The sequence below is a fragment of the Bos javanicus genome, chromosome 10 (genome assembly GCF_032452875.1).
Source record: "Bos javanicus breed banteng chromosome 10, ARS-OSU_banteng_1.0, whole genome shotgun sequence".
Classification (NCBI taxonomy): domain Eukaryota; kingdom Metazoa; phylum Chordata; class Mammalia; order Artiodactyla; family Bovidae; genus Bos; species Bos javanicus.
This window is the reverse complement of record NC_083877.1, coordinates 22,630,007-22,702,095: the sequence shown is the minus strand read 5'-3', so window position 1 is coordinate 22,702,095 and position 72,089 is coordinate 22,630,007. Positions and strand designations below refer to the sequence as shown.

Below are 72,089 nucleotides of genomic sequence, written 5' to 3'. Positions count from 1 at the left end.
TTAGAATCTATTTAGAGACATATTCTCTTCAGTGTGCAGCAATCTCCTTGATCTAATGTTGATCTTATGGGAGGAGAGACAGCCCCATGCAGTGACTCGGTTTGAGGGCCAGTTTCTGCCTTTGAAGGGATCCCAGGACAGGTGAGGCCCTATCATGTGTATTTCGAGAGCCCTGCTTCCTCCTGGTGTGTCCAGCACCCAGACCAAGGCTTCCAGACCCTCATGAGACACACCTCCATATGGAACAGAGAAGGTTTCACAGGGGACCTCAACAAGGGCAGAGATTTACTATCTGAAGAAATCCTTGACACAAGAAAAAGACTTGGCCACATATTTCAGTGTTCTGATAGATGCTCTAAAATATATATATTATCAAAAATAGTTAAAGAAGAAATAGAAAAGCTAGATAGGTATATAATCATTAAAGTAATTTGACAGTTATAAATATAAATTTATAGAGAATTCCTAATAGATGGGAAGTTTTTAACCTGCAAGCGTGCCCCACTACATAATTAAAAATCGAATGCATAGTAAGATGTATAGGAAACCATGTAACCAAGAAAATACTAGAAATTAAGTTTACATACGGGGCTTCTACAAATAAATAAGAAAAACATTCAAAATGAAAAGAGATAATAAGATAATTTACATAAAGGCAATTTAAAGAAGAGGAAATAGACATGTGAACATATAAAACATCAACTTCTGCAGTAATCAGAGGAAATTAAATTAAAGAAGATTACCATGTCATTTCTGTCAGATAACCAGAGATGTGAAAATCTGATAGCATTAAGTTTTGACCCAAATACAGGGAGAAAACTATTGAATTTCTCAAGATGGAGAAAAGCAACCACATAGAGAACATTTATTTAACAACTTCAGAGAAAAGTTGTCTAAACTATTTAATAAAGAAGAAAACGTATATATTTAAAAGTCAAGCAATTCCAATTCCTGTTATCTACATTCAAGTAATTCCAACATTTGAACAAGGAGGCATTTACAAGGATAGTCACACCAACCCTGTAGGCAGAAGTATAACCATTCAAGTACAGAATGAACAAATAATGAATTACATATGAAATAGAAATACATGAACTATTACAAGCAAAGAAACAGTTATTTATATTATTTTCTTAGATAAATCTTACAAAAATAAAATGCTGAGTATAAAAAGCATCAGAATAATATATGCTGCATGACACTACTTATGAGAAATTTCAGAATATAATCACAATATAATATATTGTTTTGTGATACATAACTATAACAGTAAAATTGAAAAGACATATGTGGAATCTTCCCAGTAGTAGTTATTACTTTAAAAGTAGGAATAGTACTAGGAGTTACTCTTTAGTTTTATCTGTAACGTTTGGAGAGATATATTGAAAATATAGCAAAATTAAATATCTGTTTGCCATCATTGCCAGGAAAAAATGTGTCTGCACATAATTTTGTGTACTGTTCCATGTAAGAATTATTTAGCATTTTTTTTAAAAAATTCAAAAATTGAATGGTAGCTTTTACTAGTCCAATCAATTCATAGAAGGAATAAGATAACTCCTGTTACCCATAACTTCGACAGATGTACTTTTAATAGGCCATAAAATGCCAATAAAATGCCAGAGAAAAAACTTTAAACTTGTTTAAGTACTAGAGATTATTCATCCAAAAATAAACAGCACAGAGACTTCCTACCACAGTTAAAATATACACTTTTTGAGTACACAAAAAGAGAAAGTGAAAAGAAAATCAGATCATCTGGCTTAGCAGTGGGAGACATACCCCCAAGATGTTAGTCTATGTTTTAACTAATACACAAATTCAGCAAAGTTGCAGGATACGAAATTAATCTGCACTCCAATAATGAACTATCTGGAAGAGATATTAAGAAAACAATTCTTTTTCCATCACATCAGAAAGAAAATATCTAAGAATAACTTTAAGCAAAGAAGTATAGACTTGTATATTGAAATCTGTAAAACATTGATTATAGAAATTGAAGACAAAAATTAATGGGAAGATATTTTGTTCTTACAGACCAAAAAAATTCAATTGTTAAATATCCATACTACCCAAAGCATTTGACAGATTCAATGAAACCTCTATCAAAATTCAATGACATTTTTCACAGAGATAGAATAAACAAACCCTAAGATTTGTATGAGAGACAATAGACTACCAATAGCCAAAGTGAACTAGAGAAAGATCAAAACTGAAGGCATCACATGACCTTATTTCAAACTACATTACAAAATTATAGTAATAAAAACAGTGTGTGGGGTTTTTTTGGCATTAAACAAAGACACATAGATCAATGGAGCAGAATAGATAACCCAGAAATAAACCCTTGTATACATGGTCAATTCACGGCAAAGAAGCCAAGAATATACCCTCAAGAAAGGAACATCTCTTCAATAAATGGTATTACGAGAAATGGAAAGCTACATGCAAAAGAATGAAATTGAACTCATCAAAATGGATTATCGAATTGAATATAAGAACCACAACAGTAAAGCTCAGAAGAAACATAGGGGTAAGTTCCTTGACATCAGTATTGGCCACAGTTTTTTTTGTTTTTTTTTTGTATTTGACACTAAAAGCAAGGACAACAAGAGAGAGAAAAAAAAAAAGCAAAAAACAAGTGTGACTACATCAAACTAATAAGTTTATGTATGGCAAAAGAAGCCATCAACAATATGAAAAGGCAACCTACAGAATGAGAGCAAATATTGACCAAGCATATATCTGATAAGGGGCTAATACCCAAAATATATAAGTACCTTGTATAATCATTAGAACAAAAGTCTGTTTTAAAAATAAGCTGATGATCTGAATAAACATTTTCCCAAAGAAGACATACTAATGACAAGAAGGTAAATCAGAAGATGTTAAACATCTCTAATCATCAGGGAAATGAAAATCAAAACCAAAAAGAGCTATCCCTTTACATCTGCCAGAATGGCTACTATCAAAAAGACAGGGAATAAAAAATTTTGACAAGAATGTAGAAGAAAAGGAACCCTGCCCACTGTTGTTGGAAATATAAATTGGTGCAGCCTCTATGGCAAACAGTATGGAGGTTCCTCAAAAAATTAAAATTAGCTCTACTATGATATTCAGCATTTCCATCTCTTAGTATTCATCTGAAGAAAATGAAGTCACTATCTCAAAAAGATATCTGTACCCCACGTTTACTGCAGTTCATCTACAACAGCTGAGACATGGAAACAACCCAAGTGTCCTCTGACAGATGAATGGATAAAGAAAACACAATAAAAAAAGAAATTTTTTCATAGATTTACAACAACATGAATGAATCTTGAGGGCACAATACTAAGTGAAATAAATCAGGCAGACAAAGTCAAATACTGTATGAAATCATTTATATGTGGACTCTAAGACACAGGTGCAGGAACACACACACACACACCCAGACCTCATAGATACAGAGAATAGATTGGGGGTGTAGGGTGTGGAATAGGTGACTATGTTCAAAAGACAGAAACATCTAGTTATAAGAGAAATAAGTCCTGGGGATGCAATATACAGCATGATGACTATACATTTTTTTTAAATGGTGTCAGTGTGTAAACCCTCTTGGCTCTCAAATATATGTATATTTTTTTAATTAAAAAAAAAAAAACTGGCTGCTCTGGGTCTTTGCTGCTGCACACGGGCTTTCTCTAGTTGTGCTAAGCGGGGCTGCTCTTGGTTGCAGTGCACAGGCTTACTGTCCTGCCTTCTCTTGTTGTGAAGCACAGGCTCTAGGAGCACAGGCTTCAGTAGTTGCAGCATGCAGGCTCCAGGGCACGTGGGCTTCAGTATTTGTGGCACACAGGCTCAGTAGTTGCGGCTCTTGGGCTCTAGAGCAAAAACTTCGTAGTTGTGGTGCCCGGGCTCAGTGGCTCCAGGGCATGTGGAACCTTCCCAGACCAGGGATTGAACCCGTGTCCCCTGCATTGGCAGGTGAACTCCCATCCACTGTACCACCAGGGAAATCCTCTCGAAGTTTGTTTTGCTTTTTTTCCTAGTAGTTTGAACAGTTGAATAACAAGTTTGGAATAGGATGTATAACTACTGGACTGGAGTATGTTTCATTGGACTGAAATATGCAAAACTCAAAATAGGATGTAGTGCCTAGATTGGAATGCAAGGTGAGCTTCAGAAGACAGTCACCAGAGATGCTAGAGGGAGAACTAGGGAAGATCTGGGAACCTCAGTAGTAATTCTGTGCCCTCATATGCTATGTGAGTTTGGGGATTCCTATGAAGGAACCACGGAGAATCCAATGACAATCTATTATAAAATAACTCAGTTAGGTCTTCCCTGGAGGCTCAGTGGTAAAGAATCTGCCTGCCAAAGCAGGAGACGTTGGTTCAACCCCTGATACAGGAAGATCTCACATGTCATGGAGCAGCTAATCCTGTGCACCACAACTACTGAGTCTATGCTCTAGAGCCTGTGCTCCAAAGTAAGAGAAGCCACCGCAATGAGAAGTGCAACGATAGAGTACCCCCTCTCTCTGCAGCTAGAGAACAGCCTGTGTAGCAATGAAGACCCAAACACTCTAAATTAATTAATAAATAAAATTATAAAAAGAATAAGTTATTCTTATTGGGGTTTCTTTATGAGGTGTTGAAACAAAAATAAAATTATTGAAATTGATTAATTGGATGTAAATGACTTCATTAGATGAAATTTCAGAATAAAATGAAATAGAATTTTCATTCCTTTAATGTCAAGAAAGGGAAATATTTTTATTTTAGAAATATATATTAATTTTATTAATTATATATATATTAATACTTATTTTAACACTATATATATACCATATATTATGCAACATTTTAGGAGAAGTTTTGTCCTCATGACAACTATAATGAGAATTATAAGATTGTACTAAAGAGTATAACTGCATTCATGACAGCAACATGGTCAAATATTTGAATTTAGAAGACCCATTGGTTCTTGCTTCCTAAACCTTTAATAGGCTAATCACAGAGTTACATCACAAATGAATATGATTTTACAGCCATTACCATTTGGTGTTCCAATACACAACTGGAGAGATTACAGAAGTCAGAAGCCTATTCTGTGTTCATTTGTCTGTGTGATATTGCTATTCTGAAGTTATGTGCTAAAGTTACCAGTTCACATGGTTTGGTGGGTAAGTGGGAAGAAAAGGGAGTTCATGGCTTATTGTTGGTCTTTTTTAGGGAAACTAGGGAGCAGTTTTATAATTCATCTTAGAATCAAAATCAGAAAGGCAAGAGAACAATCAGAACATGAATGAATATTTGCAATCCCAGAATGATTCATGATGAGTTTGTTTCAGATAACATCCCAGATTTTAGAAGAGATTAATTTACTACTAGTAAAAAATCTCTTTCAATTTCATCCTTAAATATTAAACTCTGGCTTGTCCTTTACCAGGTATTATCATTTATTAGTAAATCACAAGAGAAGGCAGACAATGTTTAGGACAGTCTAAATCTTCCAACCTGAGTGTCAGCACATTCAGACTTGATCCAGCCAGAAGCTACATTTTTCAGAGTCAGAGTCTATAATGCAGCTGAGGGAACATGCACCATTACTGTCAGGAACTCAGAGCAAGGCCATATCAACAAAGGGGAAAAACCGCCTTCATGCTCTCCCTGTGTTGTTGTGGGCATTTGTGGTGTCCTCTACTTAGTTACAAATAATTGGAAACCAGGAGAGCTGCTGCCTGCCAGCACCCAGAGGTGAAATGGAACAGAGGAGTAGATGTCTCAACTAAATATAAACTCTCCTCCCTGCATCACTCCTTAATGTGTTACTTTGACTAAAATCTAAGAACTGGCACTGTTTTAGATCTTTCTGTACTTTCTTTTCTACTTGTCTATTTGCCTTTGGTTCTTTTATATTAATTCATCTATTAAAACAATGAAATCAAATGGAAGATTGACAATGACATTCTACATGATCATGTACAGTATACAAAACTTCAGTCACCAAATAGTGTGGTGTCAACGTTTACTAAGTGTTACAGATACCATATTTTGTAAGAGCGCACTGTAGCCTTGTGGCACAGAAAAAGTCAGCATGATTAGCTTGACCTTACAGAGAAAAATAACAAACCACTGAGAAGAGAAACTGAACACTTTGGGGTAAAAAATATGACATGAGGACAATTTAAGGACACCTGATCTAATAAATACAATTCTACTTGTAAAGGCAGCAGGATTGAATATACTGATGCTCTTCAAAGTCTACTAAGTAAAACTCAATGTCAGATTTCAAAGATTAGTATTTTTTCCTGTTAAGCATTTCAAAAAAAAAACACATACAACTGAATAGATTCTGAAAGTCAGGAGTGATTTTTTATCATTTGATATTGAAGTCACTTTATTTATTGAAAAATATAAACAAAGACCTAGAACCAAGTGAGAAAAGAAAAAGATACATTAATTATTTTGGAAAAGACTGCCTTTTGTCAAGAAAGCTAAAGGGCTTCCCAGGTTGAGCTAGTGGTAAAGAACCCAGCTGGCAATTCAGGAGACATGAGACTCTGGTTCAATCCCTCGGTCAGGAAGATTCCCTGGAGCAGGGCATGGAAACCCAGTCCAGTATTCTTGGACCTTCCCAGGTGGTGATAGTGTTAAAGATCCCATCTGCCAGTGCAAGAGATGAGGGTTTGATCCCTGTGTTGGGAACCCACTCCAGTGTTCTTGCCTGCAGAATCCCCATGGACAGAGGAGCCTGGCAGGTTACAGTCCATGGGATTGGAAAGAGTTGCACATGATTGAAGCAACAGCACAGCACACACATAAGAAAGCTAAAGATCTGTGAGTTTGTTTTATTGTGGTTTTTTAAAGAGTCATTAAATTCTGGATAAAGAAATATAAGCATTGGCTAAATGAATGACCAGAATGACCAGTAAGTAGATTACAGGAAGGATTCATAGTGTATACTAATATGTTTTGAATGGGCTGGCAAAATTATTATCAGTGTATGTCAACTTATTTAGTCTTCTGTTTCTCTCAGCTCAAACCCTTAACGTGTGTGTGTGTGTTAGTCACCCAACTGTGTCCAACTCTTTGGGACTCCATAGACTATAGCCACCAAACTCCTCTATCCATGGAATTCTCCAAGCGAGAACACTGGAGTGGGTTGCCATTCCCTTCTCCAGGGATCTTCTTAACTCAGGGATCAAACCAGGTCTCTTGAATTGCAGGTATATTCTTTACCATCTGAGCCATCAGGGAAGCCCTCACACACATAATACTAACTGCTTTCTCCATGACGCTTTCAGGATCTACCTAACATAATAATCAGGGAAAGAAAATTAGAACATTAAACATCTGTGAGCTAAAGTTTTTCCCGTCTGTGAAAAGACCATGTGATCTATGAACATGACAAACCCCACTTCCTGTTTGAAGGAGTCACACAGGAACAGGTACTACGTATATGTGCTGCCAGGCACACAGAGACACTGAACTCTCAGCTTGAGGCAGAACTGAGCACATTTGTGCAGGGGAATCCATGCCTCATGCCTCTCTCCAGCCTGCTCTGGGTGTTCCTGGCCATCACCTTCTCCGGGATGCTTCCAAGCCTGGGTGTGAGAGTTCAGGGTGAAAGGCCTGCATACGGACATGTGGTACTTCACAGGGACTTGGGGAGGAAAGGAGGGTTGAAGAAAAAGAAGCATTTTATAATTTCAATTTGGTTTGTCTCTGGGTCCTAAATTACTCTAAATTTTTTTTTTTCCCTATAGGATCCAGTGTGGCCCAGCAAGTAACTCAAGTCCAGACAGCTATATCCAGTCAGGTGGGGCAGACAGTCACCCTGACTTGTCGATATGAAGTAAGTTGGACCACGGAATACTACTACATTTTTTGGTATAAACAGCTTCCCAGGGGAGAGATGACTTTGCTTATTCGTCAGTATTCAGAAGTTGGTAATGCAAGGAACGGCCGCTACTCTGTAAACTTCCAGAAAGCAGATAAATCCATCAGCCTCATCATTTCAGCCTTACAGCTCGAAGACTCTGCAAAGTACTTCTGTGCTCTTTGGGAGCTCACAGTGCTTGAAGTAATGGGAAAAGCTGAACAAAAACCCCAGAGCTTAATAAGAGAGAGCCCCACTGCTTCAGGACGTCAGTTGAAGTGCACACCTGCACATCCCAGAAGAGAGATGGTAGTCCTGTGGTTGCTTCATCTGTGATCTGGATCAGAAGATTTAATTCTAAATAAAAGCTCCTTCTAGGTGGATCACCAGGCTACAGCTGGAACCAGGTGGGCCTGCCCCACAGGAACTGGAGACTGAGAAGACAGGGAATCACTGTGGTTTCTCCCTGCCTTTGGTCCCCAATTTCCCACCACTGCTTTGGGTCCCCCATTTGAGCAGGAGGCTGGTAGATGCTAGAACTGGGAAAGCACATCTTATCTCCTGCAACTCCTTTCTGGTGGATCCACTTCACAGCTCTTGCCTCCCCTTTCACTAAGAGTTTCCTCTGATTGCCCAGGTTGATACAGGCTTTCAGCTCTTGCTAGTATCTTTGTTTTCCTTAACCCTGCCTGCAAATCTATAAATATTCCCTTCATTAAATTTTGTAGTTAATTCTTCAAGTAAATCAAAGATCTTTCTATATTTGGAAGCAGGTGTCCACAGTAACTTTCTACTAATACATTCTTCTCTTGAACTTTCAACTTTAAATCAATCATACAGAACATGTGTAAACTTGTTTAAAGCTATAAACTTTCTCCATAATAATTTAAAGTGACTGCTTCACTAAAATACACTCACATCACAAATCTGGGTATAGTTATCTGGAATCGTTATGAAAATCATTTCCTTAGCCCTTTCTTCTTAGACCTTGTCTCACTTAAGGTACAATCAGGGAAGCAGACCATCAGTGATGTTGAATAAGAGATTAGTTATATATAAAGATTAGAACTCAGGCAGTTGCTAGAGTTGATGGAGTAGTCTATACAAGCAGAAAAGATATAAGCACTCTAATGTTCATTGCAGCACTAATTACAGTAGGTGGACATGGAAGCAACCTAAATGTCCAATGATGGAATAATAGATAAAAAAGATATGGCATATATACAATTGAATATTATTCAGCCATGAGAAAGAACAAAACAGTGCCATTTGCAGTGGCATGGATGGACCCAAAGAGTGCCATGCTGAGTGAAGTAAGTCAGACAGAGAAAGACAAGTGTCATCTGATATCTCTTTTATCAGATGGAATTTTAAAAGTGGTATGTACAAGTGAAGGTGTTTTCAAAACTGAAATAGAGTCCAGGATGTATAAAACTAATTATGGTTACCAAAGAGGAAAGGGATATGAGGGATAAACTGGCAGACTGAGATTCACATATACACACTGCTATATATAAAATAGATAACTAATGAGAACCTTCTGTATAACACAGTAAACTCTACTAAATATTCTATAATGACCTACACAGGAGCACAATCTGAAAAAGAATGAATATATGTATACCTATAACTGATTCACTTTGCTGTACAACAGAAAATAACATTGTAAAGAAACTATACTCCAATAAAAATTAATTTTAAAAGTAGAGAGAATAAATCTACTGGAAAAAATAAGAGTTTTCAGAATTTTGAAAAACAGTGATACCTAACTTCTCATCCAGACCAATAGAAGTTACAAAGGAAAAGTATTTTTAAAGTGTTTAATAAAATAAACAAATAAAACTTTCAAGCTAGCTTCTTATGAAAATGAAGATATATATTAAAAATGTCTGTGTTGAATATCAATGCTAAAAGGGTGGAAAGTCAATGTGCAGACTTTTAAACTATATTTGCAATGTATATTTCTGAAAAGGACTCAAATGAAAAATATATAAAGCACATACAAATTAATCAGTAGAGAAAACAGTCAGGAAGAATGGGACAATCTTGGAGATCCAATTCAGAAATTTGATATCCAATATCTAATAAATATACTAAAAATAATATTATTATTCATCAGGCAAGTGAAAGTAAAGCTTCCTCTGAGTGCTCCACCTGTGTCCTTTCAGCACCCTGAATGCACTAATGTAGCTAGGAGAATACGACCCAAGAGGACAGGGAAAAATAATGACTGTCTCAAGAAAATAAGTGATTAAATAAATTTCCTATAGTTTCCTCATCAAACCAATGTGGAGAAAAAAAAAGTAGTAACAAGTCACAGATTCTGGATATTGAAGAAAAGGCAGGTTTCACTAGAAAAAGAAAGATGGTATTTTTGAGCTTATTCTATGTCAGGCACTGTGGTATGCATTTCAGACTCATCATCTAATTTAAATATCAAAACCCTATGAGATAGCTTTTATTGTTTCATTTTTTTTTAATCTTGGGAATGAGCCATAACTTTCCTAATTGTGAAATGCTTCTCTACCTTTTATTATCAGCCAGAGTGTAGCATTTTAGGGGCTCCTGAGAAGCAAGGTCTGGACTATGGAGAAGCACTTGGACACAAAATAGGGTGGCTGGACATCTGAGTGATGGTGACATTACTGGTTTAAACTGAAACCAAAAGTGAACTAGAATAGAAGATTCCAAACCTAGGCATAAAGTCCCAGGATGAGTAGATGAGGAAATCATCCACTAACCAGTTAACAGTGCTGAATGCTTTAGCAAGCTTTTTATATTATAGTATGCTGGGAAAATTGAGGGCTACGATGGGGTATTATTCTTTAAACACTCCTGTGATGCTATCTTCCCAAATATCTACATGGTGTTATCTCTGAAGTTCCTTTACATCTTTACTCATCTTTACCTGGTGAATTCTTTATTTAAATCTTTCTATTTTCCTTCCTTGAGAATCAGACTCCAGCACACTGCATGTAGCAGGCATGAAAGCTGAAGCACTGCCACCTGGTGTCCTACTCAGAAGTTTTGTGATACTTACACTGGCTTCCTTGCTGCCCTCTGTGCTAAGTCTCTTCAGTCGTGCCTGACTGCAACCCCATGGACTGTAGCCCACCAGGCTCCTCTGTACCTGGGATTCTCCAGGCAAGAATACTAGAGTGGGGTTGCCATGCCCTCCTTGAGGGGATCTTCCCAACCCAGGGATCAAACCCACACCTCTTAGATCTCCTACACTGACACTCCTATACTCCTTTGCCACTAGTGTCATCTAGGAAGCACTAAATTGTGAGGAAGTCTAGTCAAGGTCAGGAAGCAATAGTTAGAACTGGACATGGAACAACAGACTGATTCCAAATAGGAAAAGGAGTACATCAAGACTATATATTGTCACCCTGCTTATTTAACTTATATGCAGAGTAAGTCATGAGAAAAGCTGGGCTGGAAGAAGCACAAGCTGGAATCAAGATTTCTGGGAGAAACACCAATAACCTCAGATATGCAGATGACACCACCCTTATGGCAGAAAGTGAAGAGGATCTAAAGAGCCTTTTGATGAAAGTGAAAGAGGAGAGTGAAACAGTTGGCTTAAAGCTCAACATTCAGAAAACGAAGATCATAGCATCTGGTCCCATCACTTCATTGGAAATAGATGGGGAAACAGTAGAAACAGTGTCAGACTTTATTTTTTGCTTCAAAATCACTGTAGATGGTGATTGCAGCCATGAAATTAAAAGACACTTACTTGTTGGAAGGACAGTTATGACCAACCTAGATAGCATATTGAAAAGCAGAGATATTACCTTGCCAACAAAGGTCTGTCTAGTCAAGGCTATGGTTTTTCCAGTGGTCATGTATGGATGTGAGAGTTGGACTGTGAAGAAAGCTAAGCGCCGAAGAATTGATGCTTTTGAACTGTGGTGTTGGAGAAGACTCTTGAGAGTCCCTTGGACTGCAAGGAGATCAACCAGTCCATTCTAAAGGAGATCAGTCCTAGGTGTTCACTGAAGGACTGATGCTGAAGCTGAAACTCCAATGCTTTGGCCACCTCATGTGATGAGTTGACTTATTGGAAAAGACTCTGTTGCTGGGAGGGATTGGGGGCAGGAGGAGAAGGGGACGACAGAGGATGAGATGGCTGGATGGCATCACTGACTCGATGGACATGAGTTTGAGTGAACTCCGGAGTTGGTGTTGGACAGGGAGGCTTGGCGTGCTGTGATTCAGGGTCGCAAAGAGTCAGACACGACTGAGTGACTGAAATGAACTGAACTGAACTGAACTAGTCAAGATTGGGCCTGTGGTTGCTGAACCAGTCAGTAAACTCAATGCAGATATCTGGAGAGAGAGAATTAAGGAGAACTGGCCTTTTTTTTTTTTCTCTCCCTCTCTTTTGCCTGCCAGATATAAAAGGATTGACTTCAAACATAGAATACAAATACATAGGATGATTCTGGCTGGAGAGTAAGAGGCTACCTTGGAAAGAATGCTCTAAATTACTTCACAAGGTGAGAGTTTCTTCCCTGATAAGTGAAATTGTGCTTACTGTTATGTCCTTTCTTGTAGTATAGAAGTAGCCTGAGAAGTGGGAGCAAGAGTCAATAATGGGAAAAATAAACAATCATAGCAAATATTGCTTGGTTATACTCATTACATATTATAATATTCCACCCATTCTCTCAATATAACACCATATGAACTGATTTCCCATTGACAGTGAGAAACATGATAGACCATGGATACTTAGGATAATACATGTAATATGCTATGTAAACTGATAAAATACACCTGAGAAAAATATTGAGCTTTATCTGTGGGTAGATTCTCTGCAGTTTCAAAATCTGTCTCCAATCTCCTGCCCCAAGAATTTGTACATTGCCTGCAGCTGGTTGAGTGTTTATGACAGGATTTCTGCATCTCTTCTCTTGGGCAGGAAAGATAGAGGTTAGTCATTGAGATGGCTTCCAATTCTGTTCCACTTTTCAGAACAGAATTTAAATTTGAGTATGTAGAAGGCACTGCTGTCTAGTTTTGGCACCTACTCTGTTTCCTTTGTTTATTTCAGTTGTTCACTGGAAAGAAGTTATGTAGTCAATTTATACTATCCATTTCTCAGAAGTAGATTTACATTCTGAACAATCTTAATTAGTGCTATCTTGCACTATTAAAATTTCCTGATTATGTTTTATTTTTCTGACAATATTTTGAGCTTACAGAAAACAGAGAATATTGCTTTTATAACTTTGGAGCTTAGAAATCAGCACAAAATCATTGTTTAAACAAATGTGTGAATGTTCAATGAAACTAACCTGATTCATGAGCTGTGACACAGGCAAAATAGAACATAAATCTTATTTACTTTAACCAGCTCTATTGAGGTATAATGGACATTCCATAAAATTCATCCATTTTGCATCTACAGTTCAATGATTTTGGTAAATTAGCTTAGTTATAAAATTATCTCCACAATCATAATCATTACCATGGCCTTTCACACTCGCTTTTAGTGGTCTCTCAGGGAAGCTGTTCATCTTACCTGACGCCTCACAAAAGCATAAGCTGAGAAAAGCATAAGTCTTCATGTTTAGTCTCACTACTGCCACAATGCTAACTTTGATGCATCTGTTTATTACAGTGAGTCACCAAGCCAGCACAGATTCAGTGTGCACAGGGTCTACACAAGGCCATGGATATCAGGAAGCAGGGATCTTTGGAGGCATTTCGGTCTCACATTTGTGATACTTGTTATGATATAAGGAGGATTCTAACACAGTTCCTAAAAGTAACATTTCTAAATAGCTATAGCCAATCTTTGATTGTTTACATTCATGGGAGAATGCATTTAAATTGGTCTTTGGCCTATGTTGAGTTCAAACTCTCAAGCATGAAATACACACATTTATTTATCACTCAACAAATGTTTGAGTGTTCACTATTCACCAGGTATTCAAGTAGTTTCTGGGAACATGGTTATGAACAACAAACAAATATTTGTTTAGTGTATATCACATACCTGGGACTTTAATTATAATATGAAAGACAAAATTTCTTGTTTTCATAGATCTTCCCTTCTAGAACATCACAGACCAATAGAACTCTCAGAGGTGGTGGAAATGTTCTCTATCTGCACTGTTTAATAACCCCTAGCCTAGTAGTATAAGTGTGGCCTGTAGCCCAGCAGGCTCTCCAGGAAAGATTCTCCAGGCAAGAATACTGGAGTGGATTGCCATGCCCTTCTCCAGGATCTTCCTGACCCAGGGATCAAACCTGCATCTCTTATCTCTCCTGCATTGGCAGGAAGGTTCTTACCACTAGCATCATCTAGGAAGCCCCAAAATGAGGGTAGTATGACTGAAAAGCTAAAATTTAATTCTATTTAATTTGCAGTTAGGTTCAGTTACTCAATCATGTCTGACTCTTTGAGACCCCATGGACTGCAGCACGCCTGACCTCCTTGTCCATCACCAACTCCCAGAGTTTACTCAAATTCACGTCCATTGAGTTGGTGACGCCATCCAACCATCTCATCCTCTGTCAGCCCCTTCTCCTCCCACCTTCAATCTTTCCCAGCACCAGGGCCTTTTCAAAGGAGTCATTTCTTTGCTTCAGTGGCTAAAGTACTGTAGTTTCAGCTTCAGCATCAGTCCTTCCAGTGAATATTCAGGACTGATTTCCTTTAGATGGAAATCCTTGCATCCTGCTTGCATCTCCTTGTAGTCCAAGGGACTCTCAAGAGTCTTTACCAACACCACAGTTCAAAAGCATCAATTCTTTGGCACTTAGCTTCCTTTATAGTCCAACTCTCACATCCATACATGACTTCTAGAAAAATCATAGCTACGTCTAGATGGACCTTTGTTGGCAAAGTAATGTCTCTGCTTTTTAATATGTTGTCTAGGTTGGTCATAACTTTTCTTCCAAGGAGCAGGTGTCTTTTAATTTCACGACTGCAGTCACTGAAGTGATTTTGGAGCCCCCAAAATAAAGTCTGACACTGTTTTCACTGTTTCCCCATCTATTTCCCATGAAGTGATGGGACTGGATGCCATGATCTTAGTTTTCTGAATGTTGAGCTTTAAGCCAACTTTTTCACTCTCCTCTTTCACTTTCATCAAGAGGCTCTTTAGTTTTTCCTCACTTTCTCCTATAAAGGTGGTGTCATCTGGTATTTGAGGTTATTGATGTTTCTCCCAGCAATCTTGATTCCAGCTTGTGCATCATCCAGCCCAGTGTATTTCGTGATGTACTCTGCATATAAGTTAAATAAGCAGGGTGACAATATATAGCCTTGGCATACTCCTTTCCCAATTTGGAACCAGTCTGTTGTTCCATGTCCAGTTCTAACTGTTGTTTCCTGATCTGCATACAGATTTCTCAAGAGGCAGGTCACATGGTCTGGTATTCCCACCTCTTGAAGTATTTTACACAGTTTATTGTGATCCTCACGGTCAAAGGCTTTAGCATAGTCAATAAAGCAAAAGTAGATGTTTTTCTGGTATCCTCTTGCTTTTTCAATGATCCAACTGATGTTGGCAATTTGATATCTGGTTCCTCTGCTTTTTCTAAAGCCAGCTTGACATCTGGAAGTTCATGGTTCATGTACTGTTGAAGTCTGGCTGGAGGATTTTGAACTTTACTTTACTAGCATGTCAGAGGAGTGCAATTGTGTGGTAGTTTTATCATTCTTTGGCATTGCCTTTCTTTGGGATTGAATGAAAACTAACCTTTTCCAGTCTTGTGGCCACTGCTGAGTTTTCCAAATATGCTGGCATATTGAGTGCAGCACTTTCACAGCATCATCTTTCAGGATTTGAAATAGCTCAACTGAAATTCCATCACCTCCACTAGCTTTGTTTGTAGTGATGCTTCCTAAGGCCCACTTGACTTTGCATTTCAGGATGTCTGGCTCTAGGTGAGTGATCACACCATCGTGATTATCTGGGTCATGTAGATCTTTTTGTACAGTTCTTCTGTGTATTCTTGCCACCTCTTCTTAGTATCTTCTGCTTCTGTTAGGTCCTACCATTTCTGTCCTTTATTGAGCCCATCTTTGCATGAAATGTTCCCTTGGTATCTCTTATTTCTTGAAGAGGTATCTAATCTTTCCCATTCTACTGTTTTCCTCTATTTCTTTGCATTGATCACTGAGGAAGGCTTTCTTATCTCTCCTTGCTATTCTTTGGAACTCTGAATTCAAAGGGGTATATCTTTCCTTTTCTCCTTTGCCTTCACTTCTTTATTTTCAGCTACTTGTAATGCCTCCCCAGAGAGCCATTTGCTTTTGTGCATTTCTTTTCCGTAGGGATGGTGTTGATCCCTGCCTCTGTACAATGTCATGAACCTCCGTCCATAGTTCTTCAGGTACTCTGTCTATCGGAGTTAATCCCTTAGTCTATTTCTCACTTCCACTGTTTAATTTTATTTTACTTTAAATTAAGCAGCTAGCAGCTGTAGCCAACATATAGGACAGCTTAGTTCATGATGATGATACAGTACCTGCCCTCTAGGCACATGGGGCCAGCCCCCACAATTAACAAACCATTATAATACAAGCTAATAAGTGCCAAGTGAGAAATTCTGAAATTCTGTAGAGCCATAGGATGGTATTCTATTCAACTATTTAGTTTTAAGAAACTCTTCTTAGAGAAGTTCATGTCTGATAGATAAGACTCTTTCAAATTATATTGATTTCTTAAAATCCCTGATATGTGGTAAAGTAACATGGTGAGACAGTCAATATATAAGCTTTAAACTGGATAATTTACAGCCAGAGTGTTCTATATGACAGGAGAGAAAAAGATACATTTTATCTTCCATTTTGACATCATAGGTTGTCTAACATTAAATTACAGGTCTTTTCCACATTTATTAAAATGACTTAATATATTCCATCAGTACATACATAAAAACACACTACATGATTCTGATAAAATTGGAAATGACAAATGAAACATTTTATTTCATTCTGATGCCCTGGTTTTTAAAGAATCACAGAATCCATTCCTGAAGGGCAAAGTACACCTCCCCAAACACTATCATGTGGTTCAGCTGTAAAGAATCCACCTGCAATGTGGGAGATCTGTGTTCAGTCCCTGGGTTGGGAAGATCCCTGCAGAAGGGAAAGGCTATCCACTCCAGTATTCTGGTCTGGAGAAATCCATGGACTGTATAGTCCATTGGGTCCAAAGAGTCAGACACGACTGGGCGAATTTCACTTTCACTTCCACTTTAAGCACTATCAGCATGAGTAACGGAGAAGGTAATGGCACCCCACTCCAGTACTCTTGCCTGGAAAATTCCATGGGCAGAGGAGCCTGGTAAGCTGCAGTCTATGGGGTCGCTAAGAGTTGGACTCGACTGAGTGACTTCACTTTCACTTTTCACTTTCATGCATTGGAGAAGGAAATGGCAACCCACTCCAGTATTCTTGCCTGGAGAATCCCAGGACGGGAGAGCCTGGTGGGCTGCCGTCTATGGGATCGCACAGAGTCGGACACCACTGAAGCGACTTAGCAGCAGTAGCAGCATGAGTAAACTCTTCCAAGCCTTGACAACCATTTACCACAGGAGTTAGAAAAAATATTGACAAAGAATAGATACATGTATATGTATAACTGAATCACTTTGCTGTAAACCTGAAACTAGCCCAACATTGTTAATCAACTATACTTTAAAATAAAATTTTAAAATATATCTGCAATAATAACAGAAAGAAAACTTTGTAAGAAATTAGTTATAAAATCAGCAAAATTTGATCCAACCACATGGGGCAGCATCTATAATCCCGGCCCTCTTGAAAATAACCTGAGTAAAACAGTGGTAAGCCTGATTAGCTGCCTCAAACTGCAGTCGCTCCTTTCACCTTTCTTTCCAAAGAGCAGTGCAGACCATGTTTCTGTGGGTCTGGAAGAAGCTTGTACAAGGAAACCCCTTCAGGAGCAGGTAGATTCAGCAACTCTTCCTGACGAGGAAGAAGAGGAGATGCTGCTCGTAGCACCAGTGTTAATCTTATGGATGCAAATACCACGTGAGTTTGGGGTTCTGATTGCTCCCAGAAAATTCAGCACAGCGGAATCTTATCTGCAGACAACTGGAGGAGCAGGACTTTCTGATTGAGAGCAAAGTTGTGAAAAGACACAAAAATTATAAAGTAAGAAGATAGAGGGAGTTGAGGAGGAGACTTGAAACAAAGGAAAAATACACAAGAATGAGAGAGACCAGGTAGTTGATGGATTAGACATCTAATCAGATTTTCTCTGATGCTTCCCTCTGTTTTTCTGAACAGAAATGAATGGACAACAGATAAAGCATTTTCCTGAATTCTTGCTTCTACAAGAAAGAGAACTTCACTACATACTGCGATTTCTCGAGCACATTTTACAACTTACAGTGGTATAAGCAGAGGCCTGGGGAAGTGCTGTCTTCTTCATGATATTAGCTAAAGGTGGAGAAGTGAAGACAGAGCAAAGACTGACAGGTCGGCTTGGAGAGACCAGACAGCACAGCTCCCTGCACCTCACGGCTGCTCAGCTCTCAGATGCAGGAACCTACTTCTGTGCCGTGACACAGTGCCCTGGAAGCACCTGCTGTCTGCCCCCAAACCTCACTGTGGGCTCCAGGGGCCACCCCTCCTCAACTCCCTCAGAGAAGGGGCCAGAGAAAGCTGAAGTCATGATGTCTATGAAGAAACTGAATTTTAATTACAAAAGTCCGTGGACTCAGACAGTGTTACTGAAGAATTCTGTCAAACATTGAAGAGGAATTAGCATGAATTACACACAATTTCTTCCAGAAAATAGAAGACAATAATTTCTCACTCACTTTTTGAAACGAGTATTATTTTAGTACCAACATTTTTAAAGAGTCACAAAAGAAAACTACAGAGAACTATCCCTCATGAATACAGATACCTGTTTGGGTAAAGAATCTGAAAAAAATGAATATATGTATATTTGTAACTGTATCACTATGCTGTACACATGAAACTAACACAATATTGTAAATCAATTCAGTTCAGTTCAGTTCAGTCACTCAGTCGTGTCCGACTCTTTGCGACCCCATGAACCTCAGCACACCAGGCCTCCCTGTCCATCACCAACTCCCGGAGTCCACCCAAACCCATGTCCATTGAGTCGGTGATGCCATCCAACCATCTCATGCTCTGTCGTCCCTTCTCCTTCTGCCCTCAATCTTTGCCAGCATCAGGTCTTTTCAAATGAGTCAGCTCTTCGCATCAGGTGGCCAAAGTATTGGCGTTTGAGCTTCAACATCAGTCCTTCCAATGAACACCCAGGACTGATCTCCTTTAGGATGGACTGGTTGGATCTCCTGCAATCCAAGGGACTCTCAAGAGTCTTCTCCAACACCACACTTCAAAAGCATCAATTTTCAGCTCTCAGCTTTCTTTATACTCCAACTCTTACATTCATACATGACCACTGAAAAAACCATAGCCCTGACTAGATGGACCTTTGTTGACAAAGTAATGTCTCTGCTTTTAATATGCTGTCTAGGTTGGTCATAACTCTCCTTCCAAGGAGTAAGCATCTTTTAATTTCACGGCTGCAATCACCATCTGCAGTTATTTTGGAGCCAGAAAATAAAGTCAGCCACAAATAAATTATATGCCAATAAAATTTTTAAAGGCAAAAAAAATTAACAAAATATTAGCAAGTAGAATTCATCACTATATAAAAATAGTGATATACCAAGCACAAGTGGATTTTTTTACTTTAATATTTGAAAATCAGTTGATGGAATCCACTATATTACATGGAAAAAAAATCATGTGATTATCTCAATCTATGCAGAAAAGCATTTGCCAAAATTCAACAGTCAATTGTGGTGAAAACTCTGAGAAACACAGGAATAGAGGGAATCTCTCAACTTCAATTGTATGCTTACTAATATAAGACTATGTTCATTTCCTATCACTGGGAACAAGGCAAGAATAGCCATTCATCTTTTTCCTCAACATGTGCCAGAAATTCTGTTCAGTGCAACAAAGCAATAAATGTAAAGACAGTCATATAGATCATCAGGAAAATGTAAAACTGCCCCAATTTGCAGACAATATGATTTTCTATTCAGAAAATCTCAGAAAATATACCAAAAAAAGCCTTTCTAGAACTATTAAATGGATTCAGCAAGATCACTGAATGTAAGATCAAAATACAAAAATAAAATGTATTTCTGTCTCTAGCAGTGAACATGTGGACACATAAATTCAAAATATAATACCATTTACAATGGCTCAAAAGAAAACTCAAAAAACCCAAATCCTTGGAAGTAAATCTAATAAAACATATACAGAACTTTTGTGCTGAAAACTGTAAAGCACTGATAAAAGAAATCAAAGAAGACAAATGAAGAGATACCTCTGTTTGCAAATTAGAAGACTCCAAAAAGTACCTGTGTCATTTCTCTCAAATTGATATACATATTTTACATAGTGCCTGTTAAAAACAAACAACCCAATCAAAATTGGGAAAAGACCTAAACAGACATTTCTCCAAAGAAGACATACAAATGGCTAACAAGCACATGAAAAGATGGTCAACACTGCTCATTATTAGAGAAATGTAAATCAAAACTACAATGAGGTATCACCTCACACTAGTCAGAATGGCCATCATCAAAAAGTCTACAAAAAATAAATGCTGGAGAGTATGTGGAGAAAAGGGAATGCTCTTACATTGTTGGTGGGAATATAAATTGATACAGCCACTATGGAAGACAGCATGGAGGTTCCTTAAAAAACTAGGAATAAAACCACCATATGACACAGAAATCCCACTCCTAGGCATATATCTGAGGAAACCAAATTGAAAAAGACACATGTATCCCATTGTTCATTGCAGCACTATTTACAATAGCTAGAACATGGAAGCAACCTACATGTCCATCAACAGATGAATGGATAAAGAAGTTTGGTACATATTCACAATGGAATATTACTCAGCCATAAAAAGGAACACGTTCTAATGAGGTGGATGAACCTAGAACCTATGATACAGAGTAAGTAAGTCAGAAAGAGAAAATAAATATCATATTCTAACACATGTATACAGAATCTAGAAAAATCATAATGAAGAATTTATTTACAGGGTAGCAATGGAGAAACAGACAGAGAATAGACTTATGGATGTGGGGAGGGGGAGGAGAGGGTGAGATGTATGGAAAGAGTAACATGGAAACTTACATTACCATATGTAAAATAGATAACCAATGGGAATTTGCCATATGGCTCAGGAAACTCAAACAGGGCTCTGTGTCAACCTAGAGGGGTGAGATGAGGAGGGAGATGGGAGGAGGTTCAAAAGGGATATATATATATATATATATACACATCTATGGCTGATTCATATTGAGATTTGACAGAAAACAAAATTCTGTAAAGCAATTATCATTCAATTAAAAAAATAAATAAATGTTTAAAAAATCCATGCAGGATTTTTATAAATAAGGGGTTATTTTAAATTTGTATGAAAAGACAGCAATACTGGAAAAGCTAAAGTAACCCTTTAAAAAGAAGGAAATAGAAGCCATCAGTCGACCTGATTTCAAGCTATAGCTGCAGTAATCAAGATTGCACATAATTTGATTGGGATTCTGTTGAATTTATAGATTCATTAGGTAAAACTGATAATCTTAACAAATGGAGTCTTCTAATTCATATGATGTCCTGTTCATTTATGAGTCCCCTTTAATTTCTTTTATTAATGTTATAATTTTTATTCTAGAGACTTGCATATTTTATATTAAATTATTTAAAATTGATAAGTGGTGTTTTAATTTAATTTTCCAGAGATTTTTGACTGAAAGGGCTTCCCAGTTGGTGCTAGTTGTAAAGAATCTGCTGCAATGCAGGAGGCACAAGAGACGTCGGTTCGATCCCTGGGTCAGGAAGATCCCAGAGCAGGAAATGGCAACCCACTCCAGCATTCTTGCCTGTAAAATTCCACAGACAGAGGAGAGTGATGGGCTAGAGTGATGGGCTAGAGTCATGGGGTTGCAAAGAGGTGGACACAACTGAGCACACACGCTTTGACTGAAATCTAGATTTAAAATAGATTTTTGTGTTTAGTGACTTTGTAGTTTGTTTATAGATTCCTTTGTATATTCTACCTACACAGATGTGTCACTTATGAATAAAATGGCCTTTCTCCCTTTTCAAACTTAATACATCTTATTCCTTTTCATAACTTGATACCAGAACCTCAGTATGATAGTAAACAGAAGTAATGATAGTGAATCTATCTTATTTATTACCTTAGACAGAACAATATTGAATTTGATATTTTCATTGGTACCATTGGTCAGATCCAGGATTTCTCTTCTATTTCTGGGTTGTTGAGAGTATTTATCATGCAAGCGTTGGCCTTTTATGAAGTCCTCTAGTTTTTATGAAAGTAAGTTAAGTACATTATTTTCATTTTCATTACAGAGGAAGATAACCTTATCCATATGGGCCAGAGATAATAGGATCTTTTAAATTCAAGACTCTGAAAAGAGCCAATACATATTTTAAGGTTTTCAGCACCAAATAGAGTTGGTTTTCAGTAAGATTTAAAATGCTACTTTGTAATGGCCCCTACTGTCTTCTAAAAATAAGATAAACCAGCAAACAAAAAGTTATTGCTTTTCTTCTGCCTTTGCTAATGTAATAAAACAACCTACTTTCAGTTATTATTTGTTCTTATATTTTCAGTAGTAGTGCTTGTGGCTTATCTGTGTGTGTGTGAGAGGGAGATTTGCCACACAACAAGCAGGCTCTCAATGAATATTCAATGAGCATGATTACTGTGACATTCCTCCCATATCTTCAGAGTCTGATTTCTCCCATCCTAAGCCTGGGATATTTGTTGCCTATTGCTGAATTTTGTCCACAAACATAACTGTGAATTTATTTTGTTGGAGTCTTTTGTTTAACACGTTTTCCATATAATTGAACAATTGCATCTAGAAAATTTAAAGAGTTCCTCAACATAACTTCTACCACTAAATTCATGAATGATAAATCATCCACTAATTCAAGATACAGGCAATTTGAGTGCCTAGTCTGGACCAACTTCTCTTTTAAACATTGAATAGTATGGACTTTGAACTACCATCACAAATGAGAAGCTTAGGATAGAGGGAAAATTAAATAGAAACCAACAACTGAGAATCATATGCTGAAATAAAGCAATGAAAATAATTAAACCTTCACAGAGTTATGGAAACAATGATAAGTACAGAGGTATTACAACTAAGATGTAAAGTGAAAGTGAAAGTCACTCAGTCATGACCAACTCTTTGTGACACCATAGACTATACAGTTCATCCATGGAATTGTCTAGGTTAGAATACTGAGTAGATAGCTTTCCTTCTTCAGGATCTTCCCAACCTAGGGACTGAGCCCAGGTATCCCACACTACAGGCAGATTCTTTACCAGCTGAGCCACAAGGAAAGCCCAAGAATACTGGAGGTAGCCTTTCCCTTCTCAGGGATCTTCCCAGTTCAGGGATTAAATCCAGGTCTCCCACATTACAGGCAGATTCTTTACCAGTTGAGCCACAAGGGAAGACCAAGATATCCAAGAATCCTGGAGTGGGTAGCCTATCCCTTCTCAGTGGATCTTCCCAATCCAGGAATCAAACTGGGGCCTCTGCATTGCAGGTGGATTCTTTACCAACTGAGCTATCAGGAAGCCTACATCTAAGATACATACCTTCAAATCTGAGGAGTCTTTCAAAGATTGCTGGCTGACTTTTGGTCTGGGTTTAGCTCTGCAGATCATTTATTCAGTCACAAGATGGGCTGCTTCATCTGAAATAGCGGTCTTTCTGGGAAAAGGGAAGGAAGCTTGTTTTCAGTTGGTATTCCACAGAAAAGGAAAACGACATACTTTCTTCCTTTAGACAGCTTGTAGTTTGTAATCCTTGTTAGTGTGGTGGTGAAGGATTAGGGTATCTTAACACTAGCCACGAAGAAGAATGGCACCCCACCCAGTACTCTGGCCTGGAAAATCCCATAGATGGAGGAGCCTGGTAGGCTGCAGTCCATTGGGTCGTTAAGAGTCAGACATGACTGAGCGACTTCACTTGCACTTTCACTCTCATGCATTGGAGAAGGAAATGGCAACCCACCCAGTGTTCTTGCCTGGAGAATCCCAGGATGGGGAGCCTGGTGGGCTGCTGTCTTTGGGGTCACACAGAGTCGGACACAACTGAAGTGACTTAGCAGTAACAGCAGCAGCAACACTAGCCTAATCCTTTCCATGAATTTCCTAAACACTGCTTTCTGTTTATCTTTTCTGTTATCCCTTCCTTCCTATTCTTTATGCTCTTTTTCTTCCCTCCTCCAACTTTTTCTACCAGCTTCATCCACCTCCACCCCGTCCCACCTTGTCTGCTTTCCCTTCTGTCTTTCTCCTGCCTCAGCATCCTTAGTGTACCTACAAGCATAGGCATAGAGAAATAAGGATTAAGGACCACCGTTCAAAGAAATGAGGTGAACACCATCAGAGTCATCAGTTACTATGTCAAGAATGGATGCATTGAGAAATTTCTACCTGAGGGCAGTAGATGCTTGAATCCAGGGACCTTTATAAGAACTCTGAGCCTGAGCTCCAGAATGTTTAACATCTCAACATTATTAATTTTCCTGCCCTCCCTGAGCACATCATTGCCTACTTTGGAAACTCACATACATTTTCTGGAATGTGGATAGGAATTTTCATCTCCTTACAATACAGTGCTCAGTTCAGTTTTCTAGGTTAATCAGTGCTTTCCACAAGCTTCATGGGGCATCAGAAAATTTCTTTAAAACACAAATGATGGAACAATGGTTGTGGATAGACACAAATTGTGTTTGGTGTTCCTCGTCCAGAGCCAGACTTTAAACTTCACAGGGATGACAGGCACCCAGTGAGCTGGGATGACTCTCGTTCTTTAGGGGCATGACTAAAACAGAGGGGGAAACCCAGACAAGGAACTGCACAGTCATTGGCTGAGAAGGTCTAGCAAGAAGACAGTGGTACCTGCACTGTTGTAAGTCTCTACTAGCAGCAGTTGCTTCTGTTCTTTGGAACCTCTTTATCCGGAATTAAACACAAGTCTGAGCTCTGAGCCCATGACCCTGGTTTATCCTTGAAGTATGAGGCTGGTGACTGAGGTAACTGTGTTTGACATTGGGTAAGGTACTGTGTCTGCAAGGATGATTTGAAACTAAAGGACCTGAAGGTCATTGCTCTCTACTTCCTGTGCTTTATCCAGCGTTATAGTGATGGAATTGAGAAATGATCTGTGGGTTAGTTAGGGAGCACGCTTCTACTGAGTAGGTGGCAACCTCCAGTATTCTTGCCAGAGAATTCCATGGACAGAGGAGCTGGCATGCTATATTCCATGGGTTGCAGAGTCAAACACGATTGAACGACTAATACACTTGCACACCCAAGCTTCTACATGACAGGTCAAATTATCTATGATCCCAGAAGAGCACTTAGCAATAACTAGCTTGTAAGAAGTCTCTGGGTTATTGAGCAAGGACCCATGGAATAAAGGCTATGGAGTTCTGCTTCTTGCCATGTGTCTTTGGACTCTATATAATAAACATCAATGATATGTTTGCAGGACACAAATAACACTGGAGTAGGGGGTAGGTCCAGACAGTTATGGGAATACTGTATGCTTGATGCACGTACACTGATTTGTGGTCAGGGATAATTTTATTTTCATGACTCTTTAGGATTATGTTGATGCTGAGATCACCTAGCTCAGTGCCATGGATTGTGCTGAAGGAGGGATGTAAACCTGCCTTGTAACCACTCTACCATATATCCATTGGACTATATACACTGGTATCGGCAAAATCCCAATCAGAGTCCACAGTATGTCATTCACGGCACAAGACACAGTGAACAGCAGCATGGCCTTCTGACCATAGCTTCAGACAGAAAGTCCAGCACCTTGGTCCTGCCCCAGGTCACCTGAGAGACACCGCTGTGTACTACCGCATCCTGAGAGAGGCACACTGGGACAGACGGGCTGCACCTGTGCAGTATCTCTGGTGGGAAGAAGGGGAACACAGGGAGAGCAGTCACGAGAGCAAATCTAGAGTCATCTGAAGGAGAGTCAGAGAGCAGTAAAAGATGAGGAAAATGAAGGGAAGAGAAATGGAAGAAGATGGATAAAAACAGAAGAAAAGAGGACAAGGAAAAGTGCTTCATTGGTTCACGTGGCTGAGATGAATTATGAGAAGAATATTAATTTTAACATAGAAGTGAAATGAAGAGGTATTAATCATTTATCATGGCTCCTGTTCATGTCAATAATGTTGGTTTCAGTATATTAGCCTCCACATAAAAGGTGAGGAAAATACAAATTGTCCCACAGACTTCTTTCCTTTGAACCCAAGGCAAGTCCAGACTCTGAAAATCACATTATTATCATTGTTCCACATAATGAAACAAATTCTTGTTCTGAGAAAATTTCAAATTTTTTTGTTGTTAGTCTACAACATGTATATATGTGATGAAGCTATTTTGGAAAGAAATAAAAATCAGGTGAATATTAATTTATTTTTATTTATCTAAAACCTGTCCTATAAAGAGTTTTATCTGTTTTGATATTCCTTAAGTAATACATGGGGCTTCCAGGTGGGCTCAACAGTAAAGAATCACCTGCAATGCAGGAGCCACAGGAGACATGGGTTCTATCTTCGGTCAGGAAGATCGCTTGGAAGAGGGAATGGCAACCCAATCCAGTGTTCTTGCCTGAGAATCCCGGCATGGATGGAGGAGTCTGTTGGGCTACAGTCCATAGCATTGCAAAGTAGGACATGACTGAAGTGACTTACCAAGTAGCAAGCAACACATGGGCTTCCAAGTGGTTCAGTGGTAAAGAATCTGCCAATGCAGGAGACACAGGATTTGATACTTGGGTCAAGAAGATCCCTGGGGGGGGGGTGGCAGCCCACTCCAATATTCTTGTCAGAAAATCCCATGGACAGAGTGCCTGGCAGGCTATGGTCATTGGGATCACAAAGAATCTGACACTGATAGCTTATGGTGAACAGTATGGGATTCATGATCTCCAAAGAAAATTTAGCTTCAGGATCAGGGCCAGGCTTGACCACTCAGGTTCTTGCATGGCAGAAATTTTATTACAGTAAAAAAGGACAGAAAAACTTCTGATATAGACATCAGAAGGAGGCAGACAGTGAAACCTCACTAGTCTTAGCAAGGGAGCTATATACTTTTCACTTAGTTATTACAGTAAATCAGAAGACTGTAAAGGTTTTAGACCCATTCCCAGAATTTACATTTTAAGATAATGGGATTAAATTAACAATAGAAGATCTTACCAGTTCAGTTCAGTTCAGTTCAGTCACCAGTCGTGTCCTACTCTTTGCGACCCCATGAATTGCAGCACACCAGGCCTCCTGTCCATCACCAGCTCCGGAGTTCACTCAGACTTGTCCATCGAGTCAGTGATGCCATCCATCCATCTCATCCTCTGTCATCCCCTTTCCTCCTGCCCCAATCCCTCCCAGCATCAGAGTCTTTTCCAATGAGTCAGCTCTTCGCATGAGGTGGCCAAAGGACTGGAGTTTCAGCTAGCATCATTCCTTCCAAAGAAATCTCAGGGCTAATCTCCTTCAGAATGGACTGGTTGATGTCCTTGTAGCCCAACGGACTCTCAGAGTCTTCTCAACACCACATTTCAAAAGCATCAATTTTTGGCACTCAGCTTTCTTCACAGTCCAACTCACATCCATACATGACCACTGGAAAAACCATAGCCTTGACTAGACAGACCTTTGTTGGCAAAGTAATGTCTCTGCTTTTCAATATGCTATCTAGGTTGGTCATAACTTCCTTCAAGGAGTAGCGCTTTTAATTTCATGGCTGCAGTCACCATCTGCATGGAAATGAGCCCCAAAATAAAGATTGACACTGTTTCTACTGTTTCCCCATCTATTTCCCATGAAGTGATGGGACCAGATGCCATGATCTGCGTTTCTGAACGTTGAGCTTTAAGCCAACCTTTCACTCTCCTCTTTCCTTTCATCAAGAGGCCTTTGAGTTCCTCTTACTTTCTACCATAAGGGTGGTGTCATCTGCATATCTGAGGTTATTGATATTTCTCCCAGAAACCTTGATTCAGCTTGTGCTTCTTCCAACCCAGCGTTTCACATGATGTACTCTGCATATAAGTTAAATAAGCAGGGTGACAATAGACAGCCTTGACATACTCCTTTTCCTATTTGGAACCAGTCTGTTTTTCCATGTCCAGTTCTAACTGTTGCTTCCTGACCTGTATAGGTTTCTCAAGAGGCAGGTCAGGTGGTCTGATTTCCCATCTCTTTCAGAATTTTCCACAGTTTATTGTGATCCACACAGTCAAAGGCTTTGGCATAGTCAATAAAGCAGAAAGAGATGTTTTCTGAACTCTCTTGTTTTGATGATCCAGCGGATGTTGGCAATTTGACTTGGTTCCTCTGCCTTTTCTAAAACCAGCTTGAACATCTGGAAGTTCACGGTTCATGTACTGCTGAAGCTTGGCTTGCAAATTTTAGGCATCACTTGACTAGCATGTGAGATGAGTGCAATTGTGCGGTAGTTTGAGCATTCTTTGGCACTGCCTTTCTTTGGGATTGGAATGAAACTGACCTTTTCCAGTCCTGTGGCCGTTGCTGAGTTTTCCAAATTTGCTGGCATGTTGAATGCAGCACTTTCACAGCATCATCTTTAGGATTTGAAATAGCACAACTGAATTCCATCACCTCCACTAGCTTTGTTCATAGAGATGCTTTCTAAGGCCCACTTGACTTCACATTCCAGGATGTCTGGCTATAGGTGAGTGATCATACCATCTTGATTATCTTGGTTGTGAAGATCTTTTTTTGTACAGTTATTCTGTGTATTCTTGCTACCTCTTCTTAATATCTTCTGCTTCTGTTAGGTCCATACCATTTCTGTCCTTTATCCAGTCCATCTTTGCATGAAGTGTTCCTTGGTATCTCTAATTTTCTTGAAGAGATCTCTAGTCTTTCCCATTCTGTTGTTTTCCTCTATTTCTTTGCACTGATCGTCGAGGAAGGCTTTCTTATCTCTTCTGCTATTCTTTGGAACTCTGCATTCAGATGTTTATATCTTTCCTTTTCTCTTTGCTTTTCACTTCTCTTCTTTTCACAGCTATTTGTAAGGCCTCCCAGACAGCCATTTTGCTTTTTTGTATTTCTTTCCATGGGATGGTCTTGATCCTGTCTCCTGTACAATGTCATGAACCTCTGTCCATAGTTCATCAGGCACTCATCTATCAAATCTAGTCCCTTAAATCTATTTTCACTTCCACTGTATAATCATAAGGTTTGATTTAGGTCATACCTGAATGGTCTAGTGGTTTTCCCTACTATTTTCAATTTAAGTCTGAATTTAGCAATAAGGAGCTGTTATCTTATCCACAGTCAGCTCCCGTCTTGTTTTCACTGACTGTATAGAGCTTCCATCTTTGTCTGCAAAGTATAATCAATCTGATTTTGGTGTTGACCATCTGGTGATGTCCATGTGTAGAGTTTTCTCTTGTGTTGTTGGAAGAGGGTGTTTGCTATGAGATGCGTTCTCTGGCAAACACTATTACCTTTGCCCTGCTTCATTCTACCCAAGGCCAAATTTGCCTGTACCCCAGGTGTTCTGACTTCTACTTTGCATTCCAGTCCTCTATAATGAAAAGGATATCTTTTTGGTGTTAGTTCTAAAGGTCTTGTAGGTCTTCATAGAACCGTTCAACTTCAGCTTCTTCAGCGTTACTGGTTGGGGCATAGACTTGGATTACTGTGATATTGAATGGGTTGCCTCGGAAACGAACAGAGATCATTCTGTCATTTTGAGATTGCATCCAAGTACTGAATTTCAGACTCTTATGTTGACCATGATGGCTACTCCATTTCTTCAAGGATTCACAGTTGTAGATATAATGTTCATCTGAGTTAAATTCACCCATTCTAGTCCATTTTAGTTCGCTGATTCCTAGAATGTCAGTTCCTCTTGCCATCTCTGTTTGACTACTTCAATTTGCCTTGATTCATGGACCTGGCATTCCAGTTCCTATGAAATATTGCTCTATAGCATCGGACCTTGCCTATCACCAGTCACATCCACAGCTGGGTATTCTTTTGCTTGACTCCATCCCTTCATTCTTTTGGAGTTATTTCTCCACTGATCTCCAGTAGCATATTGGGTACCTATTGACCTGGGAGTTCCTCTTTCAGTATCTATCATTTTGCCTTTCATACTGTTCATGGGGTTCTCAAGGCAAGAATACTGAAGTGGTTTGCCATTCTTTTTCCAGTGGACCACATTCTGTCAGACCTCTCACCATGACCCGCCCATCTTGGGTGGCCCCACAAGGCATGGCTTAGTTTCATTAAGTTAGATAAGGCTGTGGTTCTAGTGGGATTAGATTGACTAGTTTTCTGTAGTGGTTTCTGTGTGTCTGCCCTCTGATGCCCTCCTGCAACACCTACCGTCTTACTTGGTTCTCTTACCTTGACGTGGGGTATCTCTTCATGACTGCTCAGCAAGTGCAGCCGCTGTCCTTACCTTGGACTAGGGGTATTCCTTACTGCCGCCTCTGACCTTGAACATGGAGTAGCTCCTCATGCCCTCCTGTGCCCATGAAGCCACCACTGGATGTGGGATTGCTCCTCTCGCCCGCCCTGACCTCGGACGGGGATAGCTCCGCTGCTCCTGGCTGTCGCAGCCTGGCACTCTTTGCCACTGCCCTGATCTTGGATGCGGGTACCTCCTCTTACCAGACCACTCCCATAATAAACATTTTAAGATAACAGGATTTGTCCAAAGATTCTTAGAAGGAGAAACCTCCTCAGCAGGACACATTGTTCTTATATAATCATTGGTACAGAGTTTAAGGAAAACACATCCTTTAGCAAGATGAGCTGTTTTATTGTACAATCATTCAGTTCAGTTCAATTCAGTCACTCAGTCGTGTCTAACTCTTGCACCATGAAGCGCAGCACACCAGGCCTCCTGTCCATCACCAACTCCCAGAGTTTGCTCAACTCATGTCCATTGAGTTGGTGATGCCATCCAACCATCTCATCCTCTGTCGTCCCCTTCTCCTCTGGCCTTCAATCTTTCCTAGCATCAGGTCTTTCAAATGAGTCAGCTCTTCGCAGCAGGTGGCCAAAGTATCGGAGTTTCAGCTTCGACATCAGTCCTTCCAATGAACATTCAGGACTGATTTCCTTTAGGATGAACTGGTTGGACCTCCTTGCAGTCCAAGGACTCTCAAGAGTCTTCTCCAACACTACAGCTCAAAAGCATCAATTCTTTGGCACTCAGCTTTCTTCACAGTCCAACTCTCCATCCATACATGACTACTGGAAAAACCATAGCTGACTAGACAGACCTTTGTTGGCAAAGTAATATCTCTGCTTTTAATATGCTTTCTAGGTTGGTCATAACTTTTCTTCTTTGCTAGATAATCATTAGCTCTGGGCTTAAAGAAAAAGGCAAGAACAAATGTTTTGTGTGACTAAGACTAAGGAATAAAGAAAATATTGTTTGTCCTTTTCTCCTCCCTTTCTCATTAGGAACCGGACTTCTTATCAACCTACCTAAAAATTAACTCTCTCAACATGGCTGAGTCGACTGAGTGAGCACACAGAGAAGCAACACATAGATCCATCTCATCACAAAAGTCTCAGACAGAGCAAAAGTGAAAGCCCATGGCTCCCATGGTCCTCTGAGAAAACCAATTCTGATAGTTTATGATACCAGCCCATTCTGTTTCAATTAAGGATGTCTTTGCAGATCATTTTATGCAACTACATATACATTAACAGGGTTTCCCTGGTGGCTCAGTGGGTAAAGAGTCTATCTGCAGTGTGGGAGAACCATGTTCAATCCCTGGCTTAGGAAGAGACCTTGGAAAAGGAAATGGCAACCCACTGCACTATTCTTGCCTGGAGAATTCCATGGATAGCAGAGCCTGGGGGCTACAGGCCATGAGGTCACAAAGATTCAGACACGACTGAGTGATTAACACTATACATTAATACACACATGCACTCATATATGTGTACACATACATGGACACACAGAATTTGCCATGTCACCTGGATTATTTTAATTTTTCCATCTTGCCTTTTATTTTCATTTAATAGGTCCTGAGATATTTCTATAATTAAAAATGTAAAGAGTTTACTTTATCCTTTTTGATACTGATTTAATACTTTGAAACATTTTGTTATTTAATTAATTATTATCCTATGAATGCATATGTTTCTGTTTCTTGCTGTCATAGAGAATGTTGTTTTATACATCTATGTACATACAATTTTATGTATGTAGAAGTATCTATTTAACGAAACTTATGAAATTGTAATTGCTATGAAAGTGAAAGAAAGCCATTTGTTTTCTAAAGAAGTGAAAGTGAAAGTTGCTTAGTCATGTCTGACTTTTGTGACCCCTGACTGCAGCCCACAGGCTCTACTGTCCATGGGATTATCCAGGCAAGAATACTGAGTGGGTTGCCATTCCTTCTTCAGGGATCTTCCTGACCCAGGATCAACCTAGATCTCCTGCATTGCAGGCAGATTCTTAATCTTGAGCTACAAAGAACCCTAAAGAAAACACATGTAAATGAAGACAGTGACCATTTGCCCTCAAATGGTTTAAACAATTATACTTCCATTAACAGTGAATGAGCAGGTACATTTGCATTCTCCACAAATTGGGAACTACTGGTGTTTTCTACTAACAATCCAAACATACTTTACCTACATACATTTTTGAACCCTAGTGCTTTTGAGCAACTTTTCTATGAATTGGCACTCTGTTATTTAACACTGGTCATATCCTTATCTTTGATCATTTTTCTTTAAGGTTTTTCTTTTATTTGTAGAAATTATTTCTATATCTTAGTATTTTGATTTTATGTTTTCACATATTTATTCTAACATCAAGTTTTTACATTGCTATGTATTAACGTGGTTGTCCTTAATTCTTACATTGTCAAGTATGTATTCCTTTGACTTCAAAGTAAAGAAACTGCCTGCAATGCAGGAGACAAAAAAGACCAGGTTTGATCCATAGATCAGGAATATCCCTGGAGAAATGACAACCCACTCCAGTATTCTTGCCTGAAAATCCTTTGGACAGAGGAGCCTCGCAGGCTAATCCATGGCGTTGCAAGAGTTGGACATGACTGAGACATTCATGCCTTACTGACCCATGCCATATGACTTAGAAAATATGATACGATTTCATAAAAACACAGCACACCCTCACCCACAAGTGGTTTACAGACACTTCACTGCTTAACATGCTTGTTGAGGACACCAGAAATGATAAGATGATACGTGCTTTATCTTATGTTATCTTAGCTGAAAATGGTAAATTTATTTTTATTTTATTTTTTAATTTATTTTTATTTTTTAATATAAATTTATTTATTTTAATTGAGGCTAATTACTTTACAATATGTATTGGTTTTGCCATACACTGACATAACCGCAAGGTGTAAATGTGTTCCCTATCCTGAAGCCCTCCCATCTCCTCCCATACAATCCTCTGTCATCCCAGTGCACCAGCCATGAGTATCCTGTATCATGAATCAAACCTGGACTGACGATTCATTTCATATATGATAATATACATGTTTCAATGCCATTCTTCCTAATCCTCTACCTCGCCCTCTCACAGAGTCAAGACTGTTCTATCCATCACTTCATGGGAAATGATGGGAAACAGTGGAAACAGTGTCAGACTTTATTCTCTGGGCTCCAAAATCACTGCAGATGGTGACTGCAGCCATGACATTAAAAGACGCCTCCTTGAAGGAAAGTTATGACCAACCTAGATAGCATATTCAAAAGCAGAACATTACTTGCCAACAAAGTCTGTCAGCCAAGGCTATGGTTTTCCTGTGATATGGATGTGAAAGTTGGACTGTAAAGAAGGCTGAGCACCGAAGAATTGATGCTTTGAACTGTGGTGTTGGAAGACTTTAAAGTCCCCTGGACTGCAAGAGATCCAACAGTCCATTCAAGGCGATCAGCCTGGGATTTCTTTGGAAGGAATGATGCTAAAGCTGAAACTCTGAACTTGGCCACCTCATGCGAAGAGTTGACTCCTGGAAAGACTCTGATGCTGAGGATTGGGGCAGAGGAGAAGGGGACGACAGAGGATGAGATGGCTGGATGACAACACTGACTCCATGGACATGAGTCTGGTGAACTCCGGAGTTGGTGATGGACAGGAGGCCTGGTGTGGCGTTCATGGGTTGCAAGTCAGACACGACTGAGCGACTGATCTAATCTGATCTGATCTGATACATCTATGTCTCTTTTGCTGTCTCACATACAGGATAATGTAACCATCTTCTAAATTCCATATATATGCTAGCATGCTGTATTGGAGAGGCAATGGCACCTCCAGTACTCTTGCCTGAAAACCTATGAATGAGGAGCCTGGTGGCTGCAGTCCATGGGGTCATGAGGTCGGACACCAATGAGCGACTTCACTTACTTTTCACTTTCATGCATTGGAAAATGACAACTCACTCAGTATTCTTGCCTGAGAATCTAGGGATGGGGAACCTGGTGGGCTGCCATCTATGGGGTTGCACAGAGTCAGACAGACTGAAACTACTTAGCAGCAGCAGCAGCAGCAGTATACTGTAATGGTGTTTTCTTTCTGGCTTACTTCACTCTGTATAATAGGCTCCAGTTTCATCTACCTCATTAGAACTGATTCAAGTGTATTCTTTTTAATGGCTGAGTAATACTCCATTGTGTATATGTACCACAGATTTCTTATCCATTCGTCTGCTGATGGACATCTAGGTTGCTACCATTTCCTGGCTATTATCAACAGTGCTGTGATGAACATTGGGGTACACGTGTCTCTTTCAATTCTGGTTTCCTTGGTGTGTATTCCCAGAAGTGGGATTACTGCGTCGTATGGCAGTTCTATTTCCAGTTTTTAAAGGAATCTCCACACAGTTCTCCATAGTGGCTGTACTAGTTTGCATTCCCACTAACAGTGTAAGAGGGTTCCCTTTTCTCCACACCCTCTTGAACATTTATCGCTTGTAGACTTTTGGATAGCAGCCATTCTGACTGGCGTGAATTTGTACCTCACTGTGGTTTTGATTTGCATTTCTCTGATAATGAGTGATGTTGAGCATCTTTTTATGTGTTTGTTAGCCATCTGTATGTCTTCTTTGGAGAAATGTCTATTTAGTAATTTGGCCCATTGTTTTGATTGGGTCATTTATTTTTCTGGAATTGAGCTGCAGGAGCTGCTTATATATTTTGAGATTAATTCTTTGTCAGTTGCTTCATTTGCTATTATTTTTTCCCATTCTGAAGGCTGTCTTTTCACGTTGCTTATAGTGTCTTTTGTTGTGCAGAAGCTTTTAATTTTAATTATGTCCCATTTGTTTATCTTGTTTTTATTTCCAATATTCTGCAAGATGGAATAAATCCTGCTGTGATTTATGTTTGAGAGTGTTTTGCCTATGTTATCCTCTAGGAGTTTTATAGTTTATGGTTTTATGTTTATATCTTTAATCCATTTTGAGTTTATTTTTGTATATGGTGTTAGAAAGTGTTCTAGTATCATTCTTTTACAAGTGACTGACCAGTTTTCCCAGCACCACTTATTAAAGAGATTGTCTTTTCTCCATTGTACATTCTTGCCTCCTTTGTCAAAGATAAGGTGTCCATAGGTGCGTGGATTTATCTCTGGGCTTTCTATTTTGTTCCATTGATCTCTATTTCTGCCTTTGTGCCAGTACCATACTGTCTTGATGACTGTGGCTTTGTAATAGAGCCTGAAGTCAGGCACATTGATTCCTCCAGTTCCATTCTTCCTTCTCAAGATCGCTTTGGCTATTCGAGGTTTTTTGTATTTCCATACAAATTGTGAAATTATTTGTTCTAGCTCTATGAAAAATACCGTTGGTAGCTTGATAGGGATTGCATTGAATCTATAGATTGCTTTGGGTAGTATACTCATTTTCACTATATTGATTTTTCTGATCCATGAACATGGTATATTTCTCCATCTATTAGTGTCCTCTTTGATTTCTTTCACCAGTTTTTTATAGTTTTCTCTATATAGGTCTTTTGTTTCTTTAGGTAAATATATTCCTAGGTATTTTATTCTTTCCATGGTGAATGGAATTTTTTCCTTAATCTCTATTTCTGTTTTTTCATTATTTGTGTATAGGGAGGCAAGGGATTTTTGTGTGTTGATTTTATATCCTGCAACTTTATTATATTCATTGATTAGTTCTAGTAATTTTCTGGTGGAGTCTTTAGGGTTTTCTATGTAGAAGATCATGTCATCTGCAAACAGTAGAGTTTTACTTCTTCTTTTCCAATTTGGATTCCTTTTCTTTATTTTTCTGCTCTGATTGCTGTGGCCAAAATTTCCAAAACTATGTTGAATAGTACTGGTGATAGTGGGCACCCTTGTCTTGTTCCTGACTTTAGGGGAAATGTTTTCAATTTTTCACCATTGAGGATAATGTTTGCTGTGGGTTTGTCATAAATGGCTTTTATTATGTTGAGGTATGTTCCTTCCATTCCTGCTTTCTGGAGGGTTTTTATCATACATGGATGTTGAATTTTGTCAAAGGCTTTCTCTGCATCTATTGAGATAATCATATGGCTTTTATTTTTCAATTTGTTAATCTGGTGTATTACATTGATTGATTTGTGGATATTGAAGAATCCTTGCATCCCTGTGATAAAGCCCACTTGGTCATGATGTATGATATTTTTAATGTGTTGTTGGATTCTGATTGCTAGAATTTTGTTAATATTTTTTTTGCATCTATGTTCATCAGTGATATTGGCCTGTAGTTTTCTTTTTTTGTGGCATCTTTGTCGATTTGGTATTAGGGTGATGGTGGCCTCATAGAATGAGTTTGGCAGTTTACCTTCCTCTGCAATTTCTGGAAGAGTTTGAGTAGGATAGTAGCTCCTCTAAATTTTTGGCAGAATTCAGCTGTGAAGCCGTCTACCTGGGCTTTGTTTGCTAGAAGATTTTGATTACATTTCAATTTCCATGCTTGTGATGGGTCTGTTAAGATTTTCTATTTCTTCCTGGTCAGTTTTGGAAAGTTGTACTTTTCTAAGAATTTGTCCATTTCTTCATTGTCCATTTATTGGCATATAATTGCTGATAGTAGTCTCTTATGATCCTTTGTATTTCTGTGTTGTCTGTTGTCATCTCTCCGTTTCATTTCTAATTTTATGGTTTGATTTTATCCCTTTGTTTCTTGATGGTCTGGCTAATGGTTTGTCAATTTTATTTATCCTTTCAAAGAACCAGCTTTTGGCTTTGTTCATTTTTGCTATGGTCTCTTTTGTTTCTTTTACATTTATCTCTGCCTAATTTTTAAGATTTCTTTCCTTCTACTAACCCTGGGGTTCTTCATTTCTTCTCTAGTTGCTTTAGGTGTAGAGTTAGGTTATTTATTTGACTTTTTCTTGTTTCTGAGGTATGCCTGCATTGCTATGAACCTTCCCTTAGCACTGCTTTTACAGTGTCCCACAGGTTTTGGGTTGTTGTGTTTTCATTTTCATTCATTTCTATGCATGTTTTGATTTCTTTTTGATTTCTTCTGTTATTTGTTGGTTATTCAGCAGTGTGTTGTTCAGCTCCATATGTTGGAATTTTTAATAGTTTTTCTCTGTAATTGAGATCTGATCTTACTGCATTGTGGTCAGAAAAGATGCTTGGAATGATTTAGATTTTTTAATTTACCAAGGCTAGATTTATGGACCAGATGATCTATGCTGGAGCAGGTTCCATGTGCTTGAGAAAAGGTGAAATTCATTGTTTTGGGGTGAAATGTCCTATAGATATCAATTAAGTCTATCTGGTCTATTGTATCAATTAAAATTTGTGTTTCCTTGTTTATTTTCTGTTTAGTTGATCTATCCATAGGTGAGTGGGGTATTAAAGTCTCCCAGTATTATTGTGTTATTGTTAATTTCCCCTTTCATACTTGTTAGCATTTGTTTTACGTATTGTAGTGCTCCTATGTTGGGTGCATATGCATTTATAATTGTTATATCTTCTTCTTGGATTGATCCTTTGATCATAATCTAGTGTCCTTCTTTGTCTCTTTTCACAGCCTTTGTTTTAAAGTCTATTTTATCTGATATTAGTATTGCTACTCCTGCTTTCTTTTGGTCTCCATTTGCGTGAAGTATCTTTTTCCAGCCCTTCACTTTCAGTTTGTATGTGTCCCTTGTTTCAAGGTGGATCTCTTGTAGAAAACATATACAGGGGTCTTGTTTTTGTATCCATTCAGCCAGTCTTTGTCTTTTTTGGGGCATTCAACCTATTTACATTTAAGGTAATAATTGATAAGTATGATCCTGTTGCCATTAACTTTATTGTTTTGGGTCGAGTTTATTCTGTGTTTTCTGTCTAGAGAAGATCCTTTTGCATTTGTTGGAGAGCTGGTTTGGTGGTGCTGAATTCTCTCAGCTTTTGCTTGTCTGTAAAGCTTTTGATTTCTCCTTCATATTGGAATGAGATCCTTGCTGGGTACAATAATCTGGGCTGTAGGTTATTTGCTTTCATCACTTTAATATGTCCTGCCATTCCCTCCTGGCCTGAAGAGTCTGTATTGAAAGATCAGCTGTTATCCTTATGGGAATCCCCTTGTGTGTTGCTTGTTGTTTTTCCCTTGCTGCTTTTAATATTTGTTCTTTGTGTTTGATCTTTGTTAATGTGATTAATATGTGTCTTGGGGTGTTTCGCCTTGGGTTTATCCTGTTTGGGACTCTCTGGGTTTCTTGGATTTGGGTGACTATTTCCTTCCCATTTTAGGGAAATTTTCAACTATTATCTCCTCAAGCATTTTCTCATGGTCTTTCTTTTTGTCTTCTGGGACTCCTATGATTCGAATGTTGGGACATTTAACATTGTCCTAGAGGTCTCTGAGATTGTCCTCATTTCATTTTTCTCTTTTCCTCTCTGTTTCATTTATTTCTACCATTCTATCTTCTACCTCACTTATCCTATTTCTGCCTCCGTTATTCTATTGTTGGTTCCCTCCAGAGTGTTCTTGATCTCATGTATTGCATTATTCATTATATATTGACTCTTTTTATTTCTTCTAGGTCCTTGTTAAACCTTTCTTGCATCTTCTCAATCCTCATCTCCTGGCTACTTATCGGTAACTCCATTTTGTTTTCAAGATTTTGGATCATTTTCACTATCATTATTCAGAATTCTTTATCAGGTAGATTCCCTATCTCTTCCTCTTTTGTTTGGTTTGCTAGGCTTTTATCCTGTTCCTTTACCTGCTGGGTATTTCTCTGCCTCTTCATCTGGTTTATATTGCTGTGGTTGGAGTGGCCTTTCCATATTCTGGAAGTTTGTGGAGTTCTCTTTATTGTGGAGTTTCCTCACTGTCAGTGGGGTTGGAAGGGTGGCCTGTCAAGGTTTCCTCATTAGGGAAGCTTGTGTCAGTGTTCTGGTGGGTGGAGCTGAATTTCTTCTCTCTGGAGTGCAATGAAGTGTCCAGTAGTGAGTTTTGAGATATCAATGACTTTGGGAAGCCTGTATATTGAAGCTCAGGGCTGTGTTCCTGTGTTGCTGGAGAGTTTGTGTGGTATGTCTCGCTCTGGAACTTGTTCGTCCTTGGGTGGTGCTTAATTTCAGTGTAGGTATGGAGGCATTTGATGAGCTCCTTTCAATTAATGTTCCCTGAAGTCAGGAGTTCTCTGGTGTTCTCAATATTTGGACTTAAGCCTCCTGCCTCTGGTTTTCAGTCTTATTCTTACACTTACACAAGCCTCAAGACTTCTCCATCTATACAGCACCGATGATAAAACATCTAGGTTAAAGACGAAAAGTTTCTCCACAGTGAAGGACACCCAGAAAGGTTCGCAGAGTTACATGGAGAAGAGAAGAGGGAGGAGGGAGATAGAGGTGACCAGGAGGAGAAGAGGGAGAATCAAAAGAGAAGAGAGCAAGCTAGCCAATAATCACTTCCCTATGTGCTCTCCACAGTCTGGATCCCTCAGAAATATTCATGGAGTTACACAGAGAAGAGAAGAGGGAGGAAGGAAACAGAGGTGGCCAGGAGGATAAAGGAGGGGATCAAAAGGAGAGAGACAGATCCAGTTCAGATCAGTTCCCTAAGTGTTCTCCACAGTCCGGAACACACAAAGAGATTTACAGAGTTGGGTAGAGAAGAGAAGGAGGAGGGAAGAGATACAGGCTACCTGATGGAGAAAAAGGAGAGTCCAAGGGGGAGAGAGAAGTCAAGCCAGTAATCTCGCTTCCAAGTCAAAATGGGTACTGAAGACTGGGTTCTTAAAGGTACAAATTGATAGCAAATACCAAAAAGCAAAGCTTAAAAATCTAGAGTAGAGGTTGGATTCTCAAAAATACAATATTAAAAAAAAGTCACAAAAATTATAATATATATATATATATATAAAGTTTGCTTTCAAAAATAGGGTCCTTTTTTTGCAAAGTAATAGTAAGTAGTAAAAATGAAAATTAAAGGAGTAATAGAGGACTTAAAAATAAAAATAAAAATAAATTTAAAGAATGACAATAGTAAAAATATATCTAGGACTTTCTCTGGTGTTGTGGACATTGTGGGGTCAGTTCATTTTCAGATAGTTCCTTGATCTGGCTTATACTTCTCAAGATCTATAGGCCCTGTCCTATGTAGTCGGTGCTAACTCCAGGGTTTTAATCAATTGCACCTGTCACTTCCAAGGTGGTTCCCTCTGTTTTAGCTTCTTCTGTTTGCTGGTCTCTTCAGTGTCTAATTTCCGCCCTGACACTAGGGGGTGGTGGTGGATGCTTTTTTAGGCTCACTTGTTCAGTCCTGCTGCAGGGAGGGAGGAACACTGCAAAAAAATAACACTGGCGTGTGTGGGGATTGCTCACAGTGACTTGGCCACATTGGGTTTGCCCCCGCTCAGGGTGCGTGTGCTTTCCCGGTCTACACTGCTCAGGCTTTAGGTTGCTCTGTCGGGAACTGTCTGAGGCGGGCCCTGGGTTGCGTGCACTTCCCAGGTCTAAGCTGCTCAGGTTCAGGTACTCAGGTACTCCTCAAAGGCACAGAATCGGTTGGGCCTGCGTTTTGTGCCCTTCCCAGGTCCGAGCAGCTCAGGTGACCAGGTGTTTGGCGAGCACGGATGCTGTGACTTATCGCCTCCCCCATCCCTGCCGCTCGGTTTTCTGGGTGTACAACTGGCGCACCTTCTCAGGTGGATGTCGACCATCCAGAATCCCAAGAAGTCTTGGTTAGCAATGAAGCCTGTTTGCAATTTGGTTGATGATGCCTCTCTGAGGCCACGATTGCCCCCTTCTGGCTGTGGCTGCCCTTGCCTGCCTGTCTCCAGCGGGGGATGAGCTGGTCTGCAGCCGGCTAGCCCTGCTCAGTCCTTTGTTCTGTGAACAGGCATGGCGGTGTCTTACGTTAGGGCTTTTCACAGGGTAGCTATCCCACAGTCTGGTTTGTTATCTCAAGTCAGTTCCCTCAGCTTGGCCTTGGGGCATTCAGGCCCAGTCCTTACTCTAAGCAAAGCAGCGCTCGCTTGCTAGTGGCTGATGGAGGCATCTGCACTGCTTCTCTGCCGGGAGTTGCCTTAGGCACGTAATCTGTGGGTTTTAATTATTTATTTATTTTTCCTCTCGGTTATGTTGCCCTCTGAGGTTCCAAGACTCGCCACAGAGTCACCAGTGAGAGTGTTTCCTGGTGTTTGGAAACTTCTTTCTTTTTAAGACTCCCTTCCTGGGACAGATCTCCATCCCTACCTCTTTTGTCTCTCTTTTTATCTTTTATATTTTTTCCTACCTCCTTTCGAAGACAATGGGCTGCTTCTCTGGGTGCCTGATGTCCTCTTCTGGCATTCAGAAGTTGTTTTGTGGAATTTATTCAGTGTTCAAATGTTCTTTTGATGAATTTTTGGGGGAGAAAGTGGTCTCCCTGTCCTATTCCTCTGCCATCTTAGGACAGCCTCCTAAAAATGGTAAATTTTAAAGGTCATATTTTCATGTCTGACCAGGTCACTGACTTATTTAAATCTTGATACTTGTGTATACCAAATGAAATTGGGAGAAACAGAAGCATCATTGAAAGTAAGCCACTTTTCAGTAAGGATATTCTGACATTTCCCTTCCCTGCTGCAGGTTTCTTAGCCTAGAGAAGGTGAAAACAAGACTTTCTCACATTTTAAGTAGACTTAAAATGAGAGAGAAATTAACCTTGTGGTATTAGGCTACTCTTATAGTTTTTACTATCTGAGAGTGACTAGAAATGCTCTGGAGTCTTCCAAAATTATAAATAGGGTCAAGGAAGAATTCAACAGAGCAGGTTTCAAGGGAGAATGGTGAAAAAGAAAAAACGTATTCTCTACTTGTACTCTACTGGGTTCAATCTGTTAAACTGTCAATAAGAAGAATAAAAAGAAAGTAAATTATTTTTACCTCTCCACAGGAGGGTAGTATTTCAAAAGGCAAAGTCCTTCCCAGAATCAAAGTAGAGTTTGGGGTTGGATGAAATGGGAGTGGGGGTGGAGGGTGAATGATTCAATTGGCTGACACACAGAGGTCTGTACCTTTTTACTGAGATCAAAGTGGGTAGCAAGTGTTACTATAGCCCAGAAAAGCCTCTTTCAGGAGGGAATCTTTCAAGGACAACTAAAATCAGCGACTGCAGCCACCAAATGACAAGAAGAAAAGATGCTCCAGAAACTCTTGGTGTTGGTCTTTTGGATTCAACTGGCATGTGAGTTTGAGAAGTTACTGATTACATGAACAGAAAATCCTCAGCAGATGAAAAATAACCTTGAAGACAGGTTATTTTATGGTAAAGAGTGAGAGGAAATATTAGGAAGGAAAGAAGAAAGGGAGAGAGCAAGAGAGGAAAAAGGGAGAAAATAATCATTTAGGGTTGGGAAGGAGGCCCTAATTCCCTTCTCTGATGCATTCTGTTTTGTTTCTAAACAGGGAAGAGCACCCAGCAGCTGGAGCAGAATCCGCAGTTTCTGCATATTCAGGAGGGAGGAAATGTCACCGTGCACTGCAACTCCTCAGGCACCTTCACCTTCTTTCAGTGGTACAGACAGAAGCCCGAGCAAGGGCCTGTCCTCTTGATGACATTAACTAAACCTAAAGAAGTGAAGGAGCAGAAGAGAATAAGGGCTCAGTTTGGTGAGGCAAAAAGGACAGCTCACTGCTGCTCATCACTGCAGCCCAGCCTGGGGATGCGGGCACCTACCTCTGTGCAGGGGCACAGTGCTCCAGGGTCTCCTGCAGCCTGCACACATACGCTGCTGCAGGTCCCCAGGCACGCAGCTGCCTCAGTCCTCCAGCTCCACCTCACACATATTTTCTCATGGAAGAGAACCATTTCTGCTGCCTTTCCAGAACATTTCCCACATATGCTGGAGGACCAGATTCATCTGCTATAAGACAAGCTTCTGGAAATGAAACTCAGTACTCAAGTGAATGGGCTTCCCAGTGGCAAAGAATCTGCCTGCCAATGCAGGAGATGTAAGAGATGCAGGTTTGATACCTGGGTCTGGAGGATCCTCTAGAGTAGGAAATGGCAACCCACTCCAGTATTCTTGCCTGGAGAATCCCATGGACAGAGGATCCTGACAGGCTATAGTCCATGGGGTAGCAAAGAGTCAGGCATGACTGAGTACATGGGCATGCAAGCACTTAAGTGAGTAAAGATAAAGGTTTACAAAATATCATATACTAATGCGTATACGTGGAGTCTAGAAAGATGGTACTGAGAAAACTACATGAATTACAGCAAAAGAGACACAAACATAAAGAACAGACTTTGGGATTCAGTGGGAGAAGGAGAGGGTGGGATGATTTGAGAGAATAGCACTGAAACATATACATTGCCATATGTAAAACTGACAGCCAGTGGGAGTTTGATGTTTGACACAGGGACCCAAAGCTGATGCTCTGTAACAACCTGGAGGGATGAGGTGGGGAGGGAGGTGGGAGGGTGCTCAGCAGGGAGAGGACACATGTACGCCTATGACTATTTCATGTTGACGTATAGCAAAATCCATCATAATATTGTAAAGTAATTATCTTCCAATTAAAATAAATTAATTAACTTAAAAATATTTACAGTTTCTCAGGGTAGGCAGTAGAGGTGAGAAGAAAATCAATGTGGAAGATATCAGACATCAGATCAGATCAGATCAGATCAGTCGCTCAGTCGTGTCTGACTCTTTGCCACCCCATGAATCGCAGCACGCCAGGCATCCCTGCCATCACCAGCTCCCGGAGTTCACTGAGACTCACGTCCATCCAGTCAGTGATGCCATCCAGCCATCTCATCCTCTGTCATCCCCTTCTCCTCTTGCCCCCAATCCCTCCCAGCTCAGAGACTTTTCCAATGAGTCAACTCTTCGCATGAGGTGGCCAAAGTACTGGAGTTTCAGCTTTAGCATCATTCCTTCCACAGAAATCCCAGGACTGATCTCCTTTAGAATGGACTGGTTGGATCTCCTTGCAGTCCAAGGGACTCTCAAGAGTCTTCTACAACACCACAGTTCAAAAGCATCAATTCTTCGGTGCTCAGCCTTCTTTACAGTCCAACTCTCAAATCCATACATGACCACAGGAAAAACCATAGCCTTGACTAGACAGATCTTTGTTGGCAAAGTAATGTCTCTGCTTTTGAATATGCTATCTAGGTTGGTCATAACTTTCCTTCCAAGGAGTAAGCATCTTTTAATGTCATGGCTGCAATCACCATCTGCAGTTATTTTGGAGCCCAGAAAAATAAATTCTGACACTGTTTCCACTGTTTCCCCATCTATTTCCCATGAAGTGATGGGACTGGATGCCATGATCTTCGTTTTGTGAATTCGTTTGTGAGCTTTAAGCCAACTTTTTCACTCTCCACTTTCACTTTCATCAAGAGGCTTTTGAGTTCCTCTTCACTTTCTGCCATAAGGGTGGTGTCATCTGCATAGCTGAGGTTATTGATATTTCTCCCGGCAATCTTGATTCCAGCTTGTGTTTCTTCCAGTCCAGCCTTTCTCATGATGTACTCTGCATATAAGTTAAATAAACAGGGTGACAATACACAGCCTTGACATACTCCTCTTCCTATTTGGAACCAGCCTGTTGTTCCATGTCCAGTTCTAACTGTTGCTTCCTGACCTGCATACAGATTTCTCAAGAGGCAGATCAGGTGGTCTGGTATTCCCATCTCTTTCAGAATTTCCCACAGTTTATTGTGATCCACACAGTCAAAGGCTTTGGCATAGTCAATAAAGCAGAAATAGATGTTTTTCTGGAACTCTCTTGCCTTTTCTATGATCCAGCGGATATTGGCAATTTGATCTCTGGTTCCTCTGCCTTTTCTAAAACCAGCTTGAACATCTGGAAGTTCACAATTCACATATTGCTGAAGCCTGGCTTGAAGAATTTTGAGCATTACTTTACTAGTGTGTGAGATGAGTGCAATTGTGCGGTAGTTTGAGCATTCTTTGGCATTGCCTTTCTTTGGGATTGGAATGAAAACTGACCTTTTCCAGTCCTGTGGCCACTGCTGAGTTTTCCAAATTTGCTGGCATATTGAGTGCAGCACTTTCACAGCATCATCTTTCAGGATATGGAATAGCTCAACTGGAATTCCATCACCTCCACTAGCTTTGTCCATAGTGATGCTTTCTAAGGCCCACTTGACTTCACATTCCAGGATGTCTGGCTCTGGGTCAGTGATCACACCATCGTGATTATCTGGGTCATGAAGATCTTTTTTGTAAAGTTTTTTTGTGTATTCTTGCCATCTCTTCTTAATATCTTCTGCTTCTGTTAAGTCCATACCATTTCTGTCCTTTATCGAGCCCATCTTTGCATGAAATGTTCCTTTGTTATCTCTGATTTTCTTGAAGAGATCTCTGGTCTTTCCCATTCTGTTGTTTTCCTCTATTTCTTTGCATTGTTCGCTGAAGAAGGCTTTCTTATCTCTTCTTGCTATTCTTTGGAACTCTCCATTCAGATGTTTATATCTTTCCTTTTCTCCTTTGCTTTTCACTTCTCTTCTTTTCACAGCTATTTGTAAGGCCTCCCCAGACAGCCATTTTGCTTTTTTGCGTTTCTTTTCCATGGGGATGGTCTTCATCCCTGTCTCCTGTACAATGTCACGAACCTCATTCCATAGTTCATCAGGCACTCTATCTATCAGATCTAGTCCCTTAAATCTATTTTTCACTTCCACTGTATAATCATAAGGGATTTGATTTAGGTCATACCTGAATGGTCTAGTGGTTTTCCCTACTTTCTTCAATTTAAGTCCAAATATGGCAATAAGGAGTTCATGGTCTGAGCCACAGTCAGCTCCTGGTCTTGTTTTTGCTGACTGTATAGAGCTTCTCCATCTTTGGCTGCAAAGAATATAATCAATCTGATTTCAGTGTTGACCATCTGGTGATGTCCATGTATAGTCTTCTCTTGTGTTGTTGGAAGAGAGTGTTTGTTATGACCAATGCCTTTTCTTGGCAAAACTCTATTAGTCTTTGCCTTGCTTCATTCTGTATTCCAAGGCCAAATTTGCCTGTTACTCCAGGTGTTTCTTGACTTCCTACTTTTGCTTTCCAGTCCCCTATAATGAAAAGGACATCTTTTTTGGGTGTTACTTCTAAAAGGTCTTGTATGTCTTCCTATAATCGTCCAGGCTCAGCTTCTTCAGAATTACTGTTTGGGGCATAGACTTGGATTACTGTGATATTGAATGGTTTGCCTTGGAAACAAACAGAGATCATTCTGTCGTTTTTAAGATTGCATCCAAGTACTGTATTTTGGACTCTTTTGTTGACCATGATGGCTACTCCATTTCTTCTAAGGGATTCCTACCCGCATTAGTAGATATAATGGTCATCTGAGTTAAATTCACCCAATCCAGTCCATTTCAGTTCGCTGATTCCTAGAATGTTGACATTCACTCTTGCCATATCTTGTTTGACCACTTTCAATTTGCCTTGATTCATGGACCTGGCATTCCAGGTTCCTATGCAATATTGCTCTTTATTTTACCGGACCTTGCTTCTATCACCAGTCACATCCACAGCTGGGTATTCTTTTTTTTTTTTTCCCTCCAATTTTATTTTATTTTTAAACTTTACATAATTGTATTAGTTTTGCCAAATATCAAAATGAATCCGCCACAGGTATACATGTGTTCCCCATCCCGAACCCTCCTCCCTCCTCCCTCCCCATACCATCCCTCTGGGCCGTCCCAGTGCACCAGCCCCAAGCATCCAGCATCATGCCTCGAACCTGGACTGGCAACTCATTTCCCACATGATACTTTACATGTTTCATTGCCATTCTCCCAAATCTTCCCACCTCTCCTCTCCCACAGAGTCCATAAGACCGTTCTATACATCAGTGTCTCTTTTGCTGTCTCGTACACCGGGTTATTGTTACCATCTTTCTAAATTCCATATATATGCGTTAGTATACTGTATTTATGTTTTTCCTTCTGGCTTACTTCACTCTGTAAGACATACAGATGGCTAACAAACACATGAAAAGATGCTCAACATCACTCATTATCAGAGAAATGCAAATCAAAACCACTATGAGGTACCATTTCACACCAGTCAGGATGGCTGCGATCCAAAAGTCTACAAATAATAAATGCTGGAGAGGGTGTGGAGAAAAGGGAACCCTCTTACACTGTTGGTGGGAATGCAAACTAGTACAGCCACTATGGAGAACAGTGTGGAGATTCCTTAAAAAACTGGAAATAGAACTGCCTTATGACACAGCTGGGTATTCTTTTTGCTTTGGCTCCATCCCTTCATTCTTTCTGGAGTGATTTCTCCACTGATCTCTAGTAGCATATTGGGCACCTACTGACCTGGGAATTTTCTCTTTCAGTATCCTATCATTTTGCCTTTTCATACTGTTCATGGGGTTCTCAAGGCAAGAATACTGAAGTGGTTTGCCATTCCCTTCTCCAGTGGACCACATTCTGTCAGATCTCTCCACCATGACCTGCCCATCTTGGGTGGCCCCATGGGCATGGCTTAGTTTCATTGAGTTAGACAAGGCTGTGGTCCTAGTGTGATTAGATTGACTAGTTTTCTCTGAGTTTGGTTTCAGTGTGTCTGCCCTCTTATGCCCTCTTGCAACACCCACCATCTTACTCGGGTTTCTCTTACCTTCGGCGTGGGGTATCTCTTCACGGCTGCTCCAGCAAAAAGCAGCCATTGCTCCTTACCTTGGAGGTGGGTTATCTCCTCACCGCCACCCTTCCTGACCTTCAACGTGGGATAACTCCTCTAGGGCCTCCTGTGCCCACGCAGCCACATCTCCTTGGACGTGGGGTTGCTCCTCCTGGCTGCCGCCCCAGACATAGTACATCCCAAAGACCATGGCAAGGAATGGTTAGTACAAGGAGACAGAAATGAATGATTTTGCAGCTGTATGCAGTTGATGAAGCTTCTTCACTCCCAGTCTGCAAAACCAAAGTAAAAGGCAGAAGTGCAGAAAATTTAGAAGAAGAAAGTTCCTAGTTTTTGACAGAAAATGTCCCAAATGTACTCCAGTAATATCCAGCTGTGTTCCCAAAGCAACATTCCCACTAGATGGTCCTGAAACCACTTAAGCATTAACTGCAGTAGCCTGTATTTGCTCAGAATTTGCTTGGGGATTACGGTTTGCATAGCAGACATCAATAGCTTCAAGTTTTCAAGACCAGAAGAAACTAGAAGCTGACAGCTTCCTCCATCTGGCAAGTCCTTCACTGGCCCACTTTTATACCTGAAGCATTCCCAGTTGTTCTTAAAGCAAGATGATATAATACGAAGCAAATCACATAGGTTTTGAAGTCACAGTATCCCAGATTTAAACCTAGGTCTTTGAATCCTGTTTTTGCGATTTTCTAGTTCTGTGTCCTTGGGCAGTTATTCATCCTCATCTAAGCTTCCTGGTAAATACAGGTTAATAAGAACATCTATCTTGCTAAGTTGCTATGAATTAAATGAGATAACATTTTTAAAATGATATGAAGTCTCAAGTGCAATATGTACTCAATAAATGAACCTGTAAATAATATTGTTATTAATTCTTCTAAATAAATACTATCCCTACTGTGAAATTTTAACTGACTTCTCAAGGAGGAATAAGCTAACCTCTGCCAAACATTCTGAATTCTCATTTTAGTAGTCAGGGAGGCAGACACTGTGAGTTGCCTACTTAATCACCATTCTCTTCTGCTTCCTTCGTAACAGAGCTTTCGATTTTGATGTGCACAACTGTATCCCCAACTTAAAAAAAAAAAACAAAAACCACATTTCACATCTTTTCTCACAATGAGGGGTCGCATATAGCATAGTTCTGACCAATGAGTCGTACTCAGAAACATGCTGAGGATTCTCTGTAATGTGTTTGCTCTTCTAGTACAGGCACCATAACTCCCTGTCCCCTTTCCAGTGATTTTCTTCCTGAAACATGGAAGTGATAACTCTACCGTGAAGGAAAGCACAGTCATAAACTCCCTCCCTAATCCCATGCCTGATCACCTCTTAGATACCAGGTCAAATCCCTCCCCCAGATTTGTTTGTGTAGGAAAAATTTTAATAAACAAGTTTTTGGTTGAATTTCTTTGCTACTTACCTGGCTTTGTGATTTTGTGTGCATGTGAAAGGATGATACGAATAAGTACTATATTTTTACAAAGGAGGGACCTGTATTTATGTTGATCATATGTATTTCTTGAAGAGTTAATGTTCCTATAAATCTTTATTAAGAAAAAAATTTATCTTCCATTTATTTTAAAATTTCTGTCAATCTCTTACACTCATGGAAGACTATGGAATTCAGCTTTGCATCCTAAGTCATAGACAATATCAATTTCCACATAAATATTAACAAATAATAACAGTAGTGTTGCATTTTTCTCACTCTGAGTCCAAATATTACTTATTTTTTATTGATTTATAGCTTCATATTACCCCAGAAACAAATGCCTTCATTTTGAAGATTGCAAGGGCAAATATAAATTAAAAATAAGAAAAATACATTTCAATTCTGCCTCATATAAAAAGGGAAAGGCTTCACTCCCTCCCTTTCCTTAAAGTATTTATTTTAGAATATTTGTAATTATGAATTTTTTTCTATCACTTTGAGATGTATGTAAACCTTTTAAAACGCTAAAGAGGATTTTAATAAGCCTCTTGCCTGTTTTACAATCCAGAAATATTTGTCAAGCACCTGGGAGCCATCTCTTTGACATATACTCATCATGGAGGACACCCCCACCTCGAAGTGTCTGTGGAGGGCAGGAGCCTACCCTCAGCTGGCACCTTGCTCTAAGTTGTAAACTTTCCTCCTGTCAAAGAAATGAGCCATTTTCCCTTCAGGTAAAGGAAATCAGCAAGCACAAATGGCTACCCCTACCTTTATGACGAGGTAAAGGTAAGAAAGAACTCTTGACAAATGGTGCTGTCAAGTCCTGTTACCTGAAAACTAGTTATTATTTATCTTGAGAAATGCATAAAATGGGTTGTATTTATTTGGCTACATAAAGGGGTAAAAAAATTTTTATGTCTTTGCAAAATCTTTAACGGATAGACTAGGAAGAACACTATATTCTGGTTTAACATTTATTCAATAATAAAACTGTTTCCTTTCTTTTTTTACCCTTTTGGAGAGGTGTTCTGGATTGGCAGGGAATTTTGGTTTCGTTTTCCCAAGAAGATGGCCCATGTCTTTCCTTAATCACTGCTATTACCTGTAAAAGTTGACATGATACTGTGAGAAGAGTGCAGGATATCTGTGGCTCTGCCACTTACTGGCTGTGGGGCATTATATACCAATGTTGTGATCATCAATTTCCTCATAAGTACTTTGGAAGTAAATAAGTAGCACTTACTTTACAGTGCTATTATGAGGATTAACATTTTTTTGTGAATTGCCCAGCACAATGGATTAAAAAACTTAAAAGTTTGCAAGGCAGAATGACAGATCAATAAGATACCTTAAAAACTCCATCTGGGTCCTGATATTCTGTGCAGCAAATGTGTAAAGAACACAGTTTCCACATTCAAGGAACTCATTCTTGTGATGATGGAGAGCCAGTGATTAGTTCTCATAGCCATTGATCTCCATGGGCCACAACTTAACAATCCACTCACCTACAACCTCCATTCAGAAAAGTAATTTTTAAGAACAACTTGGACACTCTCCATGCTCCTGAAGCAATCTGTGCCTTAGTAAAAACACACTGTGAAGCTGAAGGCCACAATCAAAACCCCTGGTTTGGGTATGGACTTCCCTGGTGGCTCAGATGGTAATGAATCTGCCTGCAGTGTGGGAGACCTGGGTTTGATATCTGAGTTGAGAAGTTCCCCTGAAGAACGGAATGGCAGCCCACTCCAGTATTGTTGCCTAGAGAATTCCATGGACAGAGGAACCAGGTGAGCTACAGTCCATAGGGCTGCAATACTACTGAGTGACTAACACACACACACACACACACACACACACACACACACACACACTTCTATATATGAGGTGGTGTCAGTGCTAGGTTTTAGTCCAAATGGAGGCACTCTAAGTGTCTTTAGGCTTTCAGGATTAACTGTTGAAGGAAGAATGAAGATCTCTGAAACAGGAAGGAGACTAATAATTAGGGCCAGGGCAAAGGAGGGGGAGCAAGAGAATTTCTGGACAAGAAAATTGTTCATAATGCACTTGGTCCTGCTTTCTATCACCAATTCTTATCTCCAAGTTTCAAAATGAATCTTGAAATTAAAACAAGACAATTTTTTTCATACTTCTGTAATTTTATAGTTTCATGAATACATATTTTTAAGTATCAGGGACCAATATGAGCTTTTATTAATTTGTCCAAAAGTTCTTTTCAACCTGATTGTTTTTCTTTTCCAAACCATACTGATACCTCATATAAGAAGAGAAATACAAAGATAAGAAAAATAAAAGCAAAGATATAAGCAAGTAAAGAAAAGGTAAATTATCTATGGAAAGAAGAGGGTGAAGACATAAGGAGTAAGAGAAAATGGCAGAAGAGTGTTTACACTGGAAGCCATTGTCTATATGAGTTTCTCACAGCAGCATTATTAACACTTGGGGCCAGGTGACTTTTTTGTGGGAAGGGGCTTCCCTTCCCATTGGAGGATTGGAAGATATTTAGCAGCATCCCAGGCCTCTACTCACTAGATGCTAGTAACACACTCTTCTTTCCCCAGTTGTGACAACCAAAATGTCTTCATATACTCTCAAATGTCCCTTGGGGAACAACTGGTTGTAAACCAATGGTTTATATGTTAAATTTATAGAGTAGAAACTTATAAGAGATGATAGAAAGATAAATAACAAATGTACATTGATAAGGGATAGATGATAGATGGACAGACACAGTAGAGCTGGATATTTAATTCAGATATTTCATTATATATATATATATATAAATATATATATACACTCATATGCTCATAATATATATATCCTCAAAGTTTCTGCTCTCTCAATTTAACATATGGATCATCTAACATTCACTTCTTCAGTCCATTTTGTGCGTAATATTTCACATTTTATATATATATATATATATATATATATACACACACACACATACTACTGATACATGCTTTTCTAACATATATATAGATGTGAAAAAGACTGAGGAACTAAATATTTTCCTTTCTCCTATTATGACTATTTTTTATTTCAAGTGGCTATTTTTCCTATACTGTTGCTGTGTCATTTGACATTAATACATTCAAAAAGTAAAAAACATGGAGTGTAAAAATGCAAATGAGTCATATGTATTTGCATTATTCATATATATTTGGATAATATATAATGTGCATGGTTTATGTATATATAGGTCATCACAACCCAAAAAACTCTAAGTCGGATCATATCTGATGTTTTAGCTTGGCCAATATCTCTTATCTATGGTTCTTTATAGATGAGAAACCATTTCTTTATTTTCCCTGTAAAGTATGGTCTCCCTATTCTTTACATGAAATATTCTGTATATACTCAGAGTTTACAGAAATAGATTCCTAAACACTGAAAAGACAACCCTTCCATTATCCCCAACACAATAACAGACCCACACACACTCCCACAGACCACAGTGTGAAGAAGCACTAAGTCATAGATGGGTGGAGCTCCCACTACACAGCTGAGTGATGACACTTAGGGTTGGCTTCTGTTGAATCTCTCATGAAAACAATCAGACACACAGGAACAGAATCAGTCCCACAATCAAGATATCATGAAATCCAATATTTAAAGGAGGTTGACATCAAGGTGTGTCCCTGTAGCAAAAGAGTAAAGAATCATGAAGACACAAAGAAGAGTCTTGCTGAGTCTCCTATGGATACAGATTTGCTGTGAGTTAAGAACATTCCAGGGGGAACCTGAAGGAACATCAAGATCACACCTGAATTTGGAAAGGAAAAATGTGGGAGGGGATGATGGAGGAAGAGAGAGAACAGAAGTCTCTTGGGCTGTGTCCACTGTGAGGATGGAAACAAGAGGAAAATGCCCTCCATTTGGAAACAGCCACAGTCATTGTTCAGGGACCCTTACCTGTGCCTATTTCTCTCTTTCTCAACAGGGCTCAGTGTGCAGATGAAGGTGGAGCAGAGTCCTGGGGTTTTGACCCTCCAAGAGGGCAGAAATTCTTCTCTGATATGCAATTATTCTACCTCCATAAGAGGCGTGCAGTGGTTCCAACAAAATCCTGATGGACTCCTCATCTCCTTGTTTTACATAGCTTCAGGAATGCAGCAGAAAGGAAGACTGAAATCCACCATCAATAGTAAGGAGCGTTACAGTCAACTCTACATCAGAGACTCCCAGCCTGGGGACTCAGCCACCTACTTCTGTGCTGTGGAGACACAGTGCTCTGCAGACACCTGCAGCCTGTACACAAAACCATAGTTGAGGACTTAACCCAACCCCCTGAATGGGAGCAGATACCCAATATGATTAGAATTGAAATATCGTCTTGCATCTCCTGATTCCTGCAGAAAGCATTTCTATAGAACTACACTGCAGAGTAGGCACATAAGCAGGTCTTCTGGAGATCTTTATAACTAGGTAAAATCTATGGATTGATAAACACTTTCCTATCTGATTCTGTCTTTCTGGACAGAAGTGAGCAGCTGGCTCTGTGTAGAGTAGAACCCTTGATACCTCCATCTCTAAGGGCAAGAAAGCATCCGTCTCACCTTCTCTTCAGCATCTTTTTATAGCTTACACTGGTACAGACAGAACCCTGGGAAAAGCTCTACTTTCCTTTTTAAATACATTTAAATGGGGAATAAAAGGAGAAAAGGAATTCAAGAGCCACTATTAGTATGAAGGCTGGGCAGAATTTTCTACACACCACATCAGAAACTTAGCCACATCTCTGTGTTGTAGGGACACAGTGCTTCCCAGGCACCTGAAGTCTGAACCCAGGTGTGTGTCTGCAGTCCCCAAACCCACCACGAGATAGAGCTGTCTGAATGTTTTTATTCACACCTAACATGGTATTAAGAAGTGACTCTGGATAAATCAAAGTGATTTCGCTTTCCAAAAAAAAAAAGGAAATGCTGATGAAAATTCAAGCTAGTAATTATCTCTTTCATTTCCTAAATAGAACTATTCCTAACATCCTAGTCCCTAAGTCAGAGAATCAGTGACATAGTATTTCCAGTTAGCAAATCTTAAACCTAGTTATAAGGCCCTGTGTAAAAATGGGTATAATTTAACCTGAATGCTGTTTATTCATAACCCATATTATTCTCATGCATAAAGGGAAATCATAGAAAGTCAAACCTTAAAGTGTCAAAGAAAGACAATGCCATGCTCTGTAATCCTTCACTTTATTTTGTTTCAACTTCTTACAGTGCATTTAATCATTAATTTTGCTCATATTCAATGGTATTTACTTATATCCTTTGTATCATTATCCTTTTTGTTATGTTTTGGAAAACCATTGGAGAAAAGCTAATTTCTAGTCATGAGAATGCTATTTCATGTTGAGAAAATGAGTCACAATTTTTCTACCTCATTCAAGAATCCTCAGCTGAGGAAGTATTTTCAACCCACTTATTCATGAGGTTTGTATATTCAATCATTCAACAGATATGCATTTAGTATCTGTCAGGTACTGGATATGGAGAAGGCAATGGCACCCCACTCCAGTACTCTTGCCTGAAAAATCCCATGGACGGAGGAGCCTGGTAGGCTGCAGTCCATGGAGGCACTAAGAGTCGGAAACGACTGAGCGACTTCACTTTCACTTTTCACTTTCATGCATTGGAGAAGGAAATGGCAACCCACTCCAGTGTTCTTCCTGAAGAATCCCAGGGATGGAGCAGCCTAGTGGGCTGCTGCTGTCTATGGGGTCGCACAGAGTCTGACACAACTGAAGCGACTTAGCAGCAGAAGCAGTAGCAGTAGCAGCAGGTACTGGATAAGGAGGTTTCAGTAAATAAAGAGTTCTTTGTTTTGTTGAATATGTAGCCCTTTGGCAAATAGATTTTTGTTATCATACAGTTCTTATAAAGTAAAAAAAAAAAAAAGATAAAATTTGGTATTATAGAGACAAATAGATGTCAGTCAGAGAGAGGTTCCTGGATTGTGTGATGCCTCAGTTTGAAGCCTAGTAGTTTAATAGGAGTTAATCAGGCTAAAGACAAAATAGGGTGGGAGCAAAGGGCTCCAATTTGAGGAAAACCATATACATGTGGAACCAGTCTATTGTTCCATGTCCAGTTCTAACTGTTGCTTCCTGACCTGCATACAGGTTTCTCAAGAAGCAGGTCAGGTGGTCTGGTATTCCCATCTCTTTCAGAATTTTCCACAGTTTATTGTGATCCACACAGTCAAAGGCTTTGGCATAGTCAATAAAGCAGAAATAGATGTTTTGCTGGAACTCTCTTGCTCTTTCCATGATCCAGCGGATGTTGGCAATTTGATCTCTGGTTCCTCTGCCTTTTCTAAAACCAGCTTGAACATCTGGAAGTTCATGGTTCACATATTGTTGAAGCCTGGCTTGGAGAATTTTGAGCATTACTTTACTAGCGTGTGAGATGAGTGCAATTGTGCGGTAGTTTGAGCATTCTTTGGCATTGCTTTTCTTTGGGATTGGAATGAAAACTGACCTTTTCCAGTCCTGTGGCCACTGCTGAGTTTTCCAAATTTGCTGGCATATTGAGTGCAGCACTTTCACAGCATCATCTTTCAGGATTTGAAAGAACTCAACTGGAATTCCATCACCTCCACTAGCTTTTGTCATAGTGATGCTTTCTAAGGCCCACTTGACTTCACATTCCAGGATGTCTGGCTCTGGGTCAGTGATCATACCATCGTGATTATCTGGGTCATGAAGATCTTACTTGGACAGTTCTTAAGTGTATTCTTGCCATCTCTTCTTAATATCTTATGCTTCTGTTAGGTCCATACTATTTCTGTCCTTTATCAAGCCCATCTTTGCATGAAATGTTCCCTTGGTATCTCTAATTTTCTTGAAGAGGTCTCTAGTCTTTCCCATTCTGTTGTTTTCCTCTATTTCTTTGCATTGATCGCTGAGGAAGGCTTTCTTATCTCTCTTTGCTATTCTTTGGAACTCTGCATTCAGATGTTTATATCTTTCCTTTTCTCCTTTGCTTTTGGCTTCTCTTCTTTTCACAGCTATTTGTAAGGCCTCCCCGGGCAGCCATTTTGCTTTTTTTGCATTTCTTTTCCATGGGGATGGTCTTGATCCCTGTCTCCTGTACAATGTCATGAACCTCATTCCATAGTTCATCAGGCACTCTATCTATCAGCTCTAGTCCCTTAAATCTATTTTTCACTTCCACTGTATAATCATAAGGGATTTGATTTAGGTCATACCTGAATGGTCTAGTAGTTTTCCCTACTTTCTTCAATTTAAGTCTGAATTTGACAATAAGGAGTTCATGATAAAGGCTGTATATTGTCACCCTACTTACTTAACTTCCATGCAGAGTACATCATGAGAAACGCTGGGCTGGAAGAAGCACAAGCTGGAATCAAGATTGCCAGGAGAAATATCAATAACCTCAGATATGCAGATGACACCACCCTTACGGCAGAAAGTGAAGAAAAACTCAAAAGCCTCTTGATGAAAGTGAAAGTGGAGAGTGAAAAAGTTGGCTTAAAGCTCAACATTCAGAAAATGAAGATCATGGCATCTGGTCCCATCACTTCATGGAAAATAGATGGGGAAACAGTGGAAACAGTGTCAGAATTTATTTTTTGGGTGGCTCCAAAATCACTGCAGATGGTGATTGCAGCCATGAAATTAAAATATGCTTACTCCTTGGAAGGAAAGTTATGACCAACTTAGATAGCATATTCAAAAGCAGAGACATTACTTTGCCAACAAAGGTCTGTCTAGTCAGGGCTATTGTTTTTCCAGTGGTCATGTATGGATGTGAGAGTTGGACTGTGAAGAAGGCTGAGCACCGAAGAATTGATGCTTTTGAACTGTGGTGTTGGAGAAGACTCTTGAGAGTCCCTTGGACTGCAAGGAGTTCCACCAGTCCATTCTGAAGGAGATCAGCCCTGGGATTTCTTTGGAAGAAATGATGCTAAAGCTGAAACTCCAGTACTTTGGCCACCTCATGCAAATAGTTGACTCATTGGAAAACACTCTGATGCTGGGAGGGATTAGGGGCAGGAGGAGAAGGGGACGACAGAGGATGAGATGGCTGGATGGCATCACTGACTTAATGGACAAGAGTCTGAGTGAACTCCTTGAGTTGGTGGTGGACAGGGAGGCTTGGCGTGCTGTGATTCATGGGGTCGCAAAGAGTCGGACATGACTGAATGACTGAACTGAACTGATATACATGTGGGAAGCAAGACAGATGATGCAAATTTAAGACCTAAAATATAATTTGCAAGTGATAAAACACTTCATGTTGTGAAGGACTTAAAATAAACAATACTAGTTCTTGAAATGAGCAGTCTTAATATTATGATGTGATACAGTAAAGGATATGAGGACCAAAAGTTACTAAGCACACCCACATACTCAGGGTGTAGAGGTAGGAATAACTGCATTGAAGACCAGTGAAAAGAATCATAAATCAATTAATGATAAGAAAGAAATATTTGTTCTCTAGAGAACCTCTTCTTTTTAAATGCGTAGAACATTTTGAAATAAGCTGTGCAAAATATCATAAATACAATACGTATGCATGAAACATTTTGATTATTGAATAAAAAATGACAGTTGCTTTTAAAACAGGAGAAATAGTGAAATAACTAAGACAGAAAGATAAATGCTTTATGATTTCACTTATATGTGAAATCTAAAAACCAGGACTAATGAACAAAGATAACAAAACAGAAACAGAGTCATGGATGAAGAGAAAAAACAGAGTGAAACAAGGCACAAGGAGGAGGAAAGAAAAAGGTGAGACAGATTAAGAGGCATAAACTTCCAGCAGCAAAATAAATGAGTCACTGATATGAATTGCATAGTGGAGGAAATATAGTCAACAGTTATGTATTATTTTAGTAGGGTGAAAGATGGTGACTAGACTTTTGTGTTGAGTATTTTGAAATTCTGAATCACTGTGTTGTTTAAAGGAACTAACATAGTATTGTAGGTCAATTATACTCACAAACAATCAAATTCATAGAAAAAAGATCAGATTGTGGTTACCAGGGGTAAGAGGCAGGGGGAGACGGAATTGGATGAAGGCAGTCAAAAGGTATGAAGTTTCAGTTATAACTAAGTACTATGAAGGTAATGCACAACATAATAGATATAATTAACACTGCTGTCTTTATACATAGAAGTTGAGAGTAAATCCCAAGAGTTCTCACCATAAGGAAAAACATCGTTTTGCATCTATTTAATTTTATATCTATATGGGATGGTGTATGTTCACTAAACCTTCTGTGGTAATCATTTCATGATGTGTATGTCATTATGCTGTAGAGCTTAAACTTACACAGATCTGTATGTATTTTATCTCAAAAAATACATACATACATAAAATACATACATATCTCAATCTGTGTGTATTTTATCTCAATAAAACCAGAAGGAAAAAACAAAAGAGAGGAAATATGTTAAAAAAAAAAAAAAAAAAAAAAAGGTGCTATCTTAAGAGAACAAAAGATTTTCTGGCTATTCCAGTATAGCTGATATAGAATTATCTTCTAACTGTAAACCACTCCAAAACTGGGAAAACATACGAAACAACTGTTTCCAAGGAGTGCAGACAGTGAAAGTTTGCCATTTATAGGAGAAAGAAAGCCTGCAGAATGACTGCCACATTCACTAGCTATCTCCTAGGGGATTTTCTAACCTTCAGCACAAGGACCTGGAGCCCCGCAGAGTGGCAGCTTGCTGTATGCAAGAAACAGAGATCAGAATTAGGGCTGGTAATATCACTGGAATTTGAGGGGAAAGGTGTTGGAGATAAGTGAACTTCATAAAAAGGACCTTAAAATCTGTAGAGGGAGTTTTTTGAACCTACACAAGAGCTACACATGCACACAAAGAGAAAGAGAGAGACAGGAAAGCTAGCAGAAAACAGCTTTTGAGAGTCTAAAAACTCCATGAAGTTTTCAGAGACTTCTTTGTGTTGGGAATACATAGGTGCTCTGGGTTTTCTAGAGTGAAGAATTTTGGTAAAAATGCCTTGCTCAATTGAATCACCAGAATAAAAATCGCAGGCCAAAAGTAAGGGCTAAGTCCTGGTACAAAAATAAATAAATAAGGAATAAAAAATTTGCCCTAACAGATATTAAAGTAAACCTCAACAGACTTTAAGTGATAATTTAATAAAGTTAATATATTTTTGACAAAGACAAAATAATCGAGTTCTGCCTCTTGTTTTTTTCAACTTTTTGTTTTGTATTTTAGTTGATTAGCCATGTTGTGATAGTTTCAGTTGTACTGCAAAGTGACTCAGTTATATATATATACCTATATCTATTCTCCCCTGGTGGCTCAGATGATAGAGAATCCGCCAGCCAATGTGGGAGACCTGGGTTCGATCTCTGGGTTGAGAAGATCCCCTAGAGGAGGCTATGGCAACCCACTCCAGTATTCTTGCCTGGAGAATCCCCACTGAGAGAGGAGCCTGGCAGGCTACAGTTCATGGGGTCATAAAGTTTTGGACACAACTGAGTGACTAAGAACAGCACAGCACATTCTATTTCAAAATCTTTCCCCATTTAGGTTGTTATAATACATAATATTGAGCAGAGTTCTCTGTGCTATACAGTAGGTCCTTATTGACTATCCATTTTAAATATAGCAGTGTGTATATGTCAATCCCAAATTCCCTATTCTTTCCCCTCACCCTTCCCCTCTGGTAACATAGAAATACCATACTGACTGGAGTAAGTCAGACAGTGAAAGAGAATATATCCTATGATATCATGAATCTAAAGAGAAATTATATAAATGGACTTATTTACTAAACATAAACAGACTCACAGATTTAGAGAAGGAACTTATGGTTACTGGAGTTCTATTTCCATCTTAGAGCACACAATAAAAGAAATATTTCAGCATTTATTCTTACCTACAATCACTAATTGCCCAACTGATTTAATATTGAAATCACAATAGATTCTTCTTGCCTTTTACATTGTATTAAGCTATGGAGACATATTAGATGTGAATCAAGAGTGAACACAAAAAAGCGCGCTGCCTTTTTGGCATCTTCTAGTACCTTTCAATGTTATGGTCTCGTTCTGTCTATAGACTTTACAGGATTATGTAATTTTTCCTCATTTGAGAATATGGAACATGTTAAATGATCCCATCTAAACTCTAAGAGAGGTAATTCAGTTCAGAGGTTGATTTAATACAGAGGATGAATTTTAGTGCTCTCATTTGAGTTTTAAAGAGAAGTGTCTAGAATTTACATCAGATCGAATTACCCTATGATGCTTATTTTTATTTAATCAGAGTAAACATGGTACCTTTGAAGACCATGTATCGTGCAATTACATTGATTCCAAATTCCACATGTTCTAAGTTTGAAATCATTACGTTAAATGGAACACAGTACCCTTATGTGTCACCCACGACACCAATTCTTCTTAGTATATTTAAATAAAGTGTTTGTCTAAACATATCGGTCAACAAAGTGCCTCTCATTTGATCTTGCATAATTGTCTATATTCTTGGTTATCAGTTATCATTTTTACTTACTTTCTCTCTAAACATATATGCATGCAATAGATATATGGTTGGCCAAAAAGTTTGTAAGATCTTACAGAAAAACTTGAATGAAATTTTTGGCCCACCCAATAAAATTATGTGATCTCTGAAGTTTTTTTCTCTTAAAACTTCTGATTTAACATTTTTAATGAGTAAAGGGTTGCAAACTGGTCTTTAGGAAATATAGAAATGCATTTTCAGAAATTTTCTACATGTGAACTAAAGGGGGCAATACTTGCCTTCATAAACATGAGTAACTGGTTAAAAACAGGGCTGTTTACATGTGAAACAGAAGGCACCATGGAAGGAAATGAATAAAGTGGAGGAAGTGGCAGTCAGATTTATGTTTGCTTGAGCAGGAGAGAGGACGACCTGAGTCTTTGCAGGAGAAATGAGCAAGCTCTTGGGAGCATCACTGTTGATTCTATGGCTCCAGTCTGACTGTGAGTTGTGGGAGGGAGGTTTAAATATAGTAGAAAAATGCCAAGAACAATGCAAGGCTGGGAGCTGAGACAATTGGGGACTTTAATTTCAATAGGTTTTTCTGGATCATAATGATTTTTTGTGAAAATTTTAAGAATAAAATTTGAAATCTGTTACCCTCTTTCCAAACAGGGGTGAAGAGTCAACAGAAGAACAGTGCTCAGCAGCAGGTTAAACAAAATCCTCCATCTCTGAGTGTGACAGAAGGGGGGATTTCTATTCTGAACTGTGACTATGATAATACTGTGCTTGATTATTTCCAGTGGTACAGAAAATACCCAACGAAAAGTCTGGCATTCCTGATATCAATAAGTTCTGTTTTGGAGAAAAATGAGGATGGAAGATTTGCAGTCTTCCACAACAGAAGTGCCAAACATCTCTCTCTGCACATCTCAGCCTCCCAGCCTGGAGACTCAGCCTTGTACCTCTGCACAGCCAGCACACGGTGTTCCCCAGGCACCTGCAGCCTGTACTCAAACGTGCTCTGGGGGCTCAGACTCAGAGGCACACAGACTTGCTTCCCATTATGCACGGCAGCATGAGAAGCTGTGCCTTAAAGTAGGTGAGACAGCTGACCTTTCCCTTCTCCAGGGGATCTTCCAACCTAGGAATTGAACCAGGGTCTCCTGCACTGCAGGCAGATTCTTTACCAATTGAGCTATCAGGGAAGCCCAGCTGAACCATTAGGTGGCAAAGTACTACATTCCATGGGTCTTCTTCCTACAAAGAAGACCAATAGGTGGCAAGTCCTACATTCCATGGGTTCCAGGGTTTCCAGGAATATGCCTTTTTACTTTCAGAGAGAGGCTGCTGGGTCAGCTAAGCTCCACTCACTGATGATGCTTTGTTGCCATTTGCTCCTGGAATGAGGTACCCTGTTTCCCCTGTATTTCAGAGAAAAGAGGTGTTCAGGATGGGGAATCAGATCCCACTGCAAGTTTTATAGTGAATGCTGGTGTGCTTTTGAATATCACAGCCATGTGCTTCAGTTTTATATAAAGTGAATAATATAATACATTATTATTTTTCTGGCTAAATGTGCCTTTCCATTTAATGCATTTGAGGTTGTGCATGCTGTAAATCACATTCATTTACTTGTTTCCTAATTTATAAGTACTTCTAGGCAATGCTTTAGCAAATCACTTACTGTGTACTCCTTCCCAGGACAACATTCAACTATTTGACACATTGTCATTGGTAAAAGACACTGTCCTATTGTTGTTCAGTCACTCAGTTGTGTCCAGCTCTTTGAGACCCCATGGACTATAGCACACCAGGCTTCCTTGTGTTTCACTATCTCCAAGAGTTTGCTCAAACTCGTGTCCATCAAGTCAGTAATGCCATCCAACTATCTCATCCTCTGTTGCCCCTTTCTCCTTCTGCTCTCAATCTTTCCTAGCATCAGGGTTTTTTTCAAAGAGTCAACTCTTCACATCAGGTGGCCAAAGTACTGGAGTTTCAACTTCAGCATCAGTTCTTCCAATGAATATTCAGGACTGATTTCCTTTAGGATGGACTGGTTGGATCTCCTTGCAGTCCAAGGGACTCTCAAGAGTCTTCTCCAACACCACAGTTCAAAAGCATCAGTTCTTTGGCGCTCAGCTTTCTTCACAGTCCAACTCTCACATCCATACATGACCACTGGAAAAACCATAGCTTTGACTAGACAGACCTTTTTTGGCAAAGTGATGACTCTGCTTTTTATTATGCTATCTACATTCATCATGGCTTTCCTTTCAAGGAGCAAGAGTCTTTTAATTTTAAGGCTGTACTCACTGTCTGCAGTGATTTTGGAGCCCAAGGAAATAAAATCTGTCACTGTTTCCACTTTTCCCCTTCTATTTGCTATGAAGTGATGGGACCAGATGCCGTGATCTTAGTTTTTTGAATGTTGAGTTTTAAGTCAGATTTTTCACTCTCCTTTTTCACCCTCATCAAGAGGCTCTTTTGTTTCTCTTCACTTTCTGCCATTAGAGTGGTATCATCATTTAGCTTTAGTGGGAGTTAATCAGGTTGAAAGAAAGCCCAGGTAGGAAAAGTGATCTTACAAGTAGGAATAGTACACACAGGGCAATAGAGATTATAGTGAATTTCAGGACTGAAAGTCAAGGTTATGTATGAATAAAATCACACAAATACAAAATTTTAAAACCAACACTGCAAAGTAACCATAGTCTCAATTTTACAAATGAGCAAACATAATCTTCATGAAGTTACCAAAAGTATTCTCTATTTACTTGATATTCTAATAATTTATTCATTTGGTATGTGGTGTGTCCTAGATCCAAATACGTATTGTGTCAGCACTCAGGAAGCATGTAATATTGGAAAGTCCATTACAAAACAATGCAATCAAAACTACCACAAGGGAAAAGTAAAATATGGTCACCAACAGAGGCATCCAAATTGGAAAAAGAGTATAAGGGAATACTACCTAAGATAGGTGGTGTCTATGTCAAGACTTTTAAAAGAATTCATCAAAGATGGAGTCAGGTAAAGAGTATTACAGAAAAAGAGAAACGGAATGTGCAAAGGTAAAGTCAAGATTTTGTTTTAACTCAAAATGGCTGGAGCACACAACTCCAAACAGGCAACAATAAATATAAAACTAAAGCAATAAGCAGAAGCCACCTTGTGAAAATAATTATGAGCCATTATGAGATGCTGTATATTATTGGAAGGCATTGAGAAGCACTGTAAGGGATTGGCACAAACAAGTGTTACACTGAAATGTTAGTATCTGAAATATGATTTTTGTATATGCATATGTACTTATATATATGTAACTGTATATATATATATATATATAAACAGTGTATATACATATAAACAGTATATATATATATATATATATATATACACACACACACACACACACTAATATTTACCTTGATTTTTCTTTTACTGTTAATCTTGGAGTAATTCTCTAACACTGGGTATTGATAGACCTAACCTTATAGAAGGGAAAGAAAAAAAAAAGATATATCTTAGATGTAAACTTATTCAAGAAAAGTCAAAATTCACTTTTCAATGAGCATTTCTCAGTCTGACCACAGGGAGCACTGCTTTCAAGGACTCTAGACAGAGGCATACAGTTCCCTGTGAGCTGTGGAAGTGTTGTAAAATCTCTCTGATTGGTTATCCCCAACAAAAAGTCAATATCCTAGTACCACCATACCATGTTGAACACCTCCTACAGCCTTATTTAGAGAACCTAGGCTCACTTGAAATGACCACCTTTGTTTAATAATAAAAATATTACCTACACTTTACTGAACACTTAGCATGTTCTAGGAACTTCCTGCAGGAAATCTCACTTAATCCTTGCCTAATGGGAAGGGTGAAACTCTTGAGAGATTATTCTTCCCCACTCCCATCCTTCCTATTATACAGAAGGTAGAGTGAGGCTAAGATACTTGTCCAAAGTCAGAGTTAGTAAATGGAGGATCTGGGATTTAATTTAAGGGATTACATTTAACCACAGTCATCTATTACCTCTGAGGGTAGATGTACAGTGATACCCAGGCCTCCACAGTCTGTGCCCGACCCTGAACCTGGACCACAGATGCTCTCCAGATAGGACTTCTGTGGGGTACTGACAAGAAGGGTCATTCAGGAAGTAAGAGACACCTGAGGGCAACTTAGTTGCTTCAATATGAAATACAAAAGGAGGCTTTGCTCTTAAGATCATATCTAGTTTAACATTATTTTCTTGGTCATTATATAATTTCTGGTTAGATAATTATGTAACTGCATAGTAGGTATTATATATTGAAAAGAGAACCACACAAATTTCAGTTTAAAAAAACCAAAGTGAATCACCGTATGACTGAACTACACATGTGAACTATATTGTTGTCCATAAATGAAATGGAACATCTCTTTCTTCTGCTAGATATCCACAGCTTCTCACTATTAAAAGAAAAAAAAAAACTAAGCAATAGTGTACAGAGGTTCAGGATTTTTACTTTTAGTGGGGCAGTATGACAGGCCGAAGGTAAGTAAAGACAAAAAATAATTTCTCCTCATCTCACAGATGTCTAGTGACCTGGAATCATAGTAAATAATCTGTCATCATAGAAGTGATCTTCTCTTATAACTGAGCCCAGGACAAATAACATTGAATAGAATGGAAATTTTCCTTTGTCCTAGTGAAATAGTTACCTAGATCACCATCAGAAGTCTAAGATAATCTGAAAAGGGAGCAGACCTTAAAGGGAGGTGTTTAAAAACATGATTTAAGAAAGAAAGGGATGGCAGTAAAGAATACCTGGGTTGTGAAATTTCTACCTTGAAATTCTGTGTGTAATAATATATAACTATCCCTTACAAGGACACAAAACCATATCTGCAGTTTAATTTAAAATATGCTTTCTTCAGTTGAGAAGGAAAACACAGACATTGTATTTTTAAATGTCAATCTAAATTCAAGGATACATTTACATGGCCCCCAAATTTCTGGAGAATATATGAACAACTTTTTCAGGAGGAAGGAGACTATTTTAAATGCATTTGGTGGTTCAACTTATTCTATGCAAGGATGCACAGGATATGATCTGTCAGTTCATCCTACCAACCAAACCAATGTCTGCTCTGAAAGAGCTGTACCACTCATGGCCAACAATTCTAGGTGGAGCTTTACACAAAGCCAAATAAGACTGAGCAGGCTCAGAGCAGGAGATGACTTCTTAAAACACAGGTGCCAACATGACGCTTGTCAGCATATGATGGGCATGATGGCTTCTGACTTCATTGGTAGGAAGAGTTGCTAATAGGGAGGCTGAGGACAGTGTTGGATTGTGAGGAGACACTGGGAAGGAGCAGAGAGGGTGAACAGTGGCCAAACATAACAAATACTCAGGAAAATAAGAGGGAAGGAGAAAGAAATCCATAATTGACTCCCTTAGTCTTGACTGAAAATTTAACTCCTGCCCTTTAAGGTTTTGACCAGTTCCTTATTTGTCAGCACCAAGGATCAAGCTTTTTATTTCTTCTGTTTACAGGATCCAGATTGTCCCAGATCATTCAGTTCTAACCAACAACAGTTAGTCAGGAGAGCAAGACTGAGGAACTGGACTGTTCCTATGACACTAGGCTTGTATGTTTTGTACTGTACTGTACAAAAGTTCTCCATGTGAGGAGATGACTTCCCCCAAACTCAGCACACAGTGCAGAAGCCGATGCAACAGAGGGCCAAAATTTTGTGAAATTCCAGAAAGCTACAAAAATGATCAGGCTCATCATATTATCATCACAACTAGAAGATTCTGCAGTATACTTCTGCTGTCTTAGAGAAATGACTACAAAAAAAAAAAAAAAACATGATAGAAGAACTTTACAGAAAAACTCATAACTCAGCTGAAGCAATTGCCTGTTCCCATATTTGCAGAGAAGACATACAAATCTTACCCAATTTTTTTTAAGAAGCTGGTGGTTACAGGGAGTAAAATAAGATTTAGAAAGGAAGTTATTGAATTCATTCTAGAAAGAACTTCACAGCTGGCTCAGAGATGATACTGCATGCCATACAGAAGCAACATATGAAGGATAGTGTTTAGAAATTATACATGACTCTTGTAGTTTTTACACCTGCTCAACTCAACCTTTTTGAGGAAGATAGTCCCTTCCTGGGATCCTGGATAGGGGTCCTGGACCCAATTTCCACATGTGCATGGGTGGGGAGTTTACCACACAACACCAAGCACTTTGGACACCAGTTGCATCCTTCTACTCAACTCTACCTGGAAAGATTTGCCATCCTCTCCCTCCATCTTCTACCTGGAAATAATATCATCTCCCAAAGGTTAGGGCTCAGTACTACCAGACAGCCTCATCCATCTCATCCCTCACTGAAACTAGAGGTTCAGATAATTTACTCTGGGACTTCCCCGGTAGTGCTAGTGGTAAAGAATGTGCCTGCCAAAGAAGGAGACACAAGAGATGCTAGTTCAATCCCTAGGATGGAAGATCCCCTGGAGTAACAAATGACAGTCCACTCCAGTATTCTTGCCTGGAAAGTCCCATTGACAGAGAAGCCTGGCAGGCTACAGTCCACTGAGCTGCAAAGAGTCAGACACGACTGAGCAACTGAACACAATAACTTACTCCATCTCAGGGAGCCAAACACAAGTCTAGTTTATTATCTATACTTTTCTACATGACTACCTATAGACCAGACATTCCCGTGACCCCATTCTCAGTTTCAATGAATTTGGTAGAGCAGCTCACAGAACTCAGAGAAACATTTTACTCACTAGTATGCTGTGCATGCTAACTCGCTTCAGTAGTATCCAACTCTTTGTGACCTTATGGACTGTAGCCTGCCAGGCTCCTCTGACCATGGGATTCTTCCAGGCAAGCATACTGGAGTGGGTTATCATGCCCTCCTCCAGGGGATCTTCCCAACCAGGGATTGAACCTGCATCTCTTCTGTCTACTGCATTGGCAGGTGTGTTCTTTACCACTAGCACCACCTGGGAAGCCCTTTACTCACTAGATCACTGGTTTATTATAAAAGGATATAAGTCAGGAACAGCCAGATGGAGAGATGCTTAGGACGAGGTATGTAGAACCTCCAAGCCCTCTTCAGGTGACCTCTCCCAGCACCTCTATGAGTTCACCAACCCGGAACCTCTCCAAACCCAGTGTTTTGAGTTTTAGGGAGGCTTCTTTACATCACCATGATTGATTTACATCACCATGACTGATTTACATCACCATGACTGATTTACATCACAGGCCATTGTGGATGAATTCAACCTCCAGCCCCTCCCCTCTCCCCTGTGTGGTCAGGAGGAGAAAGTTTCAACCATCCAATCAGTTGGTTGATAGTGAATAGCTTTTAATGCAAATTATTATTTGATTTTTGAATAGATAACAAATACATGTGGTATAAAACTTTAAAAAGTATTTAAAGGATATATGTAGTACATGTAGTGTATATAAGAAAGTAACACCCTCTCTCACCTGCATCCCCACTGTCCTCAGTATCCTAGTAAAAATACTATTAAAATTAAAATTTTCCTTAAGTTATTTGTATTTTAGTTGTTGAGTTGTAAGTATTCTTTATATATTCTGAATACTCAGCCCTTAACAAATATGATTTGTAAATAGGTACTCCCATTCCATGGGTTGCCTTTTTCAGTTTCCTGATAGTATCTTTTGAAACAGAAGCTATTTAATTATGATGAAGCCTGATTTATCTATTTTTCTTTACTTGTGCTTTGATTGCATACCTTAAGAACCATTTCCTAATCCAAAGTCACAAAGATTTACATCAATGATTTCATCTAAGAGTTCCATAGTTTGAATTTTTACATTGAGGTCATTGATCCATTTCAGACTAATTCTTCAATATGGTGGAAGGTAGAAAGATACAACTTCTTTCCTTTGTACATGAGACATTTGGAGTCCCTCACCAAAAGAAAACTGAGTATATATAGGAAATAAAGTGGACATTAAAATGGGAATTGTAGCTAGGAATACAGAGCAGCACTTCAGAATGATTAAGTGCACAATTGACGAGGAAGATAGAATAATCCTATTTTGTATGCACTGAATAATATATCTTCAAAATATATCCAACATAAATCAGTAGAGTTAATCAGCAGAATTAAACTAGTAGACTTTGTTGATTTAAAAATAGTCACTAAGAAAATATACAACTCTGCTGCCAGGCATTAACATCTATCGTCAATAGAAACACAGAGAAAATATTCTCTATGTATACAATTACTAAATTGTATTCTTTACCTAATTTACATATATAGAAGACTGTACCCCAAAACAACAGAATACAGTTTATTTTCAAATGCACTTGTAATATTTATCAAAATTGTTCATACTCTGAATCTTAAAGCAAGGCTTAATCAATTTCAGAGGATTTAAATCATTCAGAACATGGTCTCTGATCACCGTGATATTAAATAAGAATTCAATAACAAAAAGATAATTAAACTTTATTCCTGTACTTGTTAGATAAAATAGCCAATTTTCAAAGATAGTCCTCCAGAGAAACATCAAGACAAAACAGTGGTTGGGGTGGGGTAGATGTTTCAGTCCCTGAATGGAATGCCCTCCTTATGAACATTACTTCCTGTTTGGGACAGAAACACCAAAAACCACAGGAACTCTGCACTCAGCTACCCAGAGAAGGACTAGTCTCTGCTACGATAAGAACGAGAGAAATTTAGAGACGAATGTCTGTCAAGCTCTGGCCTGGTCTACTGTGCGTGTTCATGGCAACCTTTGGCTTCAATATATGTGGCTGTAAACACAGGGCCTCAGTTTCCTTTTAGAGCTCAGTGGTGGCCCTGTGCAAGCTGTGACTGGCAGGGGGGTTAGAGCGAATAGAGGTGGAGAGATGAACAATTAGGTAACCCTTTTCTTGGTCCTTGTGTCACACCTCATGCAGCCCTCATGACTCCTAAGACGTTTCAGAGGACCAACTCTGTCTTCTTTTCCCATGGGATCCAGCATGGCTGACAAAGTAACCCAAGCTCAGAACAGAGTAGCAGCACAGGAAGAAGACCATGGACTGCATGTGTGAAACCACTTTGGGGAGGTATATTTTGTGCTGGTACAGAGAGCTTCCTGGTGGAGGGATGGAATTCCTCATTTATCAGGATGATAATAGAGCAAATGGAAGGAGGGATGGTCACTTTGGAATTTCATCGGGAAAAAAAATTCATCAGCCTCACCATCTCTTCCTTGCAAATGGCTGACTCAGCAAGAGATTTCTGTGTTCTCTTGGAATACCACAGTGATAGAAATGACAGTTCAGTTCAGTTCAGTCACTGTCCGACTCTTTGCGACTCCGTGAATTGCAGCATGCCAGACCTCCCTGTCCATCACCAACTCCCAGAGTTCACTCAGATTCACGTCCATCGAGTCAGTGATGCCATCCAGCCATCTCATTCTCTGTCGTCCCCTTCTCCTCCTGTCCCCAATCTCTCCCAGCATCAGAGTCTTTTCCAATAAGTCAGCTCTTCGCATGAGGTGGCCAAAGTACTGGAGTTTCAGCTTTAGCATCATTCCTTCCAAAGAACACCCAGGACTAATCACCTTTAGAATGGACTGTTTGGATCTCCTTGCAGTCCAAGGGACTTGCAAGAGTCTTCTCCAACACCACAGTTCAAAAGCATCAATTCTTCGGCAGTCAGCCTTCTTCCCAGTGCAACTCTCACATCCATACATGACCACAGGAAAAACATTGGCTTGACTAGATGGACCTTTGTTGGCAAAGTAATGTCTCTGCCTTTCACTATGCTATTTAGGTTGGTCATAACTTTTCTTCCAAGGAGTAAGTGTCTTTTAACTCTATGGCTGCAATCACCATCTGCAGTGATCCTGGAGCCCAAAAAATAAAGTCTGACACTGTTTCCACTGTTTCCCCATCTATTTCCCATGAAGTGATGGGACCAGATGCCATGATCTTCGTTTTCTGAATGTTGAGCTCTATGTCAACTTTTGCACTCTCCTCTTTCACTTTCGTCAAGAGGCTTTTTAGTTCCTGTTTACTTTCTGCCATAAGGGTGGTGTCATCTGCATAGCTGAGGTCATTGATATTTCTCCCGGCAGTCATGATTCCAGCTTGTGTTTCTTCCAGCCCAGCGTTTCTCATGATATACTCTGTATATAAGTTAAATAAGCAAGGTGACAATATACAGCCTTGACGTAATCCTTTTCCTATTTGGAACCAGTCTGTTGTTCCATGTCCAGTTGCCGAGCTGGCCGAGGTGCGCCGGATGCGTGCCCCCTGCCATCCGAGGGCACCGCCGCAGGTCCAGTTCTAACTGTTGCTTCCTGACCTGCATACAGATTTTGCAACAGGCAAGTCAGGTGGTCTGGATTTCCCATCTCTTTCAGAATTTTCCACGGTGTATTGTGATCCACAGAAACAAAGGCTTTGGCATCGTCAAAAAGTAGAAATACAGGTTTTTCTGGAACTATCTTGCTTTTTTGATGATCCAGTGGATGTTGGCAATTTGATCTCTGGTTCCCCTGCATTTTCTAAATCCAGCTTGAACATCTGGAAGTTCATGGTTCACGTACTGCTGAGGTCTGGCTTGGAGAATTTTGAGCATTACTTTACTAGCGTGTGAGATGAGTGCAATTGTGTGGTAGTTTGAGCATTCTTTGGCATTGCCTTTCTTTGGGATTGGAATGAAAACTGACCTTTTCCAGTCCTGTGGCCACTGCTGAGTTTTCCAAATTTGCTGGCATATTGAGTGCAGCACTTTCATAGCATCATCTTTCAGGATTTGAAATAGCTCAACTGGAATTCCATCACCTCCACTAGTTTTGTTCATAGTGATGCTTTCTAAGGCCCACTTGACTTCACATTCCAGGATGTCTGGCTCTTGGTGAGTGATCACACCATCATGATTGTCTTGGCCGTGAAGACCTTTTTTGTATAGTTCTTCTGTGTATTCTTGCGACCTCTTCTTATTATATTCTGCTTCTGTTAGGTCCATACCATTTCTGTCCTTTATCGAGCC

The 72,089-nt window shown here is 39.4% G+C and overlaps 1 pseudogene and 1 gene segment (V, D, J or C); both read left to right on the top strand.

The window, feature by feature from the left end:
* Positions 1–42,226: 42,226 nt before the first annotated feature.
* Positions 42,227–44,625, top strand: LOC133255868 (T cell receptor alpha variable 27-like; annotated as a pseudogene).
* Positions 44,626–53,041: 8,416 nt separating this feature from the next.
* LOC133255879 (T cell receptor alpha variable 22-like) lies at positions 53,042–53,866 on the top strand. The segment is given in 2 exon segments: positions 53,042–53,287; positions 53,515–53,866. Coding segments are annotated over 2 exon segments (378 nt in total).
* The last annotated feature ends 18,223 nt before the right edge of the window (positions 53,867–72,089 follow it).